Below are 71490 nucleotides of genomic sequence, written 5' to 3'. Positions count from 1 at the left end.
AGAGTCATATTCCCTAAGGCAGTGCTTGGCAGAAAGGGGACTGCTCTGCACTGGCTGGCCACATGTCCCTCCCCTGTCCCCTCCCGGTTCCTCATGCAAGTGTCAGGAAACAGGATCCAAGGAGAAAGCAGGCACCTGTTCTGAAGTTCCTGACAGGCCCCCTCTCCCATGCCCTAACCCCTGGGCCCCCTGGTGCCCCTAGGGCCTGATGGGAAAGAAAGGCTTCAGAGGTGCAGGTCACCTCCTCCTATTTGTGTCTTTATTTGGCCTGCCACATTTGGTCAATCCCATCATCAGAGGAGAAACAGTAGAATGTAGCAGTTAATAGCACAGACTCTGGGACCAGGTGGTCACATACCAGTTTTATAACCTTGGGCAAATCACGTCACCTCTTTTATTTATTTATTTGTTTTACTTAATTTTTTATTTTTTAAAATATACATCCAAATTAGTTAGCATATAGTGCAACAGTGATTTCAGGAGTAGATTCCTTAGTGCTTCTTACCCATTTAGCCCATCCCTCCTCCCACAACCCCTCCAGTAACCCTCTGTTCTTCATATTCATGAGTCTCTTATGTTTTGTCCCCCTCTGTGTTTTTATATTATTTTTGTTTCCCTTCCCTTATGTTCATCTGTTTTGCCTCTTAAAGTCCTCATATGAGTGAAGTCATATGATATTTGTCTTTCTCTGACTAATACCCTCCAGTCCCATCCATGTAGTTGCAAATGGCAAGATTTCATTCTTTTTGATTGCCAAGTAATACTCCATTGTATATATACCACATCTTCTTTATCCATTCATCCATCGATGGACATTTGGGCTCTTCTCATGCTTTGGCTATTGTTGATAGTGCTGCTATAAACATTGGGGTGCATGTGTCCCTTCAAAACAGCACACCTGTATCCCTTGGATAAATGCCTAGTAGTGCAATTGCTGGGTCGTAGGGTAGTTCTAGCTTTAATTTTTTGAGGAACCTCCATACTTTTTCCAGAGTGGCTGCACCAGCTTGCATTCCCATCACGTCACCTATTTGAGTCTTCTTCTGCATCATGCTGGACACCGCGATAGTATCCACGTCATAGGGTTGTTTTGAAGATTGAGTTAATATATGGAAAGTCCTCAGAATAAGGCCTGAGACATGGTAATCAAATACACAAATCATTAACAAAATTCAGCCCCTGTCTCCCAGGGTCTGCCAACTCCTAGCCTCAGGGTTTCCTCAGTTCCTGCACTATCTTGTTTTCTTAGGACAGTGAAAACTGTGCCCTCAGCCACCGCTGTGGCCCCCTGTATTACTATTCCTGGGCCCTCTGGGGCTGGGCCCTCCTCTGGGGATGCTAGAGGGTCAGAGGAGTTGGTCCTGGCCAGGCCAGAGCCTGGCTGGGAACAGGCTTTCCTCCACCTGCAGCTCAGCAGGGGCCTCCCCCCAGGAGGCCTCTTGCCTTCTCCTCCCCAGAGTGGGGCAGCTGCTCTGCCTCTTTAAGGCCCTAACTAGGTCATCGCCCAGCTGAACATCCCCCTCACATTCCCCTTACACTAAACAATTTGATCTGATCACTGGTGATGAGGTCAATTTCACATGGCTTTGTTCCTGCAGTGAGCTTGTCATGACCAATCATTTCCAAGCGAGGAGCCCATAATCCTGCACTGGCTCCCTCACCCCCAGAGGCCATGGCCCCTTCCTTGCTGGCCAATGTGAGGTCCCTAAGGGCCGGCTCAGCACGAGTTTCCTCATGGCCTCTGTGTGCCCTCCTTGTCTTCCTGGCTGCAGTGGGAGGGAGCCTGGGCTGGGGTCAACCATGGGGCTGCTAGGAGAGCATAGAATGGGTGTGTCAGTAACCTGGAGAGAGATCAGTCCCTGGGGAAGGAGGTGGGTGGCCAGTGCAATTGGGTGGCAGCAGGCATGCATTTCTGGGCCCTGGGCCCACCCAGCTTGAGGAATGAGCCCCTCCTTTGGGGTAACTCGGATGGAACCTTGTGTCCTGGGGACAGAGAACATGGCCCAGGGGCTTGTGAGAGGCTCCGAACATAGGCCTCCCTAAGCCTCCTCGTGTAGCATGGCGGAGGCTAGTGGGGGCAAACGTACTCACATACCAGGCCTGTGTCTGTTGGGGTGCAGTCATGCTCTGAAGGCAAAAAATCATACTTCTGGGAATCAAGACTTACATTTTATTTCTGTCTTGGCCCAGCCACTGAGGAACAGTGTGCCCTTGGGCAAGTCCCTCCTCTCTGAGTCTCAGTTTCTCCGGGCACACCGTAAGGGTGGTATGCTAGAGCAAACCAATGCGTCCTTTCAGTGTGGAGCATTCCTGAGCCTTTGTGGGAGGAGACCTGGAGACTTAGGTTGTGGAGGGGGAGAGGAAGTGGGTAATGTGCTGCCTCTCTGTCTCCACAGGGGCTTGCAGGGCCCCCCACACAGTGGGTGTCAGTTATGTTTGTTTTTGGTAAGATAAAAAGCATCGTGCCAGAGGAAATGAGTTTCTCTTCTTTCTTCTGCATCCTTTTTGCATGATAGGACTCATCCCATCTGCCTGGGCCCCAGAGGAATGGACAGTAAGAATGGGAGAGAAGACCTGACTGGGCCTCGCCTAGGGGTGCAGGCTTCTGAGTGGGAGGCTGGAGTGGAGAAGGGAACACCAGGGCAGCCAGGAAAGCCTGCCGGGTATCTTGGCCCCAAGGTGCACCCAGCATCTAAGAGGGAAGAAGGAAGGGAGCATGCCAGGCTCTGGACAGGGAGCTTTGGACATCTCATCTCACGTCTCATTTAGTCTTGGTGTCACCACAGAGACAACAGGCTGTTCTGTATTTTACAGATGAACACACTAAGGCTGCTGTTCCCAGAAGCAGCTGGTCTCAGGAGTGAGGGAGGAGAATGAGGTGGGCAGAGCAGGGCTCAAGGCCAGGTTTAGAGCATAGTGATAGCAGGGGGCTTGTCTTCAGAGAACTGGTCTCTGAGAAAGTAGGATCCAAAGGCCTGACCTATCCCAGGCCTGGGCCATGGTGTCAGGGAAAACATGTAAATTTGGAGTCACACAGATCTGGCCCCTGGTTCTAGTCTGCTGCTTCCTTGGTGTGTGGCTGGGGCCACTCCCCTTGCCTCTCTTAGCCTAAGTTTCCTCCTCAGTCTAACAGAGGTAAATCAGCTTGACCTAACAGGGCAGTCAGGAGGATTCAGTGAGATGAGGACTGCATGTATAATAGATGCCAAGTAAATGTTCTTTCTGATTCCAGGTCATTGGCAAGTCTTGCCATCTCCATCTCTAAATGAATTCCAGCTCTGACCACTTCACACCTCCACTGCCACCACCCCCTCTAGGTCACTATCACCTCTTGCCTGGGTCACTGCCGAAGCTTCCTCATGGTCTCCCTGCTTCTATTTTTGTCCCCTGCCAACTGTGATTCACACAAAAGCTGAGTGATCTGTTACAGTCCTGAGTCAGTCACGTCACTTCCCTGCTTAAAACCCTCCCAGGGCTTCCCGTGTCGCTTAGAGTAAAATGTGAAGTCCTTACCACAGCCTACAAGGCTCTCTATAGTCTGGCTCCTGCTGACTCCTGACTTCATCTGGGATCACTTTCCTTTTACTCACTTTGTTCCAATTACCCTCATCTCTTCTGTGCCGTGACCATCCAAAGCTGGTTCCTGCCTCAGGGCCTTTGCACTTGGTATTCCCTGTGTGGAACACTCTTCTCCCAGTTTCTCTCATGGCTGATTTCTTCATGCTCTACACGTCTTGGCTCAGATGTCAAATCTTTAGAGGATACTTCCTCTCTAGAGATCTCTTGGTTCTAAGTTTTCATCATCTCAGAAATGTTCCTAATGTGTAACCTACAGCTAGCTGTGCTATGGTCATTTAACCTTGTTCCTTTGCACTCTGCCCTTCTCCTAAGATGTCTCTTTAAAAACCCATGACTTGATTCTGAGAACCTCAATACTTAACTACTATTTGGATTCTGCTGGATAAGTCCCCCAGACTGTGAGTTCCTTGGAGGTGGGGGTGGGGGGTGCTGGTAGGAGAAGGAAATGACAGTTTATTTGGGTGCCTACGGAATGCCAAGTACTTGTACATGGGTGTTCTCACCTAGTCCTCACGTTATATCATTTACTTCTTGCAACGGTTCCACAAGGCAAGGATTCCTATCCCAACTGTTCAGATGAAGAAATAGGCTCAGAGAGGACAAGTGACTCAGCCAAGATCACAGAGCTGGTTGTGTGGTGTTTTTTTGACTCCACACATTTTCTGTGCCCCACCCTAGAACACACCCCTTGCCACATAGGCAGAAGAAATATTGCCAGGGTCCCCTGATACACCTGTTTAAGTGCTTGTTCAATACTCTTAGAGTTCCCTATTAGCTATTTCTTTTTCAGGCGTCCTCTGACTGCATCTGACTCCATGCCCCCTGCTGCCTCTGTTTCCTCCACTGAAAGGAGCCCCCCTCCCCTGGTCAGTCTGTGCTCGGTCTTGGGAGAGGAGACACCACCTCCCTCCCTGTCTTCTGTACTGGCCACGCTTTTGCTACTCTTCAACTCCACTGTGCTGGATGAAATGCTCCAGGACATCTCCAGTCCAGCTCACTCTGGTACCAGGAGAGGGTGACACGAAGTCCTTGGGAGTGCAGGACTTGGTGTGGGTTTCCTTCAGACAGAGGGAGATAGTTGGGAATGGGACCTGAAGGATGGGTGGGACTCTGTGACACAGGGATATCTGGAGCAGTGGGTATGAGAGAACAGTATATGGAAAGGCCTGGAGGTAGGAATTGCAGAGTGGCTGGGTGTAGCAGGAGCTTGGGGTGTGTGAAGAGAGCAGGCAGAGCTAGGAGAGTGGGGACAGTTGGGGCCAGGCCTCCTCTGAGTTCCACAGCCACCTCAGGCCCTGTCAGCCACTTGTCCTGCTCAGTTTCTCTGGACGGAGCAGGCAAGCAGGCCTGCCGAACCCATCTGCTCCAGGTCACGATAGCCAGAGCGGTGAGGGCTGGGCTCCACAGACTGCCAGCTCTAAGCTTTGGGGGAATTGGTACTGGGCTGTTTTACAGACAAAAGGTTCTGCTGTGGTGGGAAGGGCCAGCACCAGGGATCAATGGGTCTTGGCACTTGTGCCAGGAGGAAGGGAGAGGCATGAACCTTGAGAGTGGATAGCTTTCACCCTTGGCAAGAGACAATTACCACTGTTCAGGCCCATTAACAGCCTAATAAATTAGAAAGCAAGCATTAGCACTTGGGGAGAGGTGAGGGCTGGTGTGGGGGAGAAGAGGGGTAAGGGAGGGTAGCCCAGATGAACCAGGAGCCAAACTCCTTACCCACTGTGGGCCAGAGAGGGGAAAGGGACCTTGGCATTGAAAATGCCTTGAGGGGCGCCTGGGTGGCGCAGTCGGTTAAGCGTCCGACTTCAGCCAGGTCACGATCTCGTGGTCCGTGAGTTCGAGCCCCGCGTCGGGCTCTGGGCTGATGGCTCGGAGCCTGGAGCCTGTTTCCGATTCTGTGTCTCCCTCTCTCTCTGCCCCTCCCCCGTTCATGCTCTGTCTCTCTCTGTCCCAAAAATAAATAAACGTTGAAAAAAAAATTAAAAAAAAAAAAAAAAAGAAAAAGAAAATGCCTTGAGTGTCCACCGTAGGCCAGGCCTTCAGACAATTTCTCACAGATTTCTCATGCTAGCCTATGGGCCAAATGTTGCTCTCCCCATTGTACAGAAGGGGAAACCAAAGCACAGACACAGTGAGAGACCTGGGCCCTGAGGACCTCTCACCACACATGGTGGCTGGAGGGAGATGGTGGGTTGTAGAGTGGGGAGGGAGGGTTGGCTTGCCCTCCTGAAACATTTCAATTATGTCCTTGTAAAGTATAAACGTCTGACTATAAAGAAACACTTGCTCACACATGTTTTTGGTGGCCTCAGTGCAAGAAGATAGCAGGGAGCTCAGAAGATCTAATTGCTTAGGTAATCTCTGTTGAATTTGGTCTATCGGGAAATGTCTCTTAGATATTTCGGTATCACATCCCATGTTCTAAATAGTCAAGCTCGGCTGTCCTCTGTGCCTTCCTGTGGCTGCCTGGGAGCTGGGCTGGCGGGGGATCGGGGAGAGGGGCTGTGGAGGAAAAACAGGGCCTCTGGGGAGATGGGGCATTTGCTGGGGCTGCAGGGCTCTTGTAGGCAAGCAGGGAGGGCACAGGCCTTCATTAAACACAGAATCAGAGCAGTCTATTATCTCGCTAAACCTGCATCACACCCTCAGAGGAGAGTCTTAGCATTACCACCCTGCTCCTTGGATCCCTCTGTGTAAAAAGCAGCCCCGGTCTTGCCCATGAACATCTGGTAGAATAGAATAATTGAAGCAACAGAGGGAAACTGGGACATGAGAACATGGCCCTCAAAGCAATGTTGTTATTGGCATTCCCATTTTACTGACTGGGAGACTAAGGCTCAGGAAGGCAGCAGACACTGGTACGCAGTGATGCTGTGCTGGAAACCAGGGCTGTCTAACACCACCTCTAAGCTTTTTCCTGCGTGGCAAAGGGCCACCTGCCTGGTGGTACAGGGGCTGCTCATCTTTCCCTGGGAGGAAGGTAAAGTAGCAACATGGCAGGATGTGGGTGTTTCATACACACACACACACACACACACACACACACACACGCACACACACACACACCCTGGCCCCCTTCCCATCTGCAGTGGCAATGTCCTCTGATCATACCAGGCCTGATAGGCCCCATTTCCAACATCCTGAGGGCCCTATATCCCTGCTCTGTCTGCCCATTTCCTCCTACCAACCACTCTTGAGACCCCAGTTCCAGGCCTACCTCTTCTAAGAAGCCTTGCCTGAGATTTGTAGCCACCACCTTCCTGGCCTTCCCTGGCCTTGGTCTGGGCCCCTCACCTGCTTGCTGGTCTTTGTCATGGCCTTTATTGTTCCCATGGCTGCTGTAACCAATTACCACAAACTTAGTGGCTTAAAACAATACAAATGTATTCTCACACAGATCTGGAGGTCAAAAGTCCAAACTCAATATCACTGGGCTGAAATCAGGGTGTGGCCAAGACCATGCTCCCTCTGGGGAGTCTAGAGGAGACCCTTTCTTTCTTTCTTTTTTTTTTAAATTTTATTAACGTTTTTATTTATTTTTGAGACAGAGAGAGATAGAGCATGAATGGGGGAGGGGCACAGAGAGAGGGAGACACAGAATGGGAAACAGGCTCCAGGTTCTGAGCTGTCAGCCCAGAGCCCGACACGGGGCTCGAACTCATGGACCACGAGATCGTGACCTGAGCTGAAGTAGGATGCTTAACCGACTGAGCCACCCAGGGGCCCCAAGAGGAGACCCTTTCTTGTTTCTTCCAGCTTTTGGTAGCTGCCACTATTCCTTGGCATATAGCCCTGTCAGTCTGTCTCTGTGATCTTATGGCCTTTTCCTCTTCTCTGTGTGTCGAAACCCCTCCCTCCTCCTCTTCTTATAAGGATGCCTCTCTTAGATAATGTGATTGCATTTAGGGCCCACCCAGATGATCCAGGATAATCTCCTCATTTCAAAATCCTTACCTTAATTATATCTGCAAAGAGCCCTTTTCCAAATAAGGTGACACTTACCAGTTCCAGGAAGTAGGACCTGATATGTTCAGGAGACCTTATTTAGACTACTCCATTACCTTAAGAGCTTACTTGATTTTTCTCCTTGTGAGACTGACTGTAAGTTCCCAGAGGGCAGAGGCAGTGCCTGATGTCTCCACATGTTCTCTGTGACACTTTTATCACTTTCAGAGCCTCCAACAAGCCTCCAGAAATGTTGGTTGGCTGATGGCTAGCTAAGCAGAGTGTTTGATATCTTTGCCCTTCTGCCCATGGGTTCACCATCAACTCCTGGACATACCTGGTGCCTCCTTCAGGCTCCTAGTGCCACGGGATAGCATGGCATGGGGGAGCTGGCTTCTCCTCTTTAGGCACCTAACAAGGTTTTTCAGGATGAGTTTGTGAAGATAAGTGCCTGGTGGTACACGTGCAGACATAGCCACTTGCTGATTAGGTTTGGAGCATGGGCCCAACTGTAGGTGGGAGAAATATTTTCATTGGCCTTAAGAGTCCGTTTTCAAAAAATGCTCAACAGAGAAAAAGGAGGGGCTGAAGCTTACAAAATAAACATGACAAGGAGAGATGTCAGGTTTCACTCTTGGATCCCAAAACCCAGAAGCCACAAGGAAATGAAATTCAGCTCAATTCAGGAAAGAACTTTCTCAGAGTTAGGGCTATCCCAGGATGATCTCTGTCTCTTGAGCTCCCCACCATGGAAAGTAGGGGAGCAGAGGCTGGTCAAGAATTCAGATGAAATATGGTAGAAGGGGTGGGGGTATCACATGGGGATTTGAGCAGACCAGCCCAGCCCCTGGAGGCCTAAGAAGGCCTTCTGCCTGTAGAAACTTTCCCCTCTTCTCCATGCTTCCACCACCCACAAACGTACTCTGTCTCTGCTCAGAAGACCCAGAGCACCGACTGTGATGTATTAAAGCAAGTTGTTTAGGCTTCGTTCCCCCCAAGAGATTGAAGGACTTTTAAGCAGAGAAAGGACTTCTTCAACTACGGGTCCACTCCTCCCCTTTTCCCAGACATTACCCTGTGCCTGAACGACCATAGCCACCAGAGAAGAAAGAGAATGGTGCCAAAGAGTGGTGAGCAGAGAGAGTGGTTAATTGTCAGCCAAGAGTGTTTGGAAACTGGGGAGATTCCCATAGATCCAAAAACAGTTGAAGTGCATCCTGGATGGAGGTGGGAGAGTGAAGGTGACCTTTCAATGTTCTTTCAGGTCTCAGAAGACTGTCATGAGGCCAATCCAGATACCTGGCTTTTTCCTTCTGTGTGTCATTTGGAGAGTTCTCCCAACCCAGCCTTTGTTCCCAAGGGGCTCCTCCTCCCTGCTGGGCCCTCTGGCTCACTCCAAGCCACTTCCAGATGGGCCTCATCTTCCCTCAAACCCCCAGCTGGGCCTGCCAGCTGGACCTTCTCAGGGAGTGAGACCCCAGGAAAGTCCAGAGCCCACCCAGCAGGCTAGAAGGAGACCAGCTGCTTGTGGGGTGAGAGGGATATAGGGTGAGGTTAACTTATAGGCAGTCTGCATTGGAAATGGATGAACTGTGGATCCATCCATATGGATGGAGGTGGGAGTGGTTTGTGGAACACCCCAAAAATGTGGCAGGCCCAAATATTCCAGGCCCAAAGTAGTTGTTCTTTTCTGTAGCTCCATTGGCTCTATGCTCCCTTAAATGCTACATGCATGTGGCAGTCTGTGCCCTGCACTGAGAGCCCTGAAGCCTGGGGGTCTGTTTCAGGTTCTGCCCCTGACTCTCTGTATCACTTTTGACAAGCCCTGACCCTTCCCTGCCCTGGGCCTCACTCAGAAGTCCCTTCAAAAATGTTAGCAGTGCCAATTTATGCAGTGAATGACGCTGGACTAGACAGAGTCTAGGCCCCAGCATCACCATTTGTCCTTATATGGATATATTATTGGTTTGCTTACTCATTCACTGATTGCCCCTGGATTGGAAGCTCCCTGGAGGCAGAGGTCTTTCCCTCACTCATCGGTGTACCTCTAGTGCCCAACTCAGTGCCCTGCACAGAGAAGGCATTCAATCTGTAGTTGCTAAATGAATGGCAAAGTGATGGTTAGTCACTCCAGAAAACACATCGACACACAGTCTTGCCTACAATTCTAGCAGATTCTCAAACCTCAGAAATCCATCTCTCAGACACCCTACAGGTCCATGGTCCCAGGTTAGGAGACCTGGGACCCAAAAAGATTGCATATGCTCATTGTATTATGCACCGTGGGAAGGAAAAAAAAGAAAAGATTTCTATGGGCCTAGTTGGGGACAAGAATGGGGGTTATCAGGGAACCAGAAGATGTGAGGGTGTCTCCTGACTTGGCTGGGACAGAGTAGCCCTGAGCCGTGGAACTTCAAGAAGCACAGGCTTTCTTGTATGGAAACCAATTTGACAATAAATTTCATAAAAAAAAAAAAGAAGCACAGGCTTTCTCTGCCTCAGCTGGGGGCATGCCTTCTGATAAGAACCCAGTGAGAACACAGCACTTCTTTGATAGTTTGATACTTTATCCTAAGCCCACAAACAGACCCTCTGGGTTAGATCTCAGAACCTTGGGCTTTGGGCCAGTGGCAGTCAGTGGTCTTGGATCTGGCAACCTTGATGGAGTCCTGAGCCTGCAGGGATAAGGGACAGCTCCTGGGGCACGGGGTCCTACCAAGGGCCTATCCTTTGGGCAGCCAGTCTGGGGCAGTCAGTGGGTCTTCCTCCATTTTCTTGCAGGCCCTCACACCCACTCTTACAGCTCTCTCGGTCCTTGCCAGCTTCAACTGGGGTTCTAGTCCTTGCCCTGCCGGGTTACCAGACCTGTAGCAGCCAGGCAAATGCTTCGGGCCCTCTACAGTGCTGTATGCTGTTTTTGCTGTCACTTTGTTTGACTGCTGTGCTGCAGCCCTCTCTCAGTGAGGACAGACATCCTCTAAGGGATGCCAGGCCGCAGGGAGGCTGTTTTCCACAATGGGGGGAAAAATAAGAGTTGGGAGCCAGACTGGCCTGAGTTAAAATCCTGTCTCTGCCACTTCCAAACTATGTAACCTTTGGAAACAGAGCCTCAGCTTTTTCATCTGTAAAATAGGGTCAGGACGATACATATCCTCCAGGGCTATTGCAAGGAATTGGTGTGGTAATACATATGGAAAAATTAACACAGGGCCTGGCACTGGCTTTTTAATAGGTGCCAGCTCTTCCTGGTAGTTAATATTGGCAAGGACTCCTCAAAGTGTGGTCCCTGGACTGGCAGTGTCAGCACTACCTGGGAGGTTGTTAGTAGTCTCAGGGGTGCCTGGGTGGCTCCGTCGGTTAAGCATCTGACTCTTGATCTTGGCTCAGGTGGTGATCTCACAGTTTATGAGATAAAGCCCCATGTCAGGCTCTGTGCTGACAGCACGGAGCCTGCTTGGGATTCTCTCTCTCTCCCTTTCTATCTGCCCCTCCCATGCTTATGCTCTCTCTGTGTCTCAAAATAAATAAATAAATAAATAAATACACTTAAAAAAAGAGAAATGCACAGTCTCCAGCCCTACCTGAGACTTGTTGGGTTGGAAGCTGCATTTTGATAAGATCCCCAGATGATTCCTATGCAAGAGAAAGTTTGAGAAGAGATTCTCACTCTTCAGATGGCCATACGTAGGGAATATCCACTCCTGGAAACCGATGCAGGAAATAGCTTTGTACATCCTTCACTCAAAATGGCAACAGTAGTGGCTGCAGTAGGAAACACACATTGAGTGCTTACTATGTACCAGACACTATTTTGAGTGCATCACAGCAACCCCATAAAGTGAGTACTACAAACATCCCCACTTTACCAACGAACAAGGCAAGGCATACAAAGGTTAAGTTCTCACACTCAAAGTTGCAGTTAGTAAGTGATGGAACCACAACACAAACCCACACTACCTGCCTCTAGATCTCACATGCTAAGAGCATACATAGGAAAAACCATAATTAGTCAGCAAAACAGTTCCGTGCCACAGGCACCCATTGAATTGCTTCCCTGTGTCTTCCTGGTCCAGGCCCTGGAGATGCAGAGATAGAGATGAAAGCTTTGCCCTCAAGAAAACTCCAGTCCAGTGCAGGAGCCAGGCACGCAAATAAATGATAAAAGGTGGCGGTCTGCCATCCCTGCTGTGCCAGCAAGGGCAAACACAGTGTTTTGGGGGTACAGAGAAGGGGAGCCAGGAGTCTTGTCTAAGGCCATCCAGAAGGACCTCTCCGCCTAGGCAGCTTTCCAACAGCCTGGGTGTTTCCCACTTATGGCTTCCTTTGTAAATCTTCAGGCTCTTCAGCATGATTAAAGTGCCTTCTAGATTAGCCCATGAAGCTAAGATTCCAGTGAGAAGAATTTTGGTAAGTCAGGTCAGTGGTGGTCATCAGGAGATCGGGCTTGAGCCCTGTCTTAAGTTTTAACTGTCCATGTAACCTTGGACAATTGGGCACAAATTTCTCTAGGTCCTCAGGGATGAGGGGTGGATGCTGTGGATGGGATTTTAAGCCCTAATTGAGGACTCATGGGCCTGTTGCAATTTTTCTCGGGCAGGGAACACATCTGCCTTACCCATTGCTGTATCCCTAGCACCTAGCCCCATTGACTGGTCTAGAGCTGCTGTTCCAAAACGATGTGTTGAATGGATGTTAAGTGAACAGCCACAGGAAAAGGGCCCTAGGGTGACCAGATCCCAGTCCCCTCTTAAGCCCAGAATGCTTCCGTTGTCAACAGAATCCCATCAACCTCCTTCTTCCTCCAGGGCTCTGCTCTCAACCCTGAGCTGAAGTTAGTTTTGCTTCTCTCCATCAGGGAAATGGGCCTGTAGAGATGCCCAGCCACCACTGCCTGGTGAGAAACCCAGAGCTGACAAGGCCCTCAGACATAAGCCCATTGTACAGATAGGGAAAGAGACCAGAAAGGAGAAGGGATGGGTCCAGTGACATGCAAGAATTTGTGACAGAATTGGGTCTGGCAGCCACAAATTCTTGTGACTTGTATCTTTGTCTAGGGCTCCCCACCTGTCCCTCTGCTTGACTGTCTGGGAGCTCCCAAGGGCCAGAGAAAGAGAGGGGTGAAGAGCAAATGAAAGAAAAAGGTCTGTCATGCAGAAAGATTGGCCTTTAAGGCCTAGGGGGCCAAACTGGGGGCAGGGAAGGGTCACAGGCACAAAGGACAGGGCCATACTGGAGCACAAGCTGGTGAGGAAAAGAAGGGCATCGCAGGGAAGTGGGCAGGCAGGAAGCTGCAGCTGGAATGTTGAGGACACATGTTTCTCATTAGATGCTCCTTCTTTCCTGCCTACTCTCCTCTGGGAGATACAGGGAGAAGAAAGAGGATGTGATGTCTAGGTGAGCCCTACTATGTGGAGACATGTTGGCAGGAGCTCCCCAGGTAACCCTTTCTGTAGTCCATGACACCAGGCCCAAGGCCTTCCTCCAGGCCAGAGCCCCAACCTACTTGCCCAACTATTCTGTCTCCTTGAGGCTGGGTTAACACCCTGGAGGTCCCTGGCCCATAAGATGCCTCAACCCACCAGCTTTGAGTCAAACACACTCAGCTTTAAATCTCTCCTTCAATATTTGCCAGGTGATGTAACCTTGGTTAACTTTTTAAAAAATTTTTTAATGTTTATTTATTTTTGAGAGAGAGAGAGAGAGCAGAGTGTGAGCAAGGGAGGGGCAGAGAGAGAGGGTGACATGGAATCGGAAGCAGGCTCCAGGCTCTGAACCCGGGTCTTTGTTTTTGTTTTTTTAAATGCATATTTACTCATTTTTGAGAGAGATAGTGCACAGCTGGAGAGGAGCAGAGAGGGAGACACAGAATCTGAAGCAGGCTCCAGGCTCTGAGCTGTCAGCGCAGAGCCCAATGTGGGGATTGAGCCCACAAATTGTGAGATCATGACCTGAGCTAATTCAGATGCTTAACCAACTAAGCTACCCAGGCACCCCTGAACCTGAGTCTTTGAGCCCAATGTGGGGCTCAAACTCATGAACTGCGAGATCATGATCTGAGCCGAAATCAGACGCTTAACTGACTGAGCCACCCAGACGCCCCTTAGTTAAGTTTTCTGATCCTTGGTTCCTGCAACTGTAAAGTGGCAAAAATGATTGCTGCCCTGCCTCCCTCCTAAGCAAAGTGTAGGGAGGGAGCAGAGACCACGTGCAGAATTTCCGGTGCCCCTGCCTTTTCATGGCCAGTGGCATGGGTCATGTGTGCCTTGCCTCTTCCTTTACATCTATACATCCTGGCCCTGCCTGGTGGGGAGGCACCTCAAATGTCAGGCCCTCTATAAAGTGGAAGTCCCTTTGGCACCTCAAAAATGTCTCTTATACCAGCCATCCCAAAAGCAATCTTGGCAGCCTTTCCACAGCAGAAAACACAGCCACACATTCATTGTCTACACACACACACACACACACACACACATGTTAAGGAAGGAGAGGCACCTCAAGCAGAACTCCCATGCAGGGCCTCCGTTAAGTGCTTGACATGTATCATCTTCCCAGCTCTTGGCCATACCTGAGGAGGAGGAGGAGGAGGAGGCCTTTCCATGATTCTCTTGATTTTGCAAGTAAAAAGACAGAACAGTAATGCTTTACTCCAAATCTCCTAGCTCTGGAGTGGCCAAGCTCATATTCTAGCCCATATTGGTTGGACCCTAAAGCCCAGGCTATTCCTACTGTTCAAAGTGGCCATCTCTCAGGCTTGAGGTGAAGACCAGCAGGGACACAGATCATTACAGTGGAGTGAACTGGGACACAGTCATATGGTGGAGTACCACACAGCAATGAAAAAGAATGATCTTCTGTGACACACAATGGCCTGGATGAATCTCCCAAACATTATGTTTAGTGAAAGGAGTATGATGAATAAAGGATACACCATAGCAGGCCAAATTTGTATTCCATGTATATAAACTTCAAGAATGATCATAACTGATCCATGGGGATAGAAGTCAAAAGAATAGTTAACCCTTGGGGCAGGAGGGAAATTACTGATTGGGAGGAAGCCAGAGAGAGCCTTCTGGAGCACTGGAAATGTTCTACATCTCCATCTAGGCGGTGATTACCTAGGTTGATACATATGTAAAAATGTATGGAGCTATAATTCTTAGGATCCAATAGAAAAAGTATTTTTAAAAACCCAGTGTGGCAATAGCTTTCCCCAGATCTTTGCATGGCTGGCTCCTTGTCATTCACATTACCCCCTAAGTGTCACCTCTTCAGAAAGGCTTTCCCTGACCTCCCCCCCACACCTAATATAATCTAATGAAACACACACACACTCTGTTCTCTAGTTAGCATTTCTTCTATTATCTTGTTTTATTTTATTTTTGGCATGTACCAGTAGTGTGCTGGAGCTTCCTCTCCCTGGCACTGCCCAACTCAGTGTTCAGTGACTTCAGGTTAGGAGCTTGGAATCAGACACAATGGGAATATTTACACCATGGAAATCAACAGATTCTGCAGTTCAGAGCTCCCCTCCTCCACGGCTGTTTGTTAAAACATGTACCAGCATACTCTGTACATCTCACTATCTGAAATTATATTTTGCATTTGTTTGTTATTTGTTATCTGTCTCCCCTGCGTGTAAGTCCATGAGGGGAGGGTCTATGATATTTTGTTTTTACTGCTGCATCTCCAGTGCTTAGAACAGTGATTGGTAAATAGTAAGTGTTCAGTAAATGCTGGCTGAATGAATAAGGGTCTGATGGCAACACTGTGGAAGCACAAAAGAGGGAACAGTTAATTCTGTACCAGAATAGGGAACATTTGATCTGGGGCTTCAGGTAGAGAAAAAGTTTGCTAAGTAGACAATTGAGAAAGGATTTCCCAGGCAGAGGGAGCAATATGGAGGCATAAAAGAGCATGGGAGTGTCTAGAGAAACCCAGCAGCCAGGGTGGCCCTATTGTAGGGTGAGGAGAGATGTAAGTAGTGTGGAAAGGTAGGCTGGGGCCACATTGTGAAGGGCCTTAGCTCCTTGAACGGACGGCTGGGTTTTCCACTGTTGGTGGTTAGGGAGCCATTGAAATGTTTTAATTAAAGAGGGAATCTGATCAAGTCTTTGCTGGCAATAAGTCTCTGGTAGCAGTGCGGAGGGTGGATTGAAGGGGGCTGCTGGAAGCCCAGTCGTCAATGTCAGTTTGCCTCGGACAGAGGCTAGTCTTTTGAGCCCTCAGATCTTCTTGTTTTCCCTGCCTGTTTCCTTCCCTCAGTGAAGATGGAAAACAGCTGGCTCTTTCCTCAAAACCCAGTGGCTCTCTAGGTCCTAGGCCTTAGTTTCCAGTGGCCACACTTCTTCTCAGCCTCACCTAGCTCAGAGGGGGCAGCCTATGTGGCCCTGTTGAGAGTCTCAGGGGAAGGGTGCCCAGTGTGGGCACAGGGACTGTCTGTGTATTCCTAGTGTTCTGACAGCCACCCCACACCCTGTTCTGGGCCCCATCCTACTAAGCCGAAGGGCATCAGCAGCCACTACCTCTGTTGCTGCTAGAGGAGGAGGGTTAAGGGGCCTTTGTTGTCCAGGGTGTTGCTATGCAGGGCCAGCCACAGGCAGCTCTGAGATTGGGCTGTGGTCTGGTGTGGGGCTCGTGTTTGGCAGCCAACACAGCCCACCCCAGGCTGGGCTCCTGCTCTAGGCAGGGAGAGCTAAATTAGAGCCTCCAGCCTTCCAATTTAGAGGACCAAAATAAATCCAGCAACCTTCCTGCTGGGGCCCCAGTTCTCCAACCTCCAGGCAGAAGCCAGGCTTTGTCCTCAACTCTTAAGTTATAGAGACTGGGGAGCTGGGTGGCCAGGGATGGTTAAAGGCTTGCCCACAGGGCAGACAGGTGGCATAAGAGGATTGGGTCAAGGGCATTTGCCTGTGTTTCTATAATGAGTTCACTTGAGTTTGTTCTGATTCCACTCATCACCCATTTAATGTCGGGCACTGGGCTAGCTCAGCCCTGGAGTAATATTAAAAATTACTGATCTGAGACATGCCTTAAAGACCATCTGGACCACACTTCTTGTGTTACAGATGGAAAAATGAGGCCCAGAGAGGAAAAGGGACTGACTCGAGGTCACACAGGAAGTCAGGGGGGGCAGAGCCAGGACTAGAATCTAGGGCTCTAGTTCAGAACTAACTCCACCCCAGGCAGACCCAGGGGAATGCACTGCCAGAACTTCAGATGGTATGTCAGGGAGTGCCCTGGAGGATCCCTAGAATTCATGTGGAAAGTGGGGGAGGCTTCCCCAAGGTAGTGCCTGGAAGCCGGGCTGAGACAAAAGGCAATTTAGGCATAGAGAACAGGCCTCACAAGAGCATCTCCTAGCCAGAACCAGGAAGCTTATGTGGCCCAAGAGTTGCATGGGTACATGGGTGTCCCTCCCTAGCATCAGTTCCAGTAAAGACCTCCCCTAGGAACACTTGCTTCCTTTCTTTCTGAGGAGGAAGGAAGCTGAAATGGTGATGATCATCATCAAAATAATAGCTAGCATTTATTGAGAGCTTACTGTGTGCCAGGCTCTGTGCTAAGTGTTCACATGTGTTGTCTCATTTGATCCTTGTAACAACCCTATGAAGTGAGGCCTATTATTATCCCCCTTTTAAAGTTCAAAAAGCAGAAGCACATAGATGTCAAGGGATTTGACTGAGGTGACACAGCTAGTGTTGCAGCTGGGATCTGAACACACGTAGTCTGCTTCTAGGGTCTCTGCACTTAACCACTGTGCTGTTAATAGTGTCAATGATAATTATAATGATGACTTTATATTTATTAAGTACTTTCTGTGTGAAAGCATTTCACCAGGAATAGTTTGTTTAATTCTCACAACAACTTTTGCAAGGTAGGTATAATTATTATTATCCCCAACTTGCAGATAAGAAAACTGAGGCACAGGGGCGCCTGGGTGGCGCAGTCGGTTAAGTGTCCGACTTCAGCCAGGTCACAATCTCGCGATCCGTGAGTTCGAGCCCCGCATCGGGCTCTGGGCTGATGGCTCAGAGACTGGAGCCTGTTTCCGATTCTGTCTCTCTCTCTCTCTCTCTGCCCCTCCCCCGTTCATGCTCTGTCTCTCTCTGTCCCAAAAATAAATAAACGTTGAAGAAAACTGAGGCACAGACAGGTGAAGCAAAGAGCTAGTATTGTTTCTGCAAGACCTTGCCACATCGACAAGGGAGAAAGGATTTCCCAGGCAGAGGAAACAAAATGGAGGCATTAAAGAGCATGGGAGCATCTGGGGAAGTCCTGCAACCAGAATGTATTATACAGGGTGGGGATGGGGAGAGACATGGGGTGGTCCTGGAGGTTGCCCTGTGTCTTCCAGTGGAGGGGACTTTGCAGTGACCTGGGTGAGCGGGAATGAGGGGTTTCCCCTAGTTGATCAGTTTTTGGGAGCTAGGCTGGTAAGCCAGAACCACCCTAAGGACCCTCCCTACCTCAGTGGGTCAGACTAGGCCAGAGCAGGCAGAAGGGAGGGGAGCAAAAGGTATAGGACTTGCCCACCTCCTCCACAGGCAAGCAGAGCCAGAGGGTATCTCTGTAAGGTCTCTCTCTACTCTTTACCAGAAGCTCATTATCCCGAGGAGCTTTAATAATTCTCAGAGACCCAGAGAATGTCAGGGCCACAAGAGAGGCCGTTAGGGTGACCATCCCGTCCCATGCTTTCATGGCAACAATGTGAAAGCTGAGGCACAGAATGGTGGAGGGACTCACCCAGTGTCATTCAGCTCAGAAGTGGTGGGGCTGCAGGTCAACTCCCATTCCCCCGAGCTCTTTCTTCTCCCCACCATGACTCTTTTCGAGTAGGCTCTTAGAGTCAGAAGACACCTGAATATGAATGACAGTAGAGTTATCACCTGAAACCATGGAGGCCAGAAAGAAGTGCCACAACATTTCTAAAATCCCAGAAGAAAAGAACGGTCAACTCAGAATTCAGTATTCAGTGAAAATATCTTTCAGGACTGAAGCAGAATTAAGTACATTCTAAGATGAAGGAAAACTAAGAGAATCTGTCGCCAGCAGATCTGTTCTACAAGAAATGCTAAAGAAAGTTCTTCAGATGACAGGGCAATAATGCAATTGGGACAGATTTGGATAGATTTATTCTTTTGTGTCATGTTGGCCCTCATCACCTTCCCCTATCCCCAACCCTGTTCTCCTATGGTCCATCCCAGCCTAGATGCCCATGCCTTTTGCCCCCTGGCTGGAGCAGAGATTCAGGAGCCCTGGGCCCAGGCCCATAGGCAAGGCAGAAAGCTGAGGGAATTGGTATGAGATGTGGAATCCTGGAATACAGAATGATACCTAACACCATTGATTTGCTAGGCAAACCACAGGCAGGTTTCTTATCTTTGTTGAGCCTCAATCTGGCCAATGGGGAAAATTACCCTTTTGTGTGGCTGAGACAAGAGGAGGGGTGGGAAACCAGTTAGTGGTGTGTGGAAAGGCTGTCCAGATGCGAGGCATGGTTATTATCATTCCTCTGCTGGCCTCCCTCCTTTCCAGCCAGCCAGGCATCTGCAGCGGGGGCTGGGGGCAGGCCACTTAGCAACTCAGCTTCCTTTACTTCCTCCCTGGGGCCTTCTCAGTTCTGGATTGCAAGGCTTTGATGGAAGGGGTAGGAGCTGTCTCTTCCATTAGCATCCTGGGCTGCCTTGCCTAGGCCTACCTCTTTCCATGGATTTTTTTTCTGATGCCAATAGTTTCTACACACATGCTATCAAAAGAGAAGGAAGTGGGACAGAAGTGGGGCTCTTCCACCAGGGGTAGCTTGGCATCACCAGATGATCCTGGTGTGCTCTGTGCTCAGGCAGTGGGTGGAGGCATCTCCAGGAGGGGGCACAGCCCTGAATGCAAAACTTGAGGACAGGATGAAGAAAGGAGTACATAGTAACAGCTGCTAAAGACAGGAATGTACCCAGGCCTAGACTCAGAGCAAAGGCTGACAGAGGAGTCCAGAGATCTGGCTTCTAAACTGATCGAGTCACATGCCAATCTGTGGCATTCTCCGTTCCCTTGTCAAACCTTGATTTCCCATCTGTGCTCTGCATGTGAAAGTACATGGGTGTCTGGGAGGGCTGGACTAATAATCCTCAAAGTTTCCTCAGGCTCTGATACACTGTGGTTCTAAGTGAGTGAGTTAAGGCTTGGGGCAGGAGGCTCAGGGGAGGTGGGGGTCCTGAAAGCTATTTGGAGGAGTCAGTATGATGTGTTCCTTGCTAGAGCACTTTGTTGCTTGATAGAGGACCTGGGAGTTCCAACCCTGCTCACTATCATCTACATAAGCTTGAACAAGTCACATAGTATCCCTAATGTTGTGAGGCCAGTTTTGCTTTTCTCCCACGGTCTCCACCTTAGCAGGGCATTGCCATACCAGTGGGCCATGTGGAGGACATGAGACCTCCTCTGGATCTGAAAGGATGGCTCACAAGATAGCTAAGAGATGGAGTCAGCACAGTAGGTCCCAGGAGTGGTTCCCACATCCAGCCTGTCCTTGCCTCCTGCACAACACAGCTCCTTGTCAGGCTGGCACCAGGCCCTCTCAGCCCCTGGGACTTTGAGCAAACTTGTTCCCCTCTGACTCCCCTGGGGGCAATCACAGTTCTGGGCCCTACTGTTCTTCCAGCAGGGGCATCCCCTCAGAAGATGGCAGAGGGTCTTTGCACCCCAATTTCACTGAGGTGATTCCACGTGCTAGTCCACAGGGCTTTGAATTAGCCTGGAGCCAGGCACAAAGTGATCAGGACTACTGATGGAGGTGGCTATGTTGGCCCCTCCAAACGTGAGCCTAAAGGACACACATGGAAAAGAAACAAGTTGTTTGGAGACTACAACATGTTCAGAAAGCTTGGGGATTCTTGTGGTACTGGGAGAAGCCCCATGGGCTTGGTCAATTAGAAAATAAAATCACCTTGGGGTGCCTGGGTAGCTCTATTGGTTAAGTGTCTGACTTTAGCTCAGGTCATGATCTCACAGTCTATGGGTTTCAAGTCTCACATTGGGCTCTGTGTTGACAGCTCAGAGAGCCTGGAGCCTGCTTTGGATTCTGTGTCTCTCTTTCACTCTGCCTGTTCCTCTCTCTCTTTCTCTCTCTCTCTCTCAAAAATTAAAATAATAAAAACATTAAAAAAGAAAAGAAAAGAAAGACAGGCTTCAGTAGTTGGAGAAGGGGCAGGGAGGGAGGCAAGTCTATGAGGGAAAAAGGCCAGAAGCTCAAAGAACTTCCTTTCCTAGATCCCCAGCAGTCAACAAGTTGCTCCTCATATAAAGAAGTAGGGACATTTAAGCAATTATTCCCAATTTCAATTGTCAACTGACATGGGTCGGGGGAGGTGAGAGGAGAAGCAGTGCCAGAGGTAGTGTACCAGCCTGACTGTCCCTTTGCTCTGTGACATTCTTCCATGCCTCACTGGGTACCTGCTCTTTCTCTGTGGTTGGCTATCTACCTTCCCCAACTAGACCCTGAGCCACCCCAAAGTCTTCCAGTAGATCTCTTTTTGGTTTAACCTAGCTGGAGCCATGTTCAAACACAACCCCTGCTGGATACGGCCCTGCTGTATAAAAGGAATGAACCAGCATACTTGGCCTAGCTCTAGAACATACTCGATGCACCATTGAGGGGTTGGGCCAGTTCAGAATCTAGGTCCCTTGGGTAGTGGAGCAACAGATGAGAGTGCCCTATTTCCAAGCCCTCAGGCTAAAGCATGCAGTAGGTGTTCAATGATGAATAAATTGATTTCATAAATGAATAAATTGCCTCCACTCCCAGCTATCCCACTGACCCTGTCCTCAGTGTCATACTATAACTACCCCTGACCACCAGCCTGCCCTGGGCTTCCCTGCCCACCTGACTTCAGAGATAAAGAAGACAAAATCACAGACTCATGGGATGGCAGAGCTGGCCTGGTCCTTACTCTGTTGAGTTCAACTGGCCCAGATGGGGAGGCCAAAGCCCAAAGAAGTGAAGGGACTGGCCAGAGGTGTTAGGACTCGGCTTTCCTGCCTCCATCATAACATATGGCAGGAATTTTTAAGTTTGTGTTCCAGAGGTCCCACTCCAAAGTAAGTCCCTTCCCAGAATTCACTGGGACTTCAAAGCATGACAGGATGGCATCTGGGCTCTCACCACTCCCCTTCGCCCCCAGAACTCCTGAGGCTAGAGGGTGGGAGCACCTTTGATCAGCCAGGAGTGTTGACTGTCCTTCACTGGGCCTGACAGCAGAGATGAGCCAGAGGCTGACCCATGCCCTCTGGATGCTGAGAGAGCACACAACGTCACTAGAGAGAAAGTCCAGCCTCCAGCCTGGGGCTTCCTGCATCTGGGGCTCGCCAACCAAAGCCTGAACAGCTGGCCAGCATGGAGGCCCCCAGCTGGGGGATGTTTGTACTAATCCTCAGCAATGGAAGCAGCTTGATAGCTGGGCTGATGTCTCCAAGGGTGGGCTGCCACTCAGTGCTGGGGGCTTTTCTTCTCAATGACTTTCCAATCCCACATTCTTCCCAAGTTCCTGCCTCCTCTGGCCCCCAGCTTCTCCCACCAGCTTATTACCACTTCTTCAGATAAGGTCAAGGGTATGGGAGAAAGGACAGGACCCTGCACTGGGAGTCTGGAGACCTGGCCCTGGCACTGTCTTGCTGTGTGAACTTTGAGTTAGTCCCTTGCCCTCTCTGGACCTCAGTCTGCTCAGCTGTGACAAAAGGGGACTGAGGTAGATGGAACTGTCCTGGCACTGCTACTCCATGAGTCTGTAAATCAAGGAATGTGATTTGTGACTGATAATAACCCATCCACGTCTAAAGGTTGCTTATTCTTGGTCCTATTGGGCTTAGATTGACTCAGCACTCTATCTGCTGGTCATGCCCTTAAAGCCAGTGTTAAAGGAACAGGGAAGTAAGGTTCCAGAGGGAGGGAGCTTTGATCAGGCTGGGAGAGAAGAACAGACAGAAATACAGATTGTGTGTTCAAACTAAAAACTGCCCCATCTGTCCTTGGACCCATGGCCTAGGGGATAAAGCCAAAAAGCTTGATGGTGTATATATCCAGGAGCAAGGGGTAGAAGCCTCCTCTAAGAATAGGGGTTTGGGGTCCAGAGATCACATTGTACTCTCAGAATCCAGTGATGCCCAGGCAAAACACCTTTTCTTGGGGAAAAAGATCATGCCACGAGATCTCTCCAGCCAACAAAGGATGGAGGTTTGTGCTTGGCCTCCCAAGCCAGTCTATACTGTATTACTCCAAAAGGCCCTTGGTGCCCAGTGGAGCCAGGAACCACCACCATCACCTGCACAGTGCATCAATGCAGGCCTTTCTTGTTAAGACTGGGAAAAACTGTATGTCAAGTTTCCAACTGAGGCTCCCTGCCAGGGCTTTCCTCCCTCAGGGATTTCTTAGGACCACTGGGTGTTGGGCCAGGGGGAAAATATAGAGGTAGAAAGCCTCCTGGAAGTTGTTGGTAGTTAAACAACACTTGGCGATGGGATGTGGACCAGAGGCCTGTGGGCATGGAGTGCCATTGGGAAAGGAGAGGGGCTCTCATGTGGCCTGTTCACCTTAGCCCATTGTCTCTTTTTCAGCCCTCACAACCAAGACGAGAGGTCATGTTAGCTGCTTTTTCCTTTTTTTTAAAATTTTTATTTTTGAGAGAGGGTGAGCAGGAGGGGCAGAAAGAGATGGACAGAAAATCTTGAAATGGGCTCTGCGCTGACAGCAGAGAACCTGATGTGGGGCTCGAACTCAAGAATGGGGCTCGACTCATGAACTGTGAGATCATGACCTGAAGTCAGATGCTTAACCAACTGAGCCACCCTTGACTGCTTTTTCTAAGAAAACTGAGGCACAGAGTGGTTAAAGGGCTTTCCCAGGTATACAACAGCCTAGAGTCAGGAGTCAGGTCCAGTTTTGTCTCCAAATCACATGGTCTCTCCTAACTTTCATATCACACTGCTATTGTCCAGAAATAGCAAAGAGCACATCCAGCAGGAGAGAACAGGAAGGCTTCACAGAGGAGCTGGCATTTGGAATGGGGCTTAAGGATGGATGTTTGGGATAAATGAATGGGAAGGAGGGGAGAATTCTGAGGGTGTGGAGGAATGTTGGGGATGAGATTTGGGTACAACCAAGACAAGGGGTCAAGGCATGGAAAGGTACAATGGAAGGATAGCAAAGAGGCCAGGTTGGCTAGAGGGAGTGGATGGGAGAGCAAAGGACAAAGCTCAACAGATAGTTTGAGCTCCAACTGTGGGGGGCCCTGAAAGTTCAGATAAGAAATTTGGCTATGGGAAGCCACAGAAGAACATCAAATGAGGAAGGGCCATGAGCTCTCCTGGTGGCAGTGTGGAGGACAGATTGGAGGGGAGAAGATGAGACCTAAGCATGAAATAAGAGCCGAATTAAAGAGAAGGACAAACAGCAAAGGATTGCTCTTTCTCTTTTCTCAAAAGAGGAGGGAGATTTAAGGAACTTGAATGGGTAGGACAAAAACCTCTAGGAGTTACAGGGGGTGAGAGAAGGAAGGGGAGATAAGCCCAGGATTCTAGTGGATGAAAGAGCCACCATGGGAGATGAGACTCTGGGTGAAGATGACAAGGAGGAGATTTGAGGTTGGGTGTAGATGCAGGAGAAATGCCAGTGCAGTTTTGGCTGGTGATTTTGAGAAGCTGGTGGGACTTTCCAGTAAAGGTATGCCATGAGCAGTAGGAGGAAAGGAGATAAGGAGAGAAACCAGCTAAAAAGAGGGTGGTTTGGGACGTGTGGGTGGCTCAGCTGGTTAAGCGTCTGACGCTTGATCTCAGCTCAGGTCAGGATTTCACAGTTCATGAGATGGTTTGTAAGACAGAGCCCCAAGTCTGGCTCTGCGCTGACAGCCGGAGCCTACTTGGGATTCTCTCTACCTCTTTGTCTGACTCTCCCCAGCTCACCCTCTTTCTCTAAAACTAAATAAACATTTAAAAAAGTTTGGCAGTCAATAGCCCCTTACTAACTGGGCAACCTTAGGCAAGTCCCTAAACTACTCTAGACCTCAATTTCTTTGTATGTTGGGGCAATAACAATGCCAACCTTCTTGGGCTGTTGTGAAGATTAAATGAACTAACACACAGGCAATGCTTGAACAGTTCTTGGCATAGAGTGAGCACTCAATAACTCTTAGCTCTTATTATCAGCACAGAGGTAGTGGTTATAACCTGAGGCATGGGTGAGATCATGCAGTAAGCCTGTGAAGGATGAGAAAAGTAGCAGGCTTGTCAGAGCTCAAGGAACATCAGCCTGTCAGGAATGGGCAGAGACCTTAACAATTGGCCAGAGACCTTCAGGAGTGTACCAGTGACCCAGGCTGGGAGGGCCTAGATCTTCAGTCCCAACCTGGCTAGGTGTCAGTGACAGAGTCTTTCTGCCTATATTGAGATCCAGGTGTTCAGCTGTGACAGGCCATTTGGGACTCCAGGTCTTCCCTGCCTTACCTGTGCTCACCGGCAACCCATTCCCTCACACTAAGCCCACAATCGAGCATTTTCATGGCACTGAGTAAAGGTAAATCTTCACGTGGCCAAGGCTTCCATCCTAGGTCACTGTGGGCCTGAGATTTTCTGAGCTTCTGAGATTTTCATCTGTGGAATGGTTGGGGTATGCCCCCCTTGCCATTCTGTCCAGGACAGAAAGAGTAGAGGAGTGTATGGCTTTGAAGTGCTTTGGGCACCCTCAGGGATTCCCAAGGCAGACCCAAGCTCTAATGGCCCCCATAGGCAATGCAAGCCAGGCTATGCCAGAGTAGAAAGGGCCTTCACTTCCTTCCTGTGCTCTTCCAACAGGCTACCAGTGGCCTCCTGAGAGAGCAGGGGAGATCTATTCTCAGGCTACAGCCCTGGGCCATGGGCCACCTGGAGGCCCCAGCAGCAGCCTCATTATCCCCTTGCTTGCAGGGGGGATCCCTGCAGGTGCTCGCAGCCTGGCCACCCTCCCAGCATGCAGCAATTGCTGAGCTGGGCTCCAGGCTCACTTTTGTAGTGGGGCCCAGGGACACAAGTGGATTGCCCATATTCTTGTCGGGCAGCTCAGCCAGCCCAGCTATGCAAAAGGTCCTCACAGAGACAAGCAGGTGGTGAAGGAAGGGAAACAGGCCAGAGTTTTGGGCTCCGTGGGTCCTTTTCTCCATTTTGGCAGGAGAGAACATAGTAGGACAGAAGGACAGTGAAACATACGACTGAGGGAGGCCAGGGCTCTGACACTGGGAAGAACACTGTCAGATGTAGAGTAAGGGATGTAGAGTAAGAACAGGATGAACCACAGGTGATTGCCTGGGCAGGCATGGAGAAGTGGACTTTCACCCTTGTCAGAAACAGACTTTGTTCGTTTTTTAATTTGAATTCCAGCATAATTAACATACAGTGTGATACTAGTTTCAGCTGTAGTGATTCCACACTTCCATGCAATACCCAGTGCTCATCACAACAAGTGCACTCCTTAATCCCCATCCCCTATTTAACCCATCTCCCCACCCCTCTCCCCTCTGGTAACCATCGGTTTGTGCTCTATAGTTAAGAGTCAGTTTCTTGATCTGTCTCTTTTTTTCTTTGAGAAACAGACTTCATTTGAATCTCTCTTATGTGCCAAGCACACAGGACTTCCTGTCATATTAACAGTGCCTCTCCAAGACACGTGTTATTATGTCCACTTTATAGATGCAGAAACTAAGGCCCAGAGAGGTGAAGGGATTTGCCCAAGCTCAAGCATCAGGAAAGTGGCAGGGCTGGTATTTACATCCTGGTCTATCTGAATCTGGAAATCATGTGCTTTTTCACTGTGCTGCTGCTGGTTAGAAACTAGAGAAGGAGGAGAAAGTGGGGGAGCCCATGACTTCTTAACTAGTGAGTGCCTGAGCCTGACTGGAAAGCTAACGCTTATCATCCTTATCATCCTAACCCTAACCCTAACCCTAACCCTAACCCTAACCCTAACCCTAACCCTTATCCTTATCATCCTGCCAGGTGCAGGCTGCCCTGGAGCGACTAAACCCAGACACCTAGGCTCAACCCCTGCACACTATGGCCCCATGGAGGGAGACAAAGTCCCAAACGCCTGGATCAGAGAAGATCTGAAGGCCTCCCCTCTGCAGCTCTGCAGACGGCAGAGCACCTGTGCTCCTGATGAGGTTTTTTTTTGGGGGGGGGGGGTGACAGTTGGGTCATGTGGTCTGGAACTGATGGTCAAGAAAGAATTCTTGAAGATGTCTTTGGTGCAAAAAGGTGATTGTATTAAAGCATGGGGACAGGACTCATGGGCAGGAAGAGCTTCCCTGGGACCATGAGGAGAGACTGGTTATACACTATGGCATTGAGGGAGGTAAAGTCCAGGGGAAGTTTCCAGTGAGATTTTCATATGCTGTAGAAGACTCACAGGATCCTGGAGGCCTAGCTATTGTCAAGCTAAGGTGGTTTTCCCTCTAGCAAAGCATTAGCATTAAGACAGTAGGGAGTTCCTAGAGAAACATTTTACTCTGCCAGCCTTAAGTGTTTGTCAATGGGCTCCAGGTTATAAGGAAATTTATTTCTATCTGCCATTTCCTTCTGCCTTTGTTCCCCACAATCGTATGGAGAGGTGATGGAAACTCAGGTCCTGCAGGATAATGGTCTCTATCAGTTAACCATTTGTTTTTCCCCTTTTCTTTTGTTCTTGGTCAGCCAAGAGTGTGGAGGAATATCACACATATCCCACCTGGGGTGGTGGGGGAGGGGGGTAGGGTGGGGGGTTGTGGCCAGTCAGCTTGCCCTATGCTCCCTCATCACTTCTCCTTAGCTCCACGGGGACTCATTCCTCTCGGTGATAGGCTGGGTGGCCATCTGACCTCTCGGAGCCTAGGCTTCCTTCTCAGCAAAATAAAAATAATATTACCCCAGCCTATTGGAATGTCATGCAGATTAACTGAAACAACTCATGGGAAGGAGCCGGGATTCCAGAAGCACTGGGAACAGGGAAGAAGTGATCTGAGAATACCTCACCTGTGTACATACACCACATTAGAGTTTTCAAAAGGACAGTCATGTTTCTTTTTAGTGCCTGTTTTGTTCTGTTTCACAAGCACATGCTAGTTATTGTATATTGGTAGCAGTGGTCGTGATGATGGTTGGGGTGGTACAATTGAAAATATGCATTCAGTTGAAACATGGCTGTACCCTTTGATCTGGCAACTTAGTGTTAAGAATAAGACTAAATACGTGAAGGGTGTTTATAACCTTCTTATATTCCCCCAAATGGGAAACCACCTAATAATAGTCCAACCCTAGGGGATTGGTTAAATAATTTAGTATTATAGCACATAGAGTACACACAATACAATTAGAGTACACTTCTAGTTAAGGTGGTCACAGATCCTCTGTACCAAACCCAGAGTACTGGATGATCGATACACTGGGAAAAGAGAAGGCCCCCAAAGACAGTCTGACTCAAAAACTGAGGTACCCAACATGCACAGAAGCCCACAGCAGTTGCAGCCTGCCAGCCCCCAGGTCAGAGCATGGGCTAGAACTCAGTTCTGGGGGTGCAACAACACCCTACCATGGGCTGGGAGGCCAGAGTCAGGCTCACAATGGAAGCCATCAGGAGGAAGAAGAAGGGTCTTACAGTAAGAGCTGGAAATACCAGCAGCTGCTGGGAGTTCTGCCTACAAGGTAGTCTGGGCTGGCCTGTGGGGAACTAGGAGGGGCCAGACTCAGCCTGGTGACCAGGAAGTGAAGTGAGCGAGCCTTGAGGGCTCCAGGTTGGAGCAGGAGACCCCTGACATACCCTAGGGCAGAGCTCTGAGCTGCCATCATAAGACATGATTCTGGACTGCAGGACCCCGGGGGACTAGTGGAGGTGACCACAAAATCACCAGACAGTGAGGGAGGGGTAGCACTGAGGGAGAGACAGACCCTAAAACATAAACACAAACAAAACAGCACCAACTCTTCCTCTCCAAATGAGCCTGCAACCCCATATTCCAAAACACATAAAGAAATCTAACACTCAAAGGGAGCCAACGAAATCTACAATCAGCACATAAATTTACTCCAGATGAAGTTTTGGAGAGCAGGCTGACAGATTTTGAAAATAAGCATGTCTAGGATGCTCCCAGAGATAAATGAAGGCACGATAGTCCTTAAAAGGATGAGTTATGATTGTACAAAAACAGGAAGAGAGATACGAAAAGAAAGTCAATTAGAAATATTTAGCATAGAAAATACAGTCATTGAAATAAGCAATAAAAACTAAATGAATGGGCTAGGCCACAGTAGAGCAGAGACATGCTCCATCCGGAGGAACGAGCCCACCCACCAGTCCACACCACTGCGGGCACGCAGCAGAGTCGTGAATGGTCAATGGCTGCTGTGACACAGTGATGGGGAAGGGTGTTGTTGAGGCTTCTCCAGCAGGCCACCTCTTGTGGTGGCCACAGACCCAGCTTTGATGGCTTCAGGCACCTTGTCGGCATTCCTGTTGACCTGCCACTGCCTTTCCAGTCCTTGTCGTAACTGTGACTGTGACTGTGCCCAACACCTCCTCCTCTGCCAAGGTGGAACAGCACTTCCCTTCTTCACTGATGCCACTGCGGAGTGAGGGGGCTGGGAGAAAGCTTCTTCTCGGAGCCGTGGGCTCGAAGAGAGCCACCAGTGCACCAAGCCTTGCTTTGGGGCAGGTGATCAGGATAAACCAGCCTTATAAAAGACCACCACAAGCTCCCCCAGTCCTAATATATGAAGGCAAAAGAGGGACTGGCCATGTGAGGTGAAGAGGGCCTCTCACACACTTGGCAGTCACATGTACCCAGGTTTGAATTCCTGACTTTCAGGACTTTTCCAGACTTTCAGATGCTGTGCCCTTGCCTGGGAAAGTTATCTTCTTATTTGTCTCATGGACATAATCGCTACAAATGATGAAATTTTTACCTCACTCCCAGTCTGTTCTTTGATGCAGGGCCTGACTCCGGGGTGGATGGGGTGGGGGAAGAGCTGTGGTATCAGAGCCTCTACTCTTCAGGGAGCCTGAAGAGACAGGACCCAGTGCCCAGGGCCCAGGCGGAGGGGCAGAGCAAAGGAGCATGGGCAATTCTTAAGTTTCCAAGTTTACGCCCAGCTCTGCTCCACCATGCTTGGGTCATCTAGGGCAAGCCATTTACTTCTCTCTGCCTCAGTTTCCTCACCTTCCTGTTAGGGATAACAGCAATCCCTACCTCCATGGGCAGGATGAAATGAAGTGGGGCATGTAAAGCACTTAGCACGGTGCTCACAGAGAGGCCCTGTCTGCAGCCCTGCCCAGGCCTTGAGCTCCAGGCTCTCCCCCAGCCCCCAGTCCCCAACCCCAGCAATCTTCCATGCCTTTCCCCACCTCTCATTCTCAAGGAGGCAGAAGTCCAGATTGCCTGGCTATTTGGTATGATGACAGTTTCTGTGGCTGGGCTGGCCTTTTGTAACTGAGAGTGGAATATCCATTCATTCTTTTATTTGCTCATTTATTTCAATATTGATTCATCATCTACTGTGTGCCTGGCCCTCTTCTAGACCCTGGTAATAGATCAGTGGGCCAAACAGACAAGGGTTCTGTGTTCACAGAGCTCATATTCCAGTGGAGATAAAGTCTACCTTTCCTGTGGAGGCCTCAAATACAGTCCTACACCCAGGTCAGCTGCCACATTAGACATGCATTTTCATCTCCCTCTGAGATGCCCAGACCAATGGCCACAGCAGAGACCCAAGAGATCATGTAATCTGGCCTCTGCCTCCAGACAACTGCCCCAGCACAGACTGGTAAAATCTGCTGCTATCTACAGTGCCTGGCTCTAGAGTCCCAAGACCTAGGATCCAACCCTGATTCTGCTGCTCATTAGCTTTTTTTTGTTTGTTTGTTTGTTTGTTTGTTTTGTTTTTTGTTTTTTTTTTTTGCTCATTAGCTTTTTGATCTTGGGCAAGTTTTGTCACTGCTCCAAGCCTCCATTTTCTCATCTATCAAATGGGGATAAGAATAGCACCTACCTGAAAGGGCCACTGTGAAGATGAAATGAGATAACACGATAGCATAATTGAAACAATGCCTTGTACATGAGAGGTGATCAATGCAGGTTAAATTTTACTACTATCAACCCCTATTATTATTATTATTATTATCATCATCATCATTATTATTATCATCATCATCATTATTATTATTATTACCTGACCCAGGATGTCATAGGTCCCTTGGTTTTGTGCCTACTTTTGGGTTTGAAAGATATGCCTATCCCTGGCCCTGTGACCAGGCCAAAATGCATACGGAAGCCTCCCAGGAAGCCCTCCCGCTATGGCCCTGGGACAGCCAATCTGAGGTTGAGGCTCACTCCTGGGTATTCCCTTAGCACTTTGTAGACAGCACTCCCTTCAGGTTTGCCTCAAATGACCCCTTCTCAAGAAGGCCTTCCCCCACCACTCCATCTGAAATTGCAAACCCCCAGCACACCCAATCCTCCTTCTCTGCTTTCTTTACCTCCATAACACATAGCACCATCTTTCATGCTACATATTTTTTTTTTCTTTTTAAAAACTGTGGTGTGCCTCTCCACTCTACAATGTAAGTGGGAAGAGACTGTCAACTCCATAGGGCTGAGCAGGCCCAAGGCAATGGGCCAAGAGATAAGCCAGATACTCTGGTCTACTAGTTAATAATTACAGGGGCAGAGAAAAGGAACATGGGCAATTCTTAAGTTTCCATCTTAAGTCCCTTCCTTAATCTGAGCCTCAGTTCTTCCATCAGAACCGTGAGGTAGGTGAGTCTCAAAGGGCCTCGTCAGCTCTGACTTAGAACATTCTGTGTTTTTGTTCTGCTTCTCATGAAACACAGAGCAGGGCCCTGACCTTCACTTGTAGAAGACTGTGCCAGAGGCAGTATCAGAGCTACAAGCAGGATTCCTCTGCCCCTTAATCTGGCCTCCTTAACTCCTCACCTTTGTCAGGAAGGCCCTGGGCTTGGGAGAAAGGTGGCTTTGTCTACCCTCCAAGTGGTATGAGTATTCAACCTCAGCTCCCTGTACTGGCTTGTGGGGCCAGGCCTTATACCCTCCTACCCTCTTATGACATTGCCAATGGTCATGGCCCGCTGCATGTTCCCCTTAAAGGTGACATGGCTGGACATGACACAAGTACGTGTTCTAGTGAGCTACCCTCTCTGTTCAAAGGCTGCCTTATGGTTTGCAAATGGAGTGAAACAACCCCCATAGGACAGTTGGCTGCTTCAGAGATCACTGGCTCCTGGGTGCGGGTCCTGCCTGGAATTCTGTCTTCTCTGTTATTCTTAGTATGAGGTATTTGCTAGAGCCCAGCATAGGAAAGGCCAGAACCTGGCATCTAGCCCCCAGCCCCTCTCTCTGCCCCACAGCCCTGCCAGGAAAGAGACCCCATCTGGAGAAGGCAGCTGTCTCCATTATAGCTTGGAGTCCCTCCATTTGTGCACTTGACAATACTTATTAGGTAACTTCTAGGTGCCAAGCACTGCTTTCGGGGCTGTGGAGAGTATAGTATGCAAACACAGATATTGTCTCTGCTCTCTGGCTCCACTTACATTCCCAGGGAAGAGGTGCCGTTAGCACAGGAACCTGACAGGGAAGAGGTGCTGTTAGCACAGGAACCTGAGGCATATTACAGAGACTTGGGCAGGAAACCCACAGCTTTCATATGTAAATGGTAGAAGCTAGGAGCATGGGGCACCTGGGTGGCTCAGTCTGTTGAGCAGACTTCGGCTCAGGTCATGATCTCATGATCTGTGGGTTCGAGTCCCATGTCTGCTGACAGCTCAGAGCCTGGAGCCTGCTTTGGATTCTGTGTCTCCCTCTCTCTCTGCCCCTCCTCCACTCGTTCTCGCTCTCTCTCTCTCTCTCTCTCTCTCTGTCAAAAATAAATAAACATTTTTTTAAAATATTAAAAAAAAAGAAGCTATGAGCATGGATGAGATGGCTGGAAAATGAGTATATAAGAGTGAGATGCAAAGGAGCTTGGGATGGAACCTGAGAAACCCCAACATCTCAGAGGTGGGTAGAGGAAGAGATGGTAGAGAGGAAGCAGTCAGGATGGGGGCTGGGCACTGGGCATCAAACTAAGATGAGAGAGGAGAGTTCCAGGAGGAAGGAATGATCAACCATCAAGTGAGTCCAATGAATGAGAAGGAGCTCTTGGCAAAGAAGAGAGGTCTCCTTGTTAGGGAGTGGCATTATTGAATAGCGCATATGGAAGGCTACCTGTCCTGGGCTCCAGAGATAAGCAGAGACAGTGAAAGCAAGGAGGAGGAAAGCAATGTTTATTGAGCACCTACTACATGTCAGGTCCTCTTCCTGGCCCCCTATATGCCTTATTATTACATTAATCCACTCAATAATTTTCCTAGATGCAGGGATTTTGTGATAAGCAAAAACAAGTAAGGCCCTGCCCCTGCCCTCATGGATCTCATAGTCTCTGGGGGAAGGGGAGGCATGGGGAATAGGAACCAGACATGAACCTAAGTATCAGGCAAATAAATGTGAAACCACAAGTGGGATGAGGGTTATAAAGGAGGCACACAAGGTCCTAACGAGAACCTATAACACTGAGCTCTGATCTGCTGGGAGGTCAGGGCAGACTTCTTTAAGGAAACCAGCAAGCAGATATCTGAAGGACAAATAGAAAGGAAAGAGGTAAACAGAAGGGTGTGTCTCATACAGAGGGAATCACACATGCAAAAGAACTCAAAAGTGGCCAGTGGGAGCAGAGTAGAGAACAGGGAAGGCAGAGTGAGTCAGGGTGAGATTGGAGGGTGCCTTGGGGACTAGATAAGGCTTCAACAGGCCATCATGAGTGCTTTTCACTTTACCCTACAAGCACAAGAAATCCATGGAAGGGCTTTAAACAGGGTAATGACATGATCAATGTTGTGTTTTGGAAATGCCACTCTTGCTGTTGTACGAAAAGAAGGCAAGAGATCATTTGGGCCAAGCACTTAGGAAGCTATTTGCCTGAGTCCAGTAAAAATGATGGTGGTAACTTGTATCAGAATACAGACAAAGGAGACTGAAACAAGTGGATGGATTAAAAAATATGCTTAGGTATTGTTGACAATAGCAAGAAATTACGTGTTACTGGTGCTCATAAATAAGGGGCTGGTCTAGGAGAATCACACTGTAAAAACAGAGTGATGAAGATTTCTAAGTGCTAAATAGAAAGACTGACAAGATACCTTGTTAAGTAAGAATGCCAATTACAGAAGAGTGTGTACAGCCTGGTATATTTGTGGAAGAAAGGGAGAGATAAGAATATTCAATGTATTCATTTTTCCATAAAGATGCAGGGAAAGGCTATCACTCCCCTTCCCTCCCCCCATAATAAAGGTGGCTAGTTCACTTGTGTGTATCTGGGATGGGGATGTTGAGGTTGGTGGAGTTGGAGTGAGATCCCTCATGCCATCCTTTTTTAATGTTATTTTGATGTTTGAATGTACTACTTATTTAGAAATAAATCATTGTGAAAGTGAAAGTGACTTAAGAAGTAAATAGATCAGTACCGGTGATGGCGTCAGTAATGTGGGAGATGACTCATAGGCTGAGGTCTGTGTAACTAGATGGAAGGGGTACCAGGTATGGTTTGCTAGGTATGGTAAGGGGGCAGGAGAAAAGCACAGGTTTGGAAAAGAATATGGTGTGATCAGTCTGGGGCAGGCTGAATGAGAAGTACCTTCAAAGAGTAAGATGAGAAGAGAGAAACAGGGCAGGAGCTAGAGAAGGAAAAATGTCAAGAAAGGCATTTTGTTTCAATAGAAGAGAGGCATGAGCACTCCACTTGAAAGGGAGAGCCTAATTGTCCACAAGAGGGAAGGGATCACTCACTGGCAGGGTCGATTCTCCAGGAGATGCAGAATGACAGGAGACCTGAAATACAAATGGAAGTTTGCTCCCAATGAAAGGAAGTTTCTCTTATAACAGGAGATGAGTGGCCAGGGAGGGAAGACCCAGGAGCCCATTTGGCTTCAGCCTTTGCCACAAAGTCTCATGGGGGAATCCCTGGAGCCTGGAAGCCCCAACCCTGCAAAGATGTCTGTCATAGGCTCTATGGCAGTGGTGTCTAGGCAGACATATCTCCGTGTCTCAGTCAGTCATTGAGCCCTGATCTTGACTGAGTGCCTGTCATACTGTAGACCTATGCTTTCAAATTCACAGACATCTGGCCCTCACAGCAGTCCTGTGCACCATGTTATTATTATTGTTATTATTATTATTATTATTAATCCCATTTAAGACCTGAGCAAAGTAAGGCTCAGGAAGGCTCATGGTCACATAACTAGTAAATGGCAGAACCAAAATCAAGCTACATATCCTGATTCCCAGACCATGGAAAGGTGGTGGCAAAGAGCATTTAGGAGACAGGATTAAGGAAGCAACCAGGCCCAGAGGTTCTGAAGACACCCATGTATTCTGAAAATCCCTTTCAATGGGTGCCTCCCACCCAGGGGGTGGTTTTGCAATGTCTGGAGACATTTTGGTTGTCACAACTTGGGGTGTGGGGTTGTCCCTGGCACCTAGTAGGTAGAGGCCAGAGATGCTGCTAAATGTCCTTCAGTTCATAGGATAGGCCTGACAATAAAGACGCATAGGGCCCAACATGCCAATAGTGCCAAAGTATGGAACCCCTGTCCCAGAAGAAGCTCCTGGGGCCAAGCAGTTTGCCATTGTCTCCCCCTCTCCACAAATGCAAGTGTCTTCATGGTTTCTACTGGCTTCTCACTTCTGCGATTTGTGTGTCACTGTGAAACATTCCAATACTGCCACAGTGTTTAAAGTATAAAATAAAAGCCATGCCTCCTCCGGCCACCCTAACTCCTAGAGATAACCCAGTGGTTACTGTAACTTTTAGTCAACAAGCTGAACTCCAAAAGTGGAAAACAGCTTATTTTTTTCTCCCTCAGCTGTCTCTGTGACCTATTTCTTTCCTGCCTCTTGGGTGAAATCTCCTGAGGAGCCATAACATTTTCAACCATTTTCAGAGAATTACAAAAATCCTCCTCCAGTTTCTCTCAGGATTTAACATGCCCAGTTCAGGACCACAGACGAAAGACACTCCAACCATCACTGAAAGTTAAAGCTTTTCCCTTCTCCTCTGCTGGACCTATCAGGCCCAGAAGCAAGGCTGCCATACTGGACAGGGGTGTGCTGTCTTGTCTCTCCCTACTGGTTGCAGAGTAAGTCCCTATAAGGATGCACCATCATTTATTTAACCAGGTATCAACCGGTGGGCATTGAGGTTATTTCTAGTTTTGTACTTTTATAAACAATGTTGTGACATTCTTGTACATATGTCTATCTATGCACACTTGTTAAATTACATCTTTAGGGTAATTCCAGCAAGTCAAGGTGCCAAGGTATACATATTTAAAGCATTAAACATATTTCCAGAATGTTCTCCACAACAATTGTATCAGTTTATGCTCCTACCAGCAAAGGATGAGAGAGCCCATTAAGGGTCTGGGTCTGTATTTTTGGCTGTCTCTCCTTAGCTCGGGGTCTGGCTCTCTCTCTTGACAACACGGTACCAGGTACATACAAAGAAAACTAGGCTGCATTGCATATTGACTGAATGGGTGTTGAGAGTTAGTCGGGCATATCCTGAAGCCCATGAGGAAAGTGCAAACTCTGTTCCAAACTTCTTGCTTCCTCCTTATCTCTTTCATAGTCATCTCATATTCCTTACCCTCCCTTACACCTCACACTTCTATAGATTCTAGGTCCTGAATTACTCTTGAATCTGTCCTTTCCTCTCTGCCCATGACCAGTGCTGGAATTCAGGCCTCACCATCTCTTGCCCAGAAGAGTTTCCTTGCTGGTCTTACCATCTCCAATTTTGCCATCTCTGATCCATTCTTGATACCTCCAGAGTGAAGGCCCTAAAACACCATCCAGTCAGCCTCCTTTCCTACCTCCAGAGGCTGGCTCCCTATGTCTCACTCCACAGTGCATGCTGTGGCCCATCTTCTCTGTGCTCCTGTCACACCTGAGGCTTTGCCTCCCCCCATCCCCCTTAAACTCTAGCCAGGCACATGACACTGCCCACCTGCCTCAAACACAGCAGGCTTTGGCTTTTTGCCCATGGTTCTCTCTTGCTGGACTTTCCTTGTCTTCTTTTCCATGAGTAGACATGCATTGGTTTGTGGCTCCACTGCATTCATTCCTCTCCTTTACTTAGATTCCTGCTTCTTTTGGGGAGGTGGATGGAGGATGGGCTAAATGGAGGATGGGCATTAAGAAGAGCATGTGCGATGAGTGCTGGGTGTTACACATAAGGGATGAATCACTAAATTCTACTCCTGAAACCAATACTATGCTACGTTAACTTGACTTTAAATAAAATCTTGCAAAGAAAAAAAAAGATTCCTTCTTTTTAGTAAATTGTCTGCCTCATTGGGGTAAGGTTGGTGAGACAGTAAATCCATGTGTCTGCCTCCTACCATGGAAGTCAAAGGGACATAGCCTCCTTCTCCCCATCCAAGGCTGGCCACAAAGTAGGCATAGGACTAAGCTTGGCCACTGGCCATTCTTTGGACTTTGAATCTGGAGCAAGCAGTATAAGAGTAGAGAAAATAACGTTCATCCATTCCAGTGGCAGCATCCTAATGAAACCGTTCCTATTTCCTACCCCTACCCCCCACCCTTCTTCCCAATGCTGCATTTGCTTATGTCTGTTTCCAGACCTGGGTCCCTAGCCTTTTCCCATTGGGTAAGCTCCTTGTAGCCTACCCCCACATTCCACAAATTCCCTTTTCTTTTCAGTTAGTCAGAGATGGCTTCTGTTGCTCGCAACCAAAAGTTTCTGAGAGAAAGCCCAGTTCAAATGTCCCTTCCTCTGCAAAGCTTTCCCTGGTTCTGCACAAGCATACTTCTGTATACATTCTCATAGCACCCTATGCAAAGTGCAACTCACAGTAGGAATTTTTTTTCTGTCCCTTCCACTAGAGTAAGAAATCATGTTGGTCCCACCCTTGTAAGCTCAGTGCCTGATCCAGAGTCAAACATTTAAGTCAACAAATGTTTAAGGACTAAACTAATGGACTCTATCTAGCAGCCTCAGTGGCTTGGACAGAAACATGATGCCTCCAAAATGATGCTGGTGGCCGCTTCCCCTGTGAGACCGGCTGGGAATAAAATGAGCTGGTTTCTATTTGGGGCCCTCATTCTGTCTGTGCCACAGAAGATGCAGTGGGAGGAGGAAGGGAAACAGACAGGAGTAGGGGGTGGGGAGGTGGCTATTGGAGCAGCTCAGGTGGAAGATGATGGGGAGCTGGATTAAGATGGTTACAGTGGGGAACTGAGAGGGGAAGGGTTGGCTGGTGAGATCGTGAACAGAGCATTAGAAGTGAATATGAAACTCATTTGCTTCTGGTACTTCTCAAAGCAAAAGCTGGCCATTTGAGATGGCTTCCCTCACAACGAGGTGGTGAGGGAGCACATGTGTGTGTGCACAGGAGACTGTCAGGGAGGGTGTCACACAGGCTCCAGCATCCCCCTCCCACCAACAGCCACCATGAATGCTGCCTGGCCTGTTTTCTAAAGAGCTTCCCCAGGCAGCAGGGGAGAGAGGAGAAGGGGGGCCGGCCACCCACACCACTCAGCAGAGGTGAACATCTAGTCCTCTAGTCCCCCTGCCCCCAGCCACTACAGGCTGCCAGGTGCCTATTTGTGATGAAAGCTTTTAAAAACCCATGTGTATGGATGGTCATGCATTCATTTTTGTTCATTTCACTAATACTCACTGAACCTAGAGCATGAAATGCACCATGGACCCTGATCTCAAGAAGCTCCCAAGCTGGCGGGGGAGAAGATGCGTAATCAGGCAATTAGGAACCAGTGTGAGCAGGAGGTAAGCACTGGTTGCTATGGGAACACGAGAAGAGGCCACAGCTGCTGCTCCTCTTGGAAGAGTCGTGGCAGGCAAAACAGGAAGCATGAGGCAGGCAGACCTGCTTGCCGGGCCCAAGTCCACATGGCTCAGCCGACTGAGTCTGATTTTGTCCAGGACAAAATCTTCTGGCACAACAAAACCTATGACTTATCTGCCCCTTCATTGCCTCACCAAAGAAATGAGAAAGGGGATCATAATCGAAAGGCCAAATGAGCCCCTGTAGATGTTTGTGCATGGCCCCACGATCTAGGATATGTGGTAGGTGCTAGGAGTTTTTTTCAAAACATATTTGCTGGTTGAACGTTTTCCAGACTACTGGACACCAGAGGTATGAAGGAGATAGACAGGGCCCCTGGCCTCACGGAGGTTATAGTAATTTGAGAGGAAGGATAGATAAAAAAAGAAAAAATCACGGCAGAACTAATTGCTATTGTGATGAGTATCATGATGATGCTATCAGAGTGGTTCAGAGTGGGAGTACGCTAGGGGGCCAGGAAGAAAGACTTCCTGGAAGAGGTGACATTTCTGCTAAGATCAGGAGGAGGAATTAGTCAGCGAAGAGGTGGGGATACTGGATTCCAAGTACGGTGAACAGCAAGTGTGATGGTGATGGTGCTGAAGCAACAGGGTGTCTGGTATGTTCCAGGCAAGGAGAGGAAGTCAGTGGAATCTGGGGGGGGGGCACAAAAGAGGTGTGGAGAGGGGATGCTGGAAAGATGGGCAGGGGCACCAATGAATCCAAGTCTCTAGGCTGTGGTAAGTTCACCTTGGATCCTAGGATGACCCCAAACTTCCAGTGTTACTCTGACTCCCACAGCTGATCAACTTACCTGTCAGTACCTGTGGCAGGGCTGAACTCAGGGGCTTTACCCAAAGCCCAATTGTAGACGTTTCTGGAGTATGAAAGCTGTCAGAGCCCTTGGAAAGCAGTTAGGCCCCAACTGTCATTTTGCAGATGGGAACATTGAGGCCCAGACAGGAAGAAGACTTGTCAGGTCTGGAACTAGAACCCAGGCTGGGAGGCCACCCAGTGCTTCATGCCTCTTGCAGAAATCTGAAAGTGGACTTTTTAAAATTTCTTTTGAAGATGCCATTCTCTCATCCTCTCTGAGTAACAAGCCGTATTTCCAGTTCTTTCTTGCCTTCTTGTACTTCCCCCAGTGTTCTTTTCAAAAAGGCACATTTTCCATAACCTCAGCTCCTCATTTGCTTATCTTCCACCTTCCATTGTGAATGGGGTAGCCAGGAGCAGGGCTTGGATCCCAGGCTAGGCCCAAAGGAGCTACTCCTGTGCCAGTGATTGATGTATCTTCAAGCTTACCCTAGCTTCTGCCCTTGCCACTCCCCCAGTCATGTTCCATGAGCAAAGCTCTCCCTGCTGACATAATCACAGTACTTCCCTGCCTGGGCAGGCCGCACCATACACACACTGGCAGAGAGTTTCAGCCACCATCTAATACAATCTATCCATTGCCGAGATGAAGACAGTGAGGACTAGGGAGGAGAGGGGATCCACTCAGGGTCAGGCCCAAGTGAACTGTGAACTGTGAACTGTGTTCTGGCCTTTTGACTCTGCCCAACTCACCCCTTCCCCCGCCCTGCCCAGCCATCTGCCCGTATCATCAGCTGGCTCCCTTCTCTCCCTGTTGATGCCAAGGGTTGAGGGGAAACCCTATGGAAAGAGGGTGGCCCAGTGCTGTCTGAGCAGAGGCTGAAGGGGGAAGAGTGAGGGAAACCTGTTCTCTGCCCCTCTAGCTTAGCTGGTGTCACATGCCAGCCAGCCCTCTCTCCTCACTCCCTGCAGCACAGGGCCACAGCAGGTTCAGTAGAGGATCCAGTAAGCTGCTCTATGTCTCCACCAGGAAATGCCCCACTTTGGTAGGCCTCCCTTTTAGTCAGGAACTTAGGCCACCACATTCCTCTTGCCCTAGAACTGGAAGTAGCCAGCTTTGGAGTTGACAGTGCTGGCCCCAAATTTCAGCTCTGCCACCTGTACCCAAGTAGCCTGGGACAAATCCCTTACAATCTCTGAGCCTCAGCTTCCCCACTGGAACATAAGAATTGCTACCTTACCAGCTAGCTATAAAGAGAGGGCATATGTAAAGTACCTGGCATATTATCGATAGGCATTTGACAAATGTTCGTCTCCTCCCCATACCCCCCTCAAGTGCTGCGAGTGGGGCTGGAGGGGAAGCCCCACTCTCATCAATCCCTGCCTGGTTTCTGCCAGAGATCCCTGGGGAGAGGCTGGGACCAGATCTTGGCAAGAGTTTCTTGGCTCTGGGGAGAAGAGAAGGGAGCTGTGTCCCACAGTAGACAGTCCTAATCCCTGCAATTCAGCAGGAAACACCCAGTGTGAAGTCAAGCCAGAGGAAAGGAGGAAGGGCAGGAGAGATTGGAGGAAAGGAGGAGGAGGCAGGTGGCTTGGGAGTCTGTGGGAAGTCAGGACAGGGAGAAGAGGACCAGACAGCATGGGGTCTCATGCTGCTGGTCCAGGCAGCGCCAGACACTTAGGAGAGACAAAGGAGGAGTCCTCTGGGCTGCAGGCTGTTTGAAGCTCTCTTGATGGCAGCCACTGTTATGTAACCCTGGGGCACAGGATCTCTGTCTTATGGGGACACATCCAGGCTCTAGCACGAGAGTCAGCCCAGCCCACCCCATCCAGCTTTAGACATCTGGCCCCCACCCCACATCCCTGCTCTGTCTCCACTCCTTTGAGACAGGCTCAGACTTTGCTGCCCTCATTGTCTGCCTCCACAACCAAACCCCTGATCCCCTCCCCCACCAAGGTTCCTTTTTGATCCATAGTTCCCTATAACCCAGGGGTCCCCAAACATCTCTGACTTAGACATTACAATTATTCTTCAGAAGGAATTCCCCTCTGTCTCCAAAGTTATCAGTATTAGTTACTGCAAAGAGGACTTAACTTTGAGACTCTAGGTACATTTGGCTGAAATGTGTCCACTGGCTCACCTGCCCCTTCTTGCAGCCAGGATCATCCCCAGAAAGATGCCAAACAGGGGTCAGCGAAGTCTGTGGCCAGGAATGGCCCTCGGTCTCCATCTCTGGTGATGACTGAGTCTGTGGCCTGGATCAGAGCTGACTCTGTAGCTGGGATCAAGGCTGAGTTTGTGACCAGGTTCAGGGGTCTGTATGACCAGGGTTCCATAAGTTTCTTTTGGTCGCAAGCAATAGAACTCAACTCTGGCTAACTTGGGCAGAAAATAAGACTGTATTTCAAAGGTATCGGGCTGTTTTTCAGACCTGATTGATACAAACATGACTCAGCTCCAGTCGTCCCAGTGTCTGTGTGTCTCCTTTTGAGTTTTGAATACCTAGGAAAGGAGTCTAGTTGGCCTAGCATGTGTCAGGAATCCAGGATCAGTCAAGCTAGCCATGGTATGGGGCAACACATTGCCAGTGGAAATGGGAAGGGCTCCAGCCTTGAGGAAAAGCAATCCGGCACCATCTAACAAAACGCAGTAGGGATATATGTCATTTTAAATAAAAAAGGACAGGCAAAAACCCATGCATGTATCACACATATATGTATAAATACAGTACACATATACCTGTATACGATTATAAAAATATAAAGAAAAACATGAAATAATGAGTACTAGGTTACTGAAGTAGGTTATGGGGAGCAGTGATACAGGTAGAGGAGGGAGACAAGTACACAGCAGAAAAGACTATAATTTTTAAAAAATGCACATAGGATTTCTTTTATGAGTGTATCTAACATTATATAGATATTTGTGTATACTTATAAAGATATTGGCTTAAAAATATTTTACAGAAAAGATGAATAAAAATATAACAGAAAAAAGGAGTCTTATAAAAAATGGGGTAGCAGTATTATTGATAAGATGGACCTTGACACCAAAAGCCTTATTAGAGACAAGGAGAGTCATTTCTTAGCAATCAAATGAACAATTCTCTGAGAAGATAGAGCAGTTCTTAACCTATGTGCCCTGTACATGTTTATGACACTGTGCATGCCCTTTAAATCTTGTTTTTTTTTTAATTCAATATTGTTTACAAGTGGTACCCATTGTTACACATGTAGATTTAGATTCTGCATTATGGCTGCTCTGTAGTAAATATTCCACTGTGACAATTATTCATTTCCCCTTTGATAAACATTTTGGTTTTCTTTCTGGTCTTTTCCTATTAAAAACAATGCTGCACCAAATATCACAACAAATTCTACCATAACCTAAAAAAAACAATGCTGCAATGAATATAATTACACATAATTCATTTCAATCATGTGCAAGTGTATCTCTACGTAAATTCCTAGAAGGAGACTTTCTAGGTCAAAAAGTATGTGCATTAGTAATTTTGCTAGATATTGCCAACTTGCCTACTACAGAGGTTCTACCAATTTACCTAACCCCCCAGAGATATTTGAGAGTGCCTGAGGTTCTTCACCCTCCACCACACAGCGTGTCATCAAGATTTTCCAGATGGGTCAGTCTCATTGTATTCTTTTCCAAGAAAGTGTCTATTTGTATCCTTTGTTCATTTTGATATTTGTTTGTTGGTCCTTTATTGATTTATGGGAGCTCTTTATGCATTTGGGAAATGAGCCCTTCATGAAATTGGCAGCAAAGAGGTTCCTCAGGTTTTCATTTGTGTTTTGCTCTACTTAGAATTGTTTATCTATATATATTTGGCCTGCCTGAAGATTTTGTTTTTATGTAATTGAATCTTTTCTCTTTGTCTCCTGTATGTTTTGTCAAACTTATAGAGGTCTTATCTACTTAAGGATTATAAAAAAACATTCCCCCGTGGTTTAAGTATTTTTATACATTTATATTGACATTTAGAGAAAACCCCAATTAAGAGAAGATATTTGTAACTGTACAAATATCACTGACATCTGGTATCCAGAATATATAAAGAATTCCTAGAATTCAATAAATTGGTATAACCACTTTGGAAAATGAATTGGCACCATCTATTGAAGTTAAAATGCTCCTATCTGTGTCCTGCCCCAATAACCCCCACCTGGAATTTCTGCCCTTGTGTAAACCCCTCACCATGAGTGTGGGCTAGACCTAGTAGCTCACTTTTAATAAATAAAATGTGGTGAAAGTGTTAGGATGTCATTTCTGAGACCTGCCTTGAAGAAATGTTAAAAGATATAGGTCAGAAAATTGTATCTATATTTCAAAAAGGTAGAGTATTAAATCTTTCATTTTTCTTTTTCTTAACTGACCAAATAACAGTTTGCTCAAAAAAATAGTAGCAACAGTGTATTGGATGATAATGGCTTATGGATAAGTGAAATGAATGACAGCAATATTATAAGGGACATGAGGGAGAAATTGGGAATATTCTGAAGGACTGTCATGTCATTTGAAAATGGACCTGGATTAGTTGTAAATGTATATTGCAACCACTAAAAATGTAAAAATAATAAATATAATTGAAATTATAATAGAGAAGAGAAAATGGAATCTTATAAAATGCTCAATTAAAATTAGAGAAGGCAGGGGCACCTGGGTGGCGCAGTCGGTTAAGCGTCCGGCTTCAGCCAGGTCACGATCTTGCGGTCCGTGAGTTCGAGCCCCGCGTCAGGCTCTGGGCTGATGGCTCAGAGCCTGGAGCCTGTTTCCAATTCTGTGTCTCCCTCTCTCTCTGCCCCTCCCCCATTCATGCTCTGTCTCTCTCTGTCCCAAAAATAAATAAACGTTAAAAAAAAAAATTAGAGAAGGCAGAAAAAATGGAAGACAAAAAAAGAGAGAGAAACAAAGAACAAAGGCAATGAATAGGAAACAGTTACAAATATGGTCAATATTAATCCAACTTTATCAGTAATCACTTTAAATGTGAATATTCTAACTATACCAATTATAAAAGCAGAGACTATCAGAATGGATTAAAAAAAAAAGACCTGGGGCAACTGGGTGGCTCAGTTAAGCATCTGACTCTTTTTTAAAATTTATTTTGAGAGAGAGAGAGGGAGAGAGAGAGGGAAAGAGAGAATCCCAAGCAGGCTCCACACTGTCAGCACAGAGCCCAACACTGGGCTTGATCTCACCCACTGTGAGATCATGGCCTGAGATGAAATCAAGAGGCCACCCCAGTGCCTCAAGCATCTGACTCTTGATATTGGCTCAGGTCATGATCTCATGGTTTGTGAAATCGAGCCCTGTGTGGAGCCTGCTTGGGATTCTCTCTCCCTTTCCCTCTTTCTTTGCCCCTCCCCTGCTTGCACATGGTCTCTCTCTCTCTCTCTCTCTCTCAAAATAAATAAAGAAACATTAAAAAAAGACCCTAGTGTATGTTGTTTATAAGAAACTCATTTTATTTATTTATTTATTTATTTATTTATTTATTTATTTATTGAGTGCAAGCAGAAGAGGGGAGAAAGAGAGGGAGAGAGAATCACAAGCAGGCTCCACACTCAGTGCAGAGCCTGACGCAGGGCTTGATCATGAAATCAAGAGTTGGCTGCTTAACCAACTGAGGCACCCAGGTGCCCCCAAACACATTTTAAATATAAAGACACAGATAGATTAAAAGTAAATGGATAGAGAAAGATATATACATTATCATTAATAAAAAGAAATCTGGAGTAGCTATGTTAATTTCAAAGAAAGCGGATTCAGAACGTGAAACATTATCAGGGATAAATGTGGGAATTACATAATGATAAAAAGTTATCAGTTCAGATCTGAGGATCTGAAGAAAATAAAATTTGCCCAATCTGTATGACCCGTACATGCAAATGTGCATTTTATACTCTACTTTTCTGTATATATGAAATATTTCAAATTTGAAATAAAATATACAGCCCATCCTTTCTTGAGTACAAAAACTACACGTACATTAGATTAGCCTTACTAACTGTGTTGTTCAATCTGTCTGTACCCTTATTTATTTTGCAGTCTATTTGATCCATTTACACCATAACAAGTCTGGCTAAGTCTCCCACTATGCTTGCAAACTTTGTGATCTGTCTTCATATTTCTAACATATTTGCCTCATATACTTTGAAATGAATATAGAGTTTACTGACTACATCTTCTCCGTGAATGAAACAACCCATTCTGTTCTCTTTAATGTTTTTTACTTTGAGTTCTTGATTATATTCTGATATTAACATTGCTACATGTCTCTTGCCTTTTTTCGTCCTCATTTTCTTCTTTTTAAAATGCCTTCTTCCCCTCCTTCCTTTCCTTTCTTTCTTCCTTCAAAATACTTAAAATGAGAATTTGCTTTTTTTATAGGCATTAACCCATACTACATACTGATATATTTGGATTTATTCCTGCCCTTTGGTATTTTGCTTTTAAATACCCTTTCTTGTTGCCTGCCACCCCACTTCTGCCCTTTGATAGACTGGGTTTTCCTCTTTGTTCTACATATTGTTTAGTGGCTTGAAGGTTACACATACATCCTATTTGTATTATGTTGCTGCCCGTAATATTTCTCATTCTTCTATGATGCATTTTATTTCCAAGAACAAAACTTTGCTATTGTTGTGAACATGGGGAGTCTTTACATTAGATGTAAATATTAATGATGCATTGTAAAGTGCAATTTAAAAAAGTAGTTCAGAGTTCAGTAAACTGTACAAATCCAAAAGGTATGGCTATGATATTTTTAAACTGCAATGCAATTACCAGATGGTGAACCCGTATTGTGCTTCATGACTGATCATTTCTTTTGGATAGAGAGGCTTGATTTTGTAATTAACAACAAATTCTACCATAAACAATTAGCAACAAATTCTACCATAAACAGTTCAATTGCTTCAACTACCAGGTTTTAAAAAATTGCAGCCGTAGATATAGTTTCACATTTTTAATACTTCTAGTACAAACCATAACATGCAACATAGGATTTGATATATTATTATAATTACTGTTACATGGGAATTAATCAGAAAGAATTTGTAGATTTCATTTCATGAAAAAAAAAAAAAGAACAGAAGGGAATATGGTTAAATGTTTAACATTTGTTACAGCTGGCTGTTGGTTACATTTTTCGCTGTCCTTTTCCGTATCCTTGACGATTTCATCATTTAAAATGAAATAATGCTTTCGGGCCCACCCTGATTTGTCGAGAGCAGCTGCCGCCCCCGCCACATCAAGGGGGCGGGCCCCAGCCGACGCCACAATCACTTCCTCCGCCGCAGTCGCTGCCCGCCCAGCTGCTGTCTGGCGGGGGAGGAGCTGGAGAGCAGGAGCAGCCTCTCTGGCGGTCGTGGCGGTCGGAGGTCCGAGAGCTCTGCCCCTACTGAGAGCGTGCGGGTGTCAGGACTGGGTGAGTGAAAGGCTGTTTATTTCCTCAGTTCATCCAGACGTGGCGGTGGGGCAAGTGGCCGGGCACGGGGGCGAGGATCTAAGGGACCTCTAGCGAACAGATTTTCAGGCTTGCCCCTCGGGAAGGGGTGGGGCGGACGCAGGACCTGACTGCAGAGTGAGGCCTGTGTCCACCGACCTATTTGGGGGCTCCATCTCCGTCCCCCAGCCCCTATCATGTGGCGCGGCCCCTACTCGAATGGCTTTGATTGCTGTTTGAGAGGGGAGGGGTGGTCGGGGCCCTCTCCTCCTTCCTCCCTTCTGGGTCCCTTTGCAGAACACTCCGTGGCCTTTCTTCCCCCATTTTGCTGTTTGCTGAATGGTAAAACGTTAAGATTTTTAGGTAAATATATTGTTGCCAGGAAAATAATTGTCAGAAAAACAAATTATTTTCAGGGAAAATGAGACCCCCCCACATGCCCTTTTCTTTTTTTCCCTTTCCCTGGCACATTGGTTTGGATATGCTGTTTGAGCTGATAATGTTCTCCTGTCCCTCATTATGACATTGCGGCCCCCTCCCCCTCTGTGTGTGTCGCGTGTGTGGGCAGGACATACACACACATGCACACACGCACATACACATGCACGCAAGCATACATACATACACGCATACACAGACATACACACACAAAACCCTTCCATTGCAGTTCTCTCCCTGCCTCCCCCCATACTCAAGGTTCTGGCACATCCCCTTCCCCTTGCATGCATGGACACACACACATACACACCCTCTTGCACACTGTCACACCCTCCAATGCCTTTCCCTGCTTCTCACTGCCTGCCACATACACACCTCCAGAAGCAGCCCCCTCCTGCTTCTGCCTCTGTGTGCTCTAGCAAGCACACACACACACACACACACACACACACCACTTTTGGGGCTACCTTATACCCTGCCTGCCACATACGCACATAAGGATATCCTTTGATTGCTGGATCCTCTTTCATATGCCACTTACATACATATGCACCCACACACTCTTATTCACACAGCCCTCACAAATGCTCCCAGCCCTCCTCCCTGTCTGCTACATAGGTGCATAGACAGCTCTCCTTCGCTGGTTCCTGCAGTGGACACACTCGCACTCACACTCACATAAATCCTTCTCCAGGGATGCTATCCCCCCTCCCTGCTAGCCACATTCATGAATATACATATTTCTTTCATTGCTGGCCCCCATTCCACCCACCAGCCACCCGCACATCCCTGTCCTGTGCTGTCCCTCCCATGGATGCATTTGCTCACACTGACATTTCTCCATTGTTGCCTCCCATTTTGACGAACACACACACAGATCATGGACACCCATATCTAGGGCCACCATACCCTTTCTTGCCTGCCACTGACACAGGAACACACGTCCCTCCAGAGTTTCAGCCGCTGCACACACAACCGTGCACACACATTCTCTTTCTCTCACACTTACACATCCCTCTCCTCTGAAGCCACCCTACGCACACCTGTCATTTTTATACCCACATCTGGAATGGGTCTCATTCTGTCTGACACTAATGCCTCTTCCCAATACATCTGTCCTGTCCCCCCTACAAACACAGACATCTCTTCATTGCATGATTGCTGGTCCCCCCTTCCACCTGCCCTTCTCCTCCTGACAGACACGTAGGCACTCTTGAACATGTGGTGATCTATATTTTTTACCCTATTTCCATTTGCATTTCTCCTGTATGTCTGCAGGGCTCAGAAAAACGCAGACACCCTATAAAATAACCGCAGCAATCTTTCCTCTTCCATGTTGGCATAATTCCACAGGACTTTACCCACCTTGCTAGCATCCAGTCCCCCCCCCCCCACCCATCTTCTGTCAGATTCTCCCCTGGGTCTGGCTTTCCTATAAACCCAGTCTTGTAATCATTTTGCCAACATTAAAAATGTGTTCCAGGTCTACACCTGACAGTCACTGGAATGCTACTTCAGGCCTTAGAAGAAAGTGAAACTAATTTTAAAGGCCCCTTATTCTTTCTGTTACCTGCCTGCTGAAGTGAAAATAGATCTCCCTGCTCCTTTATTCTGAACTGATTTGACTTTCCCATCTCCAAAGCTTGTTCAGGGAGCAGGAGCCTTTCCACTCGAGCCCCAGCTGTATTGGAAACCCTCCTAAAAGTCAGAGCAATGGGTCAGGAATCTAGCAAGCCTGTATGGCCCAAGCCATCAGGAGGGTATCAGTCCAATACAGGCAGGAGATATGGAAGAAGGCATGCTTATGTCAGTTTCAGGCCATCCATGAGCCACCAGGAAAGGATTTCCAGCCAGAGAAAGACGACATCCGAAGTCCCAATGCACAGATCAGCCCCCAGTCAAACCACCAAGAGGAGCCGGTCACCATTTTCCACCACTCGTCGTAGTTGGGAAGACAGTGAGAGCTCGGGAACCAGCCTGAATGTTGATAATGAGGACTACTCCAGGTACCCACCGAGAGAGTACAGGGCCTCGGGTAGCAGAAGAGGAATGGCTTATGGACACGTTGACTCTTTCGGGGCAGATGATAGTGAGGAGGAGGGGGCTGGGCCTGTTGACCGAGTGCCAGTTAGAGGGAAAACTGGCAAGTTTAAAGATGAGAAGCCGTATGACCCAGAGAAAGGGGCAAGGTCTTTGGCTGGGGTGCCCCCACAGTTCTCTAGCTTTAACTGTGATGTGAGAGAGGAGCTTGACAAGGTAGACCCAGCCCCTGTGGTGAGACGCTCTGCTAGCAGAGCAGAGTTCCTGCAGCCAAATAGCATGGCTCCTCAGACGTCCGCTGAAGGCAAGGTGGCAACCACTGGTGACAGCCTGGAGAGGGAGAGACGGGAGCAGAATTTACCTGCACGTCCCATCAGGGCTCCTGTGAGTATTTGTGGTGGTGGGGAAAACACCCCAAAGAGTGCGGAGGAGCCAGTGGTGAGGCCCAAAATCAGAAATCTGGCAAGTCCAAACTGCGTGAAGCCAAAGATATTTTTTGATACTGATGATGATGATGATATGCCACACAGTACTTCCAGGTGGAGGGATTCTGCCAATGCTGATGAAGGCCATGCCAATGGCCGAGGCAGAAGAGGCAGAGTCGAGAGTTTAAGTGGCTTCTCTGAGCCAAAGTACCCTGAGGAGAAGAGGGATGCCAGGAATGACCAAGTGAAGCCGGAAAAGGTGCCAAGACGACGACGAACCATGGCCGACCCTGACTTCTGGACGTACAGCGATGATTACTACAAATACTATGAGGAAGACTCTGACAGTGACAAAGAGTGGACTGCTGCTCTGCGTCGGAAGTATCGAGGCCGAGAGCAAAATCTGTCATCCAGTGGCGAAAGCTGGGAGACTCTGCCAGGGAAAGAAGAGCATGAACCTGATCAAGTCAGAGTGAATTCCAGTGCTGGTGCCAGCCCCAGTGCTAGTGCCAGTGCGAACAGCAGTAGCAGCAATGAACTTGAAGAAGTTCGGGGACCACCTCTTCAAGAAGAGGAGCAGGCATCCCCAGAAGAAGGAGAGGTTCCTTGGCTCCAGTACAATGAAAATGAGACCAGCAGCGAGGGGGATAACGATTCTGGTCAGGAGTTTCTGCAGCCAGGAGTATTCATGCTGGATGGAAACAACAACCTTGAAGATGATTCCAGCGTGAGCGAAGACTTAGAAGTGGATTGGAGCCTCTTTGACGGGTTTGCAGATGGGTTGGGGGTGGCTGAAGCCATTTCCTATGTGGATCCTCAATTTCTCACATACATGGCACTTGAAGAACGCCTGGCCCAGGCGATGGAAACAGCCCTCGCGCACTTAGAGTCTCTCGCAGTGGACGTGGAGGTGGCCAATCCACCTGCGAGCAAGGAGAGCATCGACACTCTTCCCGAGATCCTGGTCACTGAAGATCACAGTGCAGTGGGGCAGGAAATGTGTTGCCCCATCTGCTGTAGTGAATATGTGAAGGGGGAGGTGGCAACTGAGCTTCCATGCCACCACTATTTCCACAAGCCGTGCGTGTCCATCTGGCTTCAGAAGTCAGGCACCTGCCCCGTGTGCCGCTGCATGTTCCCTCCCCCACTCTAAGGCCAGGGCTCTTCTTTGTCGGTTGATTTTCCCCATCTGAAATCCACAATACTGCAGGAGCCCTCTCAAAATTAACAATTGAAATGAAACCAATCAGTTCATTAATCTACACCTGTTGATTCCTTGTGATTCTTTCCAATGTGAAAATGGTTGTGTGCGATTGCATTAAAAATCCTATTGTCTCTTAGAGGTTAGAAAAGCAAAACTAAACATTCTAAATGCTACTTGAGATTGCAGTAAAAACATACATTTTCTAACCCGAGTGGAAATAAGTTGCATTTGTCTTCAGTAGAATATGTTGCTGTTAATTGTAATGTCAAGTTGATCTGTTAAATATGTCCAGAAGGCATCATCATTTCTGTTGCATGTTATGGGTTAATGTTCCTGTAATTGCAGTGCCGTAAAAGCTCATTAAAGTTCTTCTTTTGGTTTTACATGGTATAGTGGAATTGTTTGGTTTTGTCTAAAATGGTGGTACTAAGTGACTTTATAATCAGTCCATTGAACTTGCATCAAAAATAGGGTTTGGTGGGGTCTTCTTTTTTCTTTTTCCTTTTTTTTTTTTTTTTTTTTTGGTGCTCCCAAAAGTAGAAAAGCTGGAAGGTCATTGGAAATGCTGACTCCAACAGTGGAAAAAAATTAAGGGTAATGATTTCTAAAAGTAGGAATAAAGTGTGTGATTGTCAAACGACTCTACGGGGCAAAGGTCAAATGGAGAGTACTCTGTCAGTCTATGGGAAGGAAAGAGACAATGAGAAAGCATGGTAAAAATAAAGAACAATGGTAGGAATAAGTCCAAGCTGAGTATAGGTGTGAAGGAGTTAAAATCCCCTTTTAGAAAATAGAACCTCTCAGAGCGGGGCTCCTGGCTGGCTCACTCGGTAGAGCGTGCAATTCTTGATCTTGGGATTGTGAGTTCGAGCCCCATGCTGGGTGGAGAGATCACTTAAAGAAATAAAATCTTAAAAAAAAAAGAAAAGAAACTCTCAGAGGGGATGGGTCCAAAAAAGTTCCAAAATAACAACCTCTGTGCTGATCATATACCTTAACACAGTGACACAAAAGGAATACAAAAATATATGCGAGACAAGTGCTGTGGCAAATACAGATACCCGCTTACACAGAGTGAACAGGTTTTAGCATTTGGCCATATTGGCTTCCAATCTCTCTTTCTGTCTACAATAAATAGAATTTTTCAGGCACAAGTGAAGTTCCTCACCTGTCGTATTTACCTTCCTTCCTCCACAGAGGTAAGCACTACCCAGGAAATGGTGTGTTTTCTTCTCGTCTGTGTTTTTAGATGTGTGTGTATATGTGTACATATATATGTATATGTGTGTATATATCCATAGCCGGGATAGAATGTTTATGTTTTTTAAGTGGACATGATTGATAGAATGTATGTATCGTTTTGCAACTTGATTTTTTCACTCAACATTGTGTTTGAGATTTAACCATTTTGATACACATAGCTGTATTTCATGCATTTTAACTGCTGTATACTACACATTCAGTTGTATGGACCATCACAATTTATCCATTCCCTTATTGGTGGGCAGTTAGGTTCTTCCCAGTATTTTGCAGCAATGAATAGACTTAAAAGATGTCTCTCTGTGCACATGTGTGTTTCTCTGGGGGTAAATACGTATATGGAGATGAAACGTCTGGGTCTTTAGGCTTGGAGGTAAAATTTGGGGGTCTTAGCGTTTAAGAATCTTCCTCATAACTAGATATTGCTGAACTGCTCTCCAAAGTGATTGTACTAATTTATGCTCCTACCGGCAGTTTATGAGAGCTGTTTTTAGCTCTACCAGCCTGGATATTGTTAATGTTCAACCTCACTGGCAATCAGTGACATGTAAACTAACAAAACAGTGAAGCATATTGTGTCCATCAGAAAGCAAGAGTTTTTCCTCATGATAATATCTAGTTTGGGCTAGGGGAAAAAGAAATGTAAGTGATAGCAGTCTTTTTGGGGAACAGTTTGGGGGAGTAGCTGTCTTTCACAATGTAAAATGGTGCATGTCTTTCAGCCCAACTCAGATACTTGCTAGTGTGGAACCAATGCTATGCAGCAGTTAAAACTTGTACTGATATGAAAAGATCTCCAAGACCTAATGTTAAGTTAAAAAAAGTATGTTGTGGAGCAATATGTACAGTCTTCATGTAAAATAAAACCTTACAAAACCTAACTATATCATAATACATAAAAGTGTCTGCAAGGCTGCGTACATACCTAACTGATGGCAGTGGTTACCTCTGGGAAGGGACGAGGGGTTGGGGGAAAAGAGTGAGGAAGGGGGCTTTTGATTTTTTTATCTGAAATAATTCATTTGCCTGATTTTTTTTTACAGTGTCACTGTATTTCCATGAGTATTAACAAAATAAGTGAAATAAAAAAAAATCCCAATTAAAAAAAAAAGAGAGATGATTACTCTCTCACTGCAAGTACGGAAACAGAGGTTGAGGCCACAGTCCAGTACTCTGCAAGTGGTCAAACTGATAATATATATATATATATATATATATATATATATATATATACACACACACACACACACACACACACACACATACACATACACATATACTTTGTCCCCTACATCCATTCTCTGTTCCCCCTTGGCCTTTGGTTGGCACCTCAGCCGACACAGAGATTCGGACGTCTGTGACCTTAGAGGGCTCTTGAAGGGTGGGCTTGTGGTGGTTTGCCTGATGTTAACCCTTTGCTGTGCCCTAACTGGCACCACACCAGGAGGTATGTTAGAAGTACCCTTGGGGCCTGGTTATCTTCCTCCCTGGTCCCTTGCCTAACAGAAGTCCTAATTTCCCTCACAGTTAGTAAATCCACCAAAGGGGACTCCTCTCTGGTGCCTGCAGCTCCCTGCTGGTATTGGAGAAGGCTGTCTATGGAGGGTCATGCTGTAGAGGTAATGCTGTCCTTACTAGGGACAACCACAAGGCCCGAGACCTGGGTCCCAGGCTCTGAGTGGCCTGGACTTGGGCCTCGGGCCTCAATTAAGCACATCCGACACTTGTGCCCAATACCTTTGGTCTGGAGGGAGAGGACATCAGAGGAGTAGGGTCATGGAGCATTTGCTCCTGTGTTACCATGGTGGTGGTGGTGGTGGTGGTGGTGGTGGTGGTGGCTGCAGTGTGGGACCATGCTGAGAGTGCTAGAGGCCAAAAGCTCCTGTGTAGGATGTGACTGTGTCCCTCTGACACCCAGTTCCCTTTTTCTTGCCAGTTTCTGATTCTCCAGCCTCCCAGACAATTCCCCGAGCTTCCCCATAGCTTTCCAATAAGACTTTCGCTCAAATTAACTAGGGTTGGTTTCTGTCATTTGTAACTAAGAATCCCAGGTGGCACCCTGGCCAACACCATAGCCCACTTTTGTGCCCATGTTTAGCCATATGAAATACCCCAAATGGCAAAGGGTCAGGCAATTTCTGTTTACAAAACGGGACCCATTATTGCTATCTGGAGCCATGGTTCTAGAACAGCAGGCCTCAGGGGCTGCTACACATGAAGCAATCATTTTGAAAAGTGGTTTATTTGGTATGTTCATTAAAGGTGTCACCCACCACACTAGACCTCTTGGTTTCTGGGCTTGTTTCCCGGCTGTGGAATAAATAGCTCCACATTTTGGTCATTGATTTGGAGTCTAAACCACTATATCTTGCAAGACAGCACCCCAGATTCCTGAGGGGGTCCCCCTAGCTAACACTGTCTCAACTGTCATAAGGCCTTTCCCGTTTCTAAGGCACTACCTTCTCTTAGCCCTCTGTTCTGGCTAGATCCTTCTACGTTTGTCCCTGGACCTCTGATCTGAAATGCCCTGTCCAGCCCTGTCAATTTTATCCATGCTTTAAAAAGTCCTGTTCATGTGCCAGCTCCTGAGAACAATGTTCTCTGACACCCCTGGCTCCTCCACTCTGTGTCCCATCTCTGTGAACCCTTGAGGTCAGAAGCTATTATTTCTGAGTCATTTCCATAGGCCTGGCATTCAGTGCTTGTCTCAGATGCATTCAGCAACGCTGGCTGACAGGATGGATGAGTTCCTCTCCCAACGTAGGCTTAAGGTGGGGGATGTGTTTGGAGAGCTCAGGAGAAACCATGGGGTCCTGACCCAACCAGGTGCTTCTGAACCAGCCTTACCCTACTCCCAACCCCCAGCTTTTGCAGGCCCTGGCACCCCTCCTCCTCTCCTCTTGTGACCCTCTATCCCATTTTCTGTTTGGCCTGCTGAGCTCCCAGTATTTCAGAGACTGTTCTCAGGCCCAGGGCCTGTGTCTAGGAAGTGATGCTCATCTTGACAATGGAGAAATATGTGGCAACTGGCCTCAGTATATCTCGCTTTGGCCTGGGTTGAACCTCTGACAAACATGGAGCTGAGAGGGTGTTTGTCCATCAGTCACTGGCCCCAGCTTCAGATGAGGCCCAGTGTGGAGCAGGCTTTCAGTCTGCTTGGCATTGTCATCTGCACAATGGGATTTTGGTGCTAGGCCTGTTGCTGCAGGTTCCTGCTGCCCCCTTCATGTCTCACATCCCATTTCCTTCTTCCAGACTTTATTATCCTAAAACATTAGCGGGGCTTCATAATCCCTTACATTTGGATAAGATTTTCCCCAGACCCCTTCACATTTAGGGATGTTACTGGACCCTCCCATTCACACTGAAAGGTGAACGATAAGGACACTGAGGTTCAGGAAGGTGGAGACAGCTCTGAAGAGATGGAAAGAGTATGTCTGCTTGGCAGGGGAGGGCAGCAGCTGTCCCAGCCCCAGTGTGGTGAGGAGTGGGTAGGGGTCTGGTCCTCAGCCCAGGCTGGCTCCAGCTAGACGCTGTTCAGGTGCTCTGGTCATAGGCATCACAGGCTGCCAGCTACTGGGAAACTCTGAAGGCCCAAGGGGCACACACTAAAGGCACAAGGGGCACACAGAGAAGAGGGTACCAGGCGTTTGGATGGGAAGAAGGGGAGAAACGAGACACACAATTGTAAAGGGGTTCTTCCACAGGACCGGGGGACTAGGAGACGTAACTACTTATAGTTGGAGGAATGTGGCTGAAGCATGGCCCAGGGGCCAGCCTGAAAGAATGTGGGGACTGGGCACCAAATGCATGAAGACACATCTCTATGGACCCAGGGGAACCAAGCCCAAGGCACTGCTCAGCCCAGGCCATACTTGCATTCAGCAAACAACATTCCTGCCCACTCTGTAGTCAGAGCTGAGGTTTCAAGAGTTGACTGGTTTAGTTCAACAAATATTTATTGACCTTCTGCCTTGTGGTGTATTGGACTCTGGAACCTGCAAGAGATGAATGAGGCTTAGTCCTTCCCTCAAAGAGCTCATAGTCTAGTGTAGGAAACAGATTTATAAAGAGAGGATTGCAAACTTATGTGGCAAGTGCGACATGGAGGCAGACACGAGGTGACCTATAAGCAAAGAGCCTAGCTGGCTGTGCTGGGAAGGGATGCTTGTTGGAGGCATCCTGGATGAGGCCACTCTGAAGGCATGAGTAGGCATTGGCCAGGTGAAGAAAGGGAAGGAGGGAGGGTAATATGGGCCCTTTAAAACATCTATCAGTGAGAGTGTCAATTGGTTTGTGTGAAGGGCTCTTCAGTGAAATGTATTAGCATTTGAAATCTGCACATCCTCTGACCCAGCAATTTCACTAGTGGAGTTTCTCTTACATGAGCAAAAGCACAAGGTTGTTTGTACAAGGATATTTATTGTTGCATTGTTTGTAATAGCAAGAGACTAGAAAGCATTTCCATGTCAACCACTAGTGGCCTGCTTAAATAAATTATGGCACAGCCATAAGATGCTTCACTAGACAGCCTTTACCCAGATAAGGTGGATCCACAGCTACTGCCATGTAAGAATATCCAAAAACCAAGAAGTTATAAGAGGGAGGCATAGAACAGTGAGGACAGTGACCATGTGTGTTTCACAAGAGATACATGCACATCTGTGCTCACTGGTACATAGAATGTCTCCGGAAAGATATACAAGAAACAGGAGTTGAGGTCAGGGGTAAGAAGCCTTGCTTTTTACTGTGTGCCCTTTTGTCCCTTTGGAGTTTTTGTGAATTAGATTTTTTTTTACCACGTGTAAACATGATCAATATATAGAGAGAGAAAGAGAGAGGGAAAGGAGGGAAGGAAGGAGGCAGGAGGGCAGAGACTTCAGGCAAAGGGAATGGCATGAATAAACGCATGGGGGATGAAATAGTATGGCATGTGTGTATGCCCCCTGGGAACAAGAAATATTGACACAAGCAGGCCCGATGGGGAGAAGAGGAACCACACTTCAGCTTGCCTCATGAGGACATGGTGTGGAGGCTGGAGAGTGGCCCAGCACCCAGAGCAGGTTCACTATTAGCTCAGGTATGTAAAAAGATCTCCAGATTATATATATGTATAACGGATTATCAGGAAATCTACCATCATGTTAGCTAACAGTGGTTTTCTCAGTGGTGGGATTACAGGTAATTTTAATTATCTCTATGTGTTGAGGACATTTCTCAAATTTTCTTCAACAAGCAGGTGATCTGGAAGAAAAAGTATAAAAATTGGAATGTTACTGGAACACTGATTCAAGCCTCTCAAGGCTGGCTCTTCCTGAGGCAAGCCAGGCAGGCCCTTGTCAGCGGCAGAATGGCCAAACAGAAAGAACACGGCATTGGTGGAGTCCAAAGACATTCATCTGAAACAGTTTCCATGCTAATTAACTGTCAGTGGTGAGCAAGGCACATACCCTCTCTCAGTCTTGGTTTGCTTATTTATAAAATGGGCCAAAAGAACCCCTGTCTTACAGGGTGCTTGGAATGAACAAATGAAGTAACAGATGGACAAAATACACGAGAAAAGCCTAAGGTGATGGTTGTTGTTGGTTGTTACCATTCCCCCTGGCTTTTTTTTTTTTCTGGGCTGGAGCAGCAGGAGCCCAGAACTCAGAAGCAAAACCACTACTCCCTGGGTGGAAAGAATCCCCCCACCCCGCACACACATCACACACACACACACACACACACTCATCGATCTCTCTTCAGCAATGTAGCAAGGCTGACTCCGGATGCCTGCCCCCGGTTTGCAGAAAAATACTTAGCGGGAGTCCAACATTCCCTTTGGAAGTGGAGTGCAGCAAGATAGGGGAGGAGGAGGAAGCAAACTGCTATTTTTTTCTGTGCAATTGACTCTGCCGCCGAGGCCCTTTGCTCACCGCTGTCTGTGTGCACAGATGGCGGCTGAGCCCCTCCTGGTGAAGGGCTTGGCTTCCTGTTGAGTATGCCCACCCCATTCAGGCCCGCTGAGGAATGTGGGCTGGTCCCGGCTGGATGGGCTCAGTGTCTGCCCTGGCCCCTCCCCGAGCCCCGGCCTGACCCCTCCTCAGGCCTAGATGAAGGAGCTTCTGTGTCTTGGGGCCCGGCCTGATTAGATATGGCTGCCACATTGACTCCTCCCTTGCAGGCTGGGCACTGGAGGACGAAAAGTGCAAGAGTCCTCCCAGCTAAGAGAGTGGCTGGCCTCAGAGCCCATCTGACTCTGTGGGAGGAGAAAGCTGCTGCCAGTCTCTTTGTTCTAAGTGGAGGTGTCCCAGACTGTCAGGTTCAGGCCGACGAGGGGTGAGGGCTTCTATGGGCCCAGTCCCCAGAGTTGTCAAGAGAAAGTCCAGAGCATATATATGAAGATCTGGTGGACTCTAAATCCTGGCCCAGTGCCAGTTCTGTTTGTTTGCTACAGGTAGGTAGCATGAGGTAGAGGGGGTAAGGCCCACCACAATCACCAGAGAAGTGTATAATTAGAGCAATAAAATATACTTTCCTTCTCTGCCATGAATAGAAGGGGTTCTTGGCCCTGTTTGTTTTTTTTTTTTCCTTTTGCTCTTCTCTGCATTCAAAGAGCTGCTTGACTACTTATTAGCTCTTGGCCCTAAGTGAGTCACATCACCTCTCTGAACCTCAGTTTCCTCACGAGTAAAATGAGTATGATAACCTTATGGGACTGCTGTGAAGAGAACACGAGGGAGTAGTGCAGTGGCAGTACATAGGAGACACTCTACAGTGGCATTTCCTTCCTATATTTATTAAACACTTCCTTTTGTGGAGCACAGGAGCATCCAGAAGTGACCAAGATGGTCTCTGCCCTCAAGCAGTCTCAGGGGTTGAAGTCCCCTTCGCCTTTAGTGCAGCTTAACCTTGGGCTCTGCTTCTGACCAGGGGATTCTGGCCTGTCCCTGAGACTCTGGCACTGCTCAGATTAGATGTCTGAGGCCCAGGCTTCCTTTTGCGGGCACAGGCTCTGTAGCCTCAGCCTGGCAGCTAGAGCCCACAGCCTAAAGACAATCCTCCCTGGGCAGCCTGCCAGCCTGCTACCAAATACTTCCAGAAGTATGTCATGCAATTTTCACAATAGCTCTACAATGAAGGTGTTCTAATCACTAGTCTCAAAGACACATGCTTTCAAGTCCCAGTGCTGTATTATTTCACTTGCTTTTCAACCCTGGTCTAGTGCCTTAACCTCTCTGTGCCTCAGTTTTCTCATCTGTAAAATGGGTGTTAAATAATAGTAGCTCCCTTTGAGGGGAGCAGTTAAGGTAGTGAAACGGTGCCTGATGCATATTAAGCTCTCAATTCTTGTTAACTGCCATTCTTAGGAAGCTAAGGCTCAGAACGGAAAATGACCTACTTGAGGTTACATGACTAGACAGTGGCAGAGCTAGAGCTGCTACCCTGGATGTCCTGACAGTGACTACTCTGCCACACTTTGCTTCCTCCCCTCTGGTTTTCCAGATTCTGTGCCTGGATTTCCTATGGCAAGCCTCTGCCAGCTAATCAGGACTCTGTTGGATTTCCCATGCTGATTTCTTGACAGGGCCATTCTAAGGGCCTGCTGCCATATTCTTGCAATCTGACCCCTTGCCTCCTAGGCAGGCCTCCCTCTGGGTTCCTATAATTTGGTCTATCATCGGGCTCTGCCTCACTCCACACTTTAATAAAACTAACAATGCTAATATAGAATATTGTGCTTGCACCTTAAAATATTGACATATTCAATCCTTACAGGTAGCTGCTATCCTCACCCCCATTCTCCATGTGAGAAAACTAAGACACAGAGAGGGGAGCTTGGGTGGCTCAGTCGGTTAAGCATCCAACCTCAGCTCAGGTCATGATCTCACGATGGTTCATGGGTTTGAGCCCTGCGTCGGGCTCTGTGCTGACAGCTCGGAGCCTGGAACCTGCCTGCTTCAGATTCTGTGTCTTCCTCTCTCTCTGCCCCTTCCCCCACTCCTGCTCTGTCTCTCTCTCAAAAATAAATAAACATTTACAATTTTTTTAAAATAAATAAAGAAGAAAAAGAAAACTAAGGCACAGAGAGATTAAACGATGTGCTGAAGGGAACACAGCTCTAAGTGTTCTAAGAATTCAAACCCAGGCAGGTTAGCCACAGAGTCACTGCTCTTAACCATTACCCTCTGTAAGGAACACTTTTAGAAGCTGGCTGGTAGTTAGCCCTATCCCTCTGCACTGAGCCCAGCCACATCGGACACAAAACTTACGGCAGCAAAAGCCAGGTCAGATTTCTTCACAGTTGAATCGTCAATGACTAACACATTTCCTGGCACATGGTAGGTGCTTAATAAATCATTGTTGAATGAGTGAATGAATGAATGAAACTAAAACAGGGTGGGGCCATGAGGAGGGAGAGAAGAGACAGATTGGAGAGATAAAAGGGAAAACTGAGCAGATTAGGACACTGATCCAATTGGGGGTATGAGGAAGTCTTGGATGACTCCCAAGATTTTGGCGTTTGGGTCACTGGATGATGAGGTCATTTACTGAGATAGGAGCTCTATAGGAGGGCCAGAAAGCAGGGGTGGAGAGAGCAGCACTGATGAATTCAGTTTAGGATGTGGAGTTTGGGAATCCTTGGAGATATGCAAGGGGATGTCCAGCAGGGTATTGGATACAAGGCTTGGAGTTTAGAAGAGGCATTTGGGTCTCCAGCTCAGCCCCCTCCCATTGCCCTGCCCCCTTCAATCACTTGAAACCTCTGGCCTAGCGGCCTTTACTCTTCCTACTGGGAAGGAAAGGAAGGAATCTTTGATCGTGGGAATGGGGGGGTTGCTTTTCTAAACCAAACAAACGCATACACAGTGCCTGCTTGTTGAGGATCAGCTTGCCTGGCTCTTGGCACATGTAGGCTGGCTTCCAGGGCAGACCCCCCTCCCACCACCCGCCGGCCCCTGCCGCCTGCTCCCTGCCAAGGTGAGCTCTGACAGGGCGACTTGTCATCTTTTCAACACCTCATTTTTCCCTCCTTACTCACTGCCCGGGGAGAGGTCCTTCCTGTTTGCACACCTCAGGGGCTACGCCAGGAGGAGGAACAAAAACAGCCTTCATGGTGCAGGGGGAAGGGAGGGCAAAAGGAGAGTACTGAGGGGAGAGGACGAGAGGGAAGAGCGAGAGGGAAGAGCTGGAGGAGAGAAGGGGGAGGAAGAGGATGTTGGGGACCCAACTCCTGTCTCCCCTCCACAGGCCCATCTCTCTCTCTCTCTCTCTCTCTCTCTCTCTCACACACACACACACACACACACACACTCACGCACACTGCACAGTGCACTCAATGTGTCCTGGAACTGGGGAGGCTGATTCCCAGGTCCACCCAAAGTGGTCAGGATCCCAGCTGGGTGTAGAAACTAGCTATCCTGTCTTCCCTACCTCCAGCCCAGGCTTGGCTTAGGGTTGCCCAGCCCAGAAACCCTGCTCTGCCCCATCCGCAGCCAGCCAAGGCCCAAGGCCTCCTTTCCCAGCTCCCCCACCCTTTTTCTCTGAGTGCGCAGCTGAGTGGGTCTGCACCCCCTGGCCCCATGCCCAAGGCTCCTGGAGCCCCCAACTCCCGCTCCTGGCAGGACCCCTCCTGGGAGCCCCGCCCCCGTCAGCGGCAGACCCGCAGGTAATCCCCTCCCCCTTCCTGCCCCCGCAGCTCCAGCCCCTTCCAATTAGCGTAGGTAGTCTCGGATCCCCTCTGCTGGGAACGGCCCCCCCTCTTGCTCCCTCCCCCACTCGGCTCCCACGTGGGGAGCCCGGCTCCCAGGCCAGGCCGCCCCATTCACAGCGCCCTCCGCCATTGTCCTCGGCCTGTCACTCACGCATTGCATTAGCATTTCTAAAGCCCACTTCTCTTAGTCGCTGCTTTGGCCCAGCCCAGGCAGTGGAACTTAGCCCTATAGAACAGCTAACAATTACAACTAACCTTCAAGAGCACTTTAGAGTATATAATTCACATTTCTATATAGCCATTTAATTTACTTCTCACAACAGCCCTTAGCGGTGGGACGCTGACATCCTGAGAAGTTCGGTGAGTTGTCCAAGGTCACAAAGTAACTTCTGAAGCCAAGATTTCAACTCAGGTTTGTCTGCTGCCAAAGGCCACATTCTTTCCACTAAACCACCTTGCCTCTTTGTCAGGCTGAGCTTGCTTCTGCTTGGCTGGGCTTTCTTAAAAGATGGGCATGATGGCTTGATGCTCCTGGGGAGGGAATGCTGGATTCAGCCTGCTGGGGAGATTCTGGGTGGTTTCTCTGCTACCAGGAACCCAGGGATTCAGAGGCGGTTACTCCTTCAGGCCACCACCTGGAGAACAAAGCCTGGCCTAAAAGGCCAAAGGCTCCAGAGCCATATGCCAGGTTCACATCCCAGCTTTGCCACTTGGCAATGGGTTGGCCTTAGATTAGTGACTTAACTTCTTTGTGCCTCAGTGTTCTCTACAGTGAGGAGGACAATAATGGCACCTACCCCGTAGGGTTGTGGTGAGCATCAAGTGAGTTAATATGCGTAAAGGACATAGAATAGTGCCTGGATAGGACTATATGAATCACTTGGCATTGTTATATGCTCACCCACAATTCCCCTGGAGTCAGGGGCAGCACAGTATGAGCAGAGAATAGCTTTGTTATCAGATAGCCTACGATTCAAATTCTGGCTCTGTCATTTACTAGCTGTGTGACTTTGGATAAATGCCCTACACTCTCTGGGCTTCAGCTTCCTCAGCAGTAAAATGGAGATAGTAAAGGTGCTCACTTTCCAGAGTTGTTATGAAGATTAATATTTGCATAAGTGTCTTCTGAAAAGGTAGAATACTACTGACACTGTATGCTTTACAAATCATTATGAATAATTCTGTTCAAGATCCTATTCAGCATCTTTACATCCTTTGCCTTTTCCTGCTTCACCTCTGACTCAGGGTTGCCTCTCACCCCTCCTGGGTTCCAGTTACTTTCCCGTCTCTGATCTACTCCTAGACCATATTAGATGAAGCATTTTCTGAGCTTCCCCATTGACACTGAACATGCAGAAGATAGGCAGAGGACAAAAAAAATAGCCAGAGGACACAGGAATCTCCATGTTTGTACCTCTGTTTTCCTCTGGGTGGGGAAATAACCTCTCACATGTGCTCAATACAAAGTCCGTTCCACCTAGTAGTTAAGGCATGGGATCCTCCCCCACAACCATTCTGGGCCACAGTAGGGCAGGGCAGACTGTTTAGTCCCACCTTACCAGTGTGGGGGTGGGGGTGTGGGGGGAGGGAAGGTGGGGAGTGGGTTGCCAAGTCTCAGAGAAAGGAAGGATTTTGCCTTTAGCTTCCATAGCCAGGAGCTTAGACCAAGTCTTGAAACAATGCCCTCAGGGGTAGTGTCCAAGCAAAATGGACCTGGTTCTGTGTTCTGGTATCCATTTGCAAGTTTTACACCTACAGGCACTTATGTTAGTCCATCTCACCTTCATAAACAAAGCCTTGAATCACCAAAGAAAAGTCATGTCATGAACTGGAAGTAGAATACCTATTTTAATTCTGTAGACATTTGACCTTGGTGATAAGAAGGTCACTTTACTCCAATGATGACTTTAAGCAGTCAGTATGTTCTTTAAAAGAATCATGTGGATAGGTTGGCATTGTTCCAGTTGGGTTATAACTAGTCAAAATCACTTGGAAACTCCTTTGTTTCCTCAAATCTCAGGCTCATAACCCTAGTAAAAACATTTCCCTAATGACTATAGGGTTCCACTTTAGGCCAGTGACTCTGCTGGGCCAGGAGATGGGGTGTGTGGAGGGGTGAATTATAGAATTCCCAAGGGCATGTGTAGTTGGTTGAAGCATATTCAGTATACTTGTTTTCCCCCTAGTGGTCTGACCTCCAGAAAGTCAAGCTTGTATCAAAGTCTTTTGGGTTGGTATGGGTACAGAGAACACAGAGGGGGATGTGCATGAGTGAAGCATGAGAAACTTTGAGCCAGCTGATTTCTCTAAAAAGGTAAAAACCGACTGCCTGGTCCACCACTTCTCAAACTGCTCCTATTATTGGAAAGATGACCTGACTCTATTTGCACAGATTTAGAGGTATGTGACAGTCCCAGGCCAAGTCCCAGCATCCACTTGTCACGAGGAATGAGGGGCCAAGCTCCTCATAACCAGGGATATTTCCAGAAGAGGCAGTAGAGACCACAGATTTACATCCTGAAGAAAGGGGGGCTCTACCAGTGCTCATCCTGTTTCTTGAGTGCTTCACCACTTCCTGGACTTCGTCTCTACTGATAATTAGGTACTGTGGGCATGTAGGGGAGAAAAGTAGGGGCATGTGGGAGTAGAATGTTCAAGGTGGAAGGGTCTTTAGGCCAGCCTTCTCAGTGTAATATCCCGAGAGGACGGGGAGTTTACTCACAATCACTAGAACTTGGCATCAGCACCAAGAGTAGAACTCTGGTTGCTGAACTCCCAAGTCAGCATCTGTTTCATCTCCTCCACACAGTGCACCAACTCTACCCTGGAGTTATTCCACTTATCCTCTGTACTCAGGGTTCCTCTGGGCCCACACTTTGCTTCTGGATCGGTGCTATTTAATACTGCAGCCACTCACCACCTGTGCCCGCTGGGCGCTTGACGTGTGCCTAGGTGGAATTGAGAGAAGCTGGGGGTGAAAAATACACACTGGACTTGGAAGATTGAGTGTGGAAAAAAGAAAGGAAAATATCTCATTAATAGTTTTTATGTTGGCTACATGTTGATACTCTTTTGGATACGTTGAGTGACATAAATATATATTAATATATATTATTAAAATTGCTTTCATGTTTCAAAACACTTGTTTAACTTAGCTACTGGAAAATTCCATATGTGGCTTGCGTAATATTTCTGTTAAACAGCACTGTGCTAAATCTCCAGCAGACACAATGAGGTTGTCAGTTCTGAAGCGAGGCCTGGACAGGGCAGGTAATGGAGGAAGGTGTCAGCAGGTGTCAAGAAGCCAAGTCCCAGATTGACAGCAGGAGGGCTAGTGAGCCCAGGATCAGCCATTGGACAGGAGTTGGGCAGTTGGGTGGTATGTGGTAAGGAGGCTCTGATGGGAAGGCCATGGAGACGGAGCCACAGGGCATGGGGCCGGGAGGCCTGACTGCAATCCAGGGAAGACTGGGAGAACAGGGCAGTAGCCCTTGAAAGCAGTGATTGTATGCTTGAGGGCCCACTCTGTATACTGGGCTGAATTCCAGTTCTGCCACTTGCTAGCTGTGTGACCTTGGACAGATTACTTAACCTCTGTTTCTCAGGTTTTTCATTTGTAAAATGAGAGTAATGTTAAGAGTTCCTATGGCACAGGATACATGTAAAGCTCTTGGAACAGTGCCTGGCACATAGTCACTACTCAAACGCTGTTAGCTATCGCTATTATTATTACATGTCGGGGAAGCAAGCTGGGACCATTCCCCTCTTCGGGCATCCTTCCTCATTCCTAAGATGGGCCCAGACTTACAGGGCTAGCTGTTAGATTTGGGGTACCAGGCAGAGAGGTATGAGCTGATGTGAGACTAGTTGCAGATGATGTTGACCCCCAAGCCAAAGGTTCGGGTGATGCTTCAGCTGAAGTTGCAGATCAGGGGCCTGGGTGGTGGCTCTGTGACCACAGCTGTGGTCACAAGAGGCTGCAGGCCCAGGAAACCAGGCAGCTCAGCCCAACTCAGGTTCCCACTGCCCTTTCTGGGACCATGCCTAGATTTGAGAGGATTTGTCCCAGCCCTGCCATGTATAGGGATTCTGGGCCTCGGCGCTGCAAGGAAAAATCACGTGGAGACATATAAATCCCTCTGTCTATAGCTTAAATAACAAACCCCAGTTCTTGCTACAAAGTAAGAAGCAACATTTAACTGCTCCAAATGCTGCCGTTTTCTGTTTGTACTTGTCTCTAGGCTTAGAGAGCTTGTGGAGGCAGACACAACACTCCATTGATATTCTCAGTCATGCCCAGTGGTTCAGTTCTTCTTCCCCCTGATAATGGGGTTTCAGCCTGTGTTCAGCCCTGGGGATAGTTGAATCCCAGAAACTATGTCCTGTTCCCCTCTCTCCTCCTCCACCCCATGATGTCTGAGGCCCTGCAAAGAGGCAAGCACAAGTGTCAATAGACTTGGAACAAAAAGGATTTAGGAAATACTTTTTAATATCAGGCCTAATCCAGTGAGGTGTGAGACACTGGAATAGGAGACCCAGCGAGGCTGAGATGATCTAGTCTGAAGAAGGGAGTGATTTCTGGTTTCCCCATGGCTGATATTTCCCCTCAACTTCAGAAGTGGGAGAGAAGACTTGCCCATCTGTTTGGAATTTACTGCAAGAAAAAAGAGAGATGGGGAGGGAGGAAGGGAGGGAGAAAGAGAGAAAAAGAGAGAGAGAAAAGAATGAGAAGGATGTGAGTGTGAATGTGGTGTGTGTGTGTGTGTGTGTGTGTGTGAAAAAGGGAGAGAGAGAAAGAACTGAAAGACAATTCATCCTCTTTGGCCACCATCTCTCCAAACCTTTTCCATAGCATTGATCCTTACCAGCATTAGCATGAATACCAATAGTCAGGAATTTTCAAAGCCCCCTGGAGCAAGGGCTTTGAGCAGATAATGTGCCATTGGTTATTGCCCAGCTGGTAGTCTTAATGATAGAATGAGATTTGGCTAGTCCTCTAGACCCAAGTAGCAGAGCAACAATCACCAGATGCTTCTAGAAAGGGTGTGTGTGTGGGCACATGTGTGTGTGCACGTGTGTGTGTGTGTGTGTGTGTGTGTGTGTGTGTGTGTTGTGGGGGACATCTCCAGCCAAGCCCTATCAGGAGCCCACAGGCCACCCAGAGACAGCCTCAGGCTGTCCTCTAGGGGGTATGGGTGGAGATGAGGGCCAGAGCAGATTTGACAAGGTGACAGGCAGATCAGAGAGGAGGGAGGAACTGAGCTGAGGCCATAACAGGGCTGGGCACAAGACTCATGGTTCCCTTGAGAAGGCCTAGCCAGGGGCAGGCTGGAAGCTCTGTTGCCAGAAACAAGGCCATTGGCCTGGTAACCTAAGCCCAGGTGCTCACCATGTGACCACTCTGCCCACAATCAATTGTAGGTGTTGGAGGCTAGCCTGGGCAAAGTGGGGTGGGGGACATTAGTAGAAACCTCCTTGTAGGGGGCTATGGTTGCCAAGCAAATTCAGAGACTTTCAGACTTCAAAGAGATCCTGTGCCCAGACCTTAGGTTTGAGTTGGGGTGAGACAGAATGGGAGGGGTGGGGAATCTGCTTTCCTACAAAATCAGAATACTGACAAAGGGGAGCAATGTGAAATGAAGGAGGCATTGGATGGGCAGCTGGGAGGCCTCCGTTTTAGATGACTTAGTTCAGAGTCTGATCCATGGTGAGACCCTGAGCAATGACTTCCCCTCTCTGGGCCTCAGAGTCTCTATCTCTGAGTGAGGGGGCCAGGCTCCATGATCTCTAATGCCAGTCTGATTAAGTCAGGACTCACTGAGTCAAGTTATATAGATTCTATTTATGACTGCAGACATTTTAAAATCCTTTACATCTGAGACTCAGTGGGACCTCCCAGAGCAATCATCTTTCCAGGCACACTCCCCTCCCTGCAGTAACTGCCCAACCTCAGATAGGAATCTTCACGAAATTATCTTTAGGGGCAGGGGTGAGCTGTGCCCCCACCTCTTCCATCTCACCTGCACCTCTGGAAGTCCTTCCTGTGTCTCCCTTTTATCCCTTCTGTACATTAGGGCTCGCCTGCAAGTAGTGTCTCTAGGGTCCCATTTTTAATTTCTTTTGTTTCCCCCAACCAAGGAGAGGAAGAATCTGACTGCACATCTGTTTGGAATTTGTGGGTGGGGGTAGGGAAATGAGGCAGCTTATTTCTCCTGCACTCCATGAGTTCCAGGCTGGGGAGAACCGGTGAGAACCAGGGCCTCCCCCTTCCCCCTCCCACTCCCCATGGTCCTTGTCAGCTGCCTTCTCAGCCTGTCTCATCTCTGAGACAAACAAACAATCAGGAGGCAGACCTGAAACCTTGTGCTGAGGCGGCAAACAGCATGGCCGGGCTCCGGCCTTAATGGGCCCCAGCCTCAGCCTGTCTGCTCCCTCCCGGCCTGCCTGCCTCCAATGTGTTTCTGATTTGTACTCAGCTAGCGGCTCTGCCATGCTGAATGTGGCAGCTGCCTCAGTCCCGCCTCTCAGTGATCCAGGGGTGGGAAGGTTGGGAGAAGCCAGAAGCTTGGTGTAGAGGCTGTGGCAGGAACTTCTGAGATGCATACGCAGACGTGGCCGGGGGAAGGGGGTAGGAGTAGGGATGGATTTCATCTGGCTATAAACAAACATGCTTCTCATTTAGGGACCTATGGGTACCAGTCACTGGATCCCCCTTACCCACTTTCCAGGGGGCAGGCAGAGCCAGCATGGGGATGGGGATGCTTGGAAAGTAGAATGGGCCTTTTTCAAGGAGTGCCACTCTCAAAAAGTAGTGGGGATTTTCTGAGGATGGGAAAGACAGAGGTGGGCATGAAGAAAATGAAGTTCCAAGAATTCTTGCCTCCAGAAAAGGCATAAGGGTATGGAGACAGGAAGTTCTGTCTGCAAAATCACGGTGCAGCAGAGGCCAGGGAGTGCAATATTTCTGACTCCCCTCGCCCAGTCCTAAAATGGGAGAGTTCTGGGTGTCACAGGGCCATTTACCGTACAGTCTCTTTATTCCAGGGAACAGGTGACCATCAAGAAGGTAGTCCCTGGGCCTGGATGGCTTGGCCCTGGGGCACTAAGGGAGGGCATCATGTCATCTTTGCTCGTTTGCCTTGCACACCTGCCCTTACTTACGCATGGGCGCTTTCTCGCACATTTGGGTTAAACGTCATGGCACGTTTTCCTTTGCCCTTTTGGCCTGGCCCTCTGTTTAAAGATACTACCTATATGTTCCACCATGCTGAGGGGGCCAGCTGAGGAAATGAAGAAGTGGGCCACTTTTGGTCAAAGTAGTTCAGAACCTTCTGATGAAATCGGTTTTCTTTATCGTTTGTCCCACATCTTTTGCAGGCCCTTAAGCCACTGTTTGCTGTCTCAGGGATTGCTTTATCCCTGGAATTAGGGCTGAGACTGGAGTCAGGGTCAGAGTTGAATGGAAACAACTGGCTTCACTATGTAGATAGAACCAGGGTGGGTGGAGACATCCCTTAGACCCTGGCCCTGACAGTTGTCCAACCATTGCTCTCTCAGCCTGGACCCAGCCTACAGATTAGACGTGGTGGGAAGCTGGGCAGAGAAGGTAGTGGGGTGCTAGGCCAGCTGGGCGAAAAGGTAATGGGCCATGGAGAACCTTGGGTTCTGTTCACAGAGGAAATCCCTGTGTGCTGATGGGGCCAGTTGGGGCTGCTGAGACAAGAGTGTGCTCCATCCTTGCGGCCTCCTTTCCAGACCCCCATTCATGGGAGTGTGGGAGGTGGCGGGAGCAGAACATCCTCAGGAAAGCAGCCCCTGGGACCCTGTGGCTTTGTGGCTATTCATTCCTCCTCCTGCTTTTTCTTAAGCCCTAAATGTTTCTCACAGTGTCTAGCCAGTTCCAGTTATGTAAGCAGTATTGTGTGTTAACAAGAAAAATATCCATTGGTGGTGTATGGAATCCAATGGCCTTTGTCCCTCAAGCCACCCAGTACTTCCCTTGTAGCTGATGCCCGGCCGTGCTGTGAGGTGAGGAATGGAGACTGTCTTCACAACTGTTGCCTCTGTCACACAATGGAACATGTATGCTGGGATTTTGTGTGTGTGTGTGTCTGTGTGCATGGTGTGCTGTATAGGGAACACACACCTTGCCCCATGGCCCTTTGGGAATGAGGGGCACCAGGTTTTCCCTGAGCAGTGTCAGGGCTGACAGAAGGGTTCTGGCAGACATGTCCCTCCTATATGCACTGTCCTGATCAATAGCCAGGCGGCCCCTCCTCTGCTTGCCTACTGAAGTTCACCTCTCCTCCTTCTTTATTCTTGCTCCACCCTTCCTGGTTTCCGCATGGTTCTCCCAGGCCTGGAAGCCACTGAGTCAGAGGCTGAGGGTGCTGTGGTAGAGGGAGCAGAGACAGGCAGCTGCCAGGGTAAGCAGCAGGCTGCCCATGCCAGGTGAGAGAAGCAAGCTTTAGGCTGAACTCTGCCACCAGTGGGCTGTAGGGTCTTGGCAGATTCATTCCCAAGTCTGAATCCCAGTTTCTCCATTTAAAGCATGCAGTTGGGGAGGGGAGATTAGATTAGATGGTTCTGAGGGGCACTGAAGCCCAGACAGAAGATGATCCAGGGCCCCTCCTACCGTGCTCCACAGTGCCAGGAGACTAGGTACTGCTAGTAGTGCCAAAGGATTCATATTCTTTTCTAGAGGCAGCAGTCCCTTTAGTCCTTCCTCATGTGACCAGCCACATCGAGCTGGCCCTGGCTGTGAGAGGGGCCCAGGCCCAAGCTTCTTCACTGCTGATAAAGGGAGAGAGAACCCATTCATTCATTCATTCACTCATTCATTCATCCATTTCCTTTTTGTTTTCGTAAGCACGTAGCGACACCCAGAGTGTCAGGCACTGCTCAACCACATCCAGCCTGAGAGGCTTATTACCCTTGTACCTCTGCTGTCAGAGGCCTCTGCCTGGCCTCTCCTCAGCTCAGCAACTTATTCCCCCCCCCTTCTCTAGGGAGCTGCCTCCACTTCTACCCCTCCCCCACCTTGGCCCAGGCTCATGTCCAGTGGCCCCTGAGCTCACACTTTCTGGATGGCTGCCTGACAGCTTTTTTTCCAGGACTAGTCCCACCTCTGCCAGAATAGGCCTCCAGGCCTTCACTCCTGGACTTATCTTTTGCAGGCTCTTTAACCCTGTCTCCTTTTTTCTCCCATTCTCTCTCCAAACACTAAAGATTCCTCCCCTTGCATTGCTTTATCTGAGGAGTGGCTGGGCTCCAGGCCTCCCAGCAGAGCCTTCTGGATCCAGTCTTCAGACACACCAACACCACACACACACACACACACACACACACACACACACAAGCCCTGTGGCACTGAGCCTCCCAGCCCCCCGCCCTCGCCACTGTAAGCACCTTCAAACCCAGCTCTTTTCTATGAAGCTGTGGGCAGTCATTTCGACAAAGAAAGACCCAGGGGCAGCCAGCAGGGAGGGGCATGTGATTCAGCAGTGGGACTGGTTTTGCTCTTGGGCACGGATGGTGGAGGGGAGATGGGGAGTGGGTAGGTGCTGGTGAGTGGAGATGGTGGAGGAGTATGTCTCAGGGGACCGCCAGCTGGGGTATGTGTCAGAGTGAATGGGCCGGTGCGTGTCTCCATGTGTGACCCT

At 48.2% G+C, this 71490-nt stretch overlaps 1 protein-coding gene across 2 annotated transcripts; it reads left to right on the top strand.

The window, feature by feature from the left end:
* The first annotated feature begins 46620 nt into the window (after positions 1-46620).
* PJA1 (praja ring finger ubiquitin ligase 1) lies at positions 46621-51257 on the top strand. 2 transcript variants are annotated; one of them, XM_047844828.1, is made up of 2 exons: positions 46621-46749; positions 48689-51257. In XM_047844828.1, the coding sequence occupies exon 2, from the start codon at positions 48919-48921 to the stop codon at positions 50821-50823; it is 1905 nt and encodes a 634-aa protein (XP_047700784.1). In that variant the 5' UTR covers positions 46621-46749; positions 48689-48918; the 3' UTR covers positions 50824-51257. The 2 variants fall into 2 exon arrangements, with proteins under 2 accessions (XP_047700784.1, XP_047700785.1); XM_047844829.1 differs by having other exon boundaries at positions 46627-46749; positions 49017-51257.
* The last annotated feature ends 20233 nt before the right edge of the window (positions 51258-71490 follow it).

Source organism: Prionailurus viverrinus, chromosome X, assembly GCF_022837055.1.
Source record: "Prionailurus viverrinus isolate Anna chromosome X, UM_Priviv_1.0, whole genome shotgun sequence".
Taxonomy (NCBI): Eukaryota; Metazoa; Chordata; class Mammalia; order Carnivora; family Felidae; genus Prionailurus; species Prionailurus viverrinus.
Note: the sequence above shows the minus strand (reverse complement) of the source record. Positions and strands in the feature narration are given on the sequence as shown.

Coding starts and splice junctions, on each gene's coding strand:
- PJA1 (XM_047844828.1), top strand. CDS start 48,919: ATGGGTCAGGAATCTAGCAAGCCTGTATGGCCCAAGCCATCAGGAGGG.